Source organism: Panicum virgatum, chromosome 2K, assembly GCF_016808335.1.
Source record: "Panicum virgatum strain AP13 chromosome 2K, P.virgatum_v5, whole genome shotgun sequence".
Lineage (NCBI taxonomy): Eukaryota > Viridiplantae > Streptophyta > Magnoliopsida > Poales > Poaceae > Panicum > Panicum virgatum.
Window position 1 is genome coordinate 13616759 of NC_053137.1, and position 68824 is coordinate 13685582.

The following is a 68824-nucleotide window of genomic DNA, read 5'->3' on the forward strand; positions in this document are numbered from 1 at the left end:
ATGCAGCGTTGCCTGACAGAAAGCAGCATCACCGAAATACTCCTTGATCAGTTGTTTGAGAAGCAATCAGTTGCCAGTCGTCTGCTGCATATGCAGGCAGCGCAATGGTATGAGGATGACAAATCACTTATCTTTCAATGTCAGAAACTAACCAAACGCTTTCAGAGGCGCGGAACAGAGTAACTCGAATCTAGATCACCGTACACGTGCGAATGCACGCCTTCCGGCCGCCGGAAATCCAGGAGCCCGAAGGTGAGGGATGCCGCCGGGAATCCAAGACTAAAATTTTGGTACTAGTTTCTTTTTTTCTAATTTAAAATAGATTTTAGTTTTCCGGATCCCCAAAACTCGTTTGGTTTTTTAAGTAGCTATCGCATCAAATGTTGGAAGAAAAAAAACTAGTATAAAAATTTTTCTATAAATATAACATATTTCTCTATTTGAATATTATTTATTTAACAATAATAGGCATAACTACAAAAAATCAAATACTAGAAATATTATAAATTTGGATCCGAATAACTGACAAATGGATAGGTTATATTTTTAGAAAACTTTTGATACCCATCAATATTTTTAGATTTAAAATTAATTACTTATGAATTTTATAGTTTAAATAAATATTTTAAATTTTCAGAAAAAACCAGCCAAATAGCCAAATGCAGGCGGCGGCTCGTGGAGCGATTTTTTTTAGCACGGCTCTTGGAGCGAGCTGCTCTGTTCGCAGCCCACTAACACGTGCAGGCCGTAGCACGGGTGGCGCAGACGGCCCAGGTGGAGGTCCGAGGCCCTGGTGGAGCTGCACAGTTAGCCCAGCTCACCCAGGTGTGGCAGGCCGGCGTGGCTTACGGGCAGGCGCTTTTTTCATTTTTTATATTTAAAAAAATAAAATTTTTAAAAATATAAGTCGAATAGGGAAATTTTCAAAAATGATATCCGTCGCCTCCTTAATGGGTTCTAATGAGTCAAGTTCCACCATAATTGGCAACAGTGATGCTACAGTAACCATCTCTAATTATTTTCTAATCATCCGGTCAAAGGCCTTATTAGCTACAGCCTACAGCACATGCTACAGTACTATGATTGTGGAGATTGTTTTTGTAATTAAATTTCATTTAATACCTCTAATTAGTGGTAAAAATGGCAAAAAAAAGTTTTCACCCTAACCAAACAAGGCCGGTATTCCCGTCATTCCGACAGGACCGTTACGTGCAGCTCGAGCTTCCGCACTGGACCGCCTCGGGACGCGTGTCCTCGTAGCTGCGGCGGCGGCGACTGCGCCGACAGGGGGCGCGCTTTGACCGAGTACCTGCCCGAGAAAGATCGCCCATGCCGGGAAGCATTTCCCGTGAGACTGCGAGCCCACTCTGAGGCTGGCAGATGGGGGCTGCCAGATACTCCTAACACACAGCCTTACAGTCATGGCTAAGGTCTCCTCCAACGGCCAGCGATATCGTCCGTAAAAATAATATTCAAATCTATGAACAGTGGAAAAATAGCTATTTTTGCACCCAATCATTTACCCCCGCCCTGCACCGGAGCCTAGAGCCGCCGCTGCCCGGGCCCACCCGCAGCGACCCGTCGCGCCCGAATCCGCTCAGATCCTCGATTGGTCGACGCCACCTCCCCCCCTCCCCTTCCCCGCGTTGCTCGCCCCCGACAATTTTCCCCCAAATCCCCGAGCTCCTCCGAATCCGCGAACCCCGCCACCCCGGCCCCCGCCGCCGGTCGCCGCTTGCCGCCGTACGGCCATCCCGGTGCCGAATCGTCGCAGTTGCCGGCTGCCTCGTCCGGCCGCCCCCCCGCGTGGCCCCGCCGGGATTCTAGGGTTTCGGGCGGGCCGACCCCAGGGGTCCTCCAATTCGCGGGCCCGGCTCCACGCCCCTGGGCCCCGGACCGCGCGCGCAGGCTCTGATCGCTGCTGCATGGTTGTCGCGGGCTGCCCCCGCGTGGGCGCCGGCGCTCGCTTGCTGCGCTGATACATGACACCGCTGGTACAGTGCTGTTTCTGCTCAATTGGGAGGCATTCTAGCTCGGATTCAGCGCAAGATAGATCCTTTCTTGCTATTGCGGTGTGTGCTGAAAAAAAGTTTGCTCCTTTGAATCCTTTTGTTTTCACACACTTGCTCATCTGGGTCCGCTGCATCCAGTGGCTCTGCGCAGGATGACCTGAGGCTTTTCCAGCGGCGAAGATGAATGTGGGGCAGGCTGCCCACCTGTCCGGGCAGATGTCTGGGCAGGCAGCTCAGATGAATCAGGTTGCCAACAGCGGTCTTGGTGTTGGCGGTGCCGACGGGCTCCAGCAGCACCAGCCGATGCAGGATATGGCGGCGGACCAGCAGTTTGTGATGCTTCGGACCGCTATGCGCGAAAAGATGTAAGTGTTTATTGCTGTTGACTTGACTGAAGTAGACTATTCTTGTAGCCAGGGTATTGATTGTACTGAGTTAGTGAGTCTCGGCTGGCAGAAGGGCGGCATATCCTGAGTCTTGACACTTAGCAGCAAATCCAGAATGTTAAGATGCTCTGGCAATAAATATTGCCAATTAATCTTTGTACAGCTAATGTTATATCCTTTCAATAATTATGAAGGAGACAATGGATGCATTACTTATGTTATTGGCTTCCCTTTACATTTTGAGATTAGTTGAATCCCTTCCTCAAGCCCCCAAACCTTTTGAACCAGGTATAGCACTGATCTTTTTGACTATTCTTAAATCGGCAGATTCGAGTATATAGGAAGGAAACAATCATCGGCTGAGTGGCGGAAGCGGTTGCCGGAACTTGCAAAGCGGCTTGAGGAGATCTTGTATAGGAAATTCCCAAACAGGGTACTGCTATCGCTTTCCCTTTGCTTTTGCGATGCTCTGGTCTAATAGCAATCACTTACTTTTTGGGGGACAAAAAGTAAATCTTTCTGTTTCATGATTTTGATTTTTTTTAATCCTGGTATTGTTTGAACAGAATGACTACTACAATATGATGAAGGGACCGGTTGAGCCACAATTGCAGTTTGCTATTAAGACCCTGAGTGCTCAGAACCAGCAAAATCAACAAAACCCACAAGTGTCAAGGCAAATAGCATCTTCCTCTGGCTATGGCACGATGATTCCAACACCTGGTATGACGCAAAGCTCCAGTGGAAATTCTAGGATTCCTTATGTCACAGACAACAATACTCTTTCATCATCTGGTTCAAGCATGGTTCCTCAGAATGCCAACATGGGTGCCTCGATGCCAGGTGCATATAATTTTACTTCCAAATTCTTTGGCCTGTGGTTTCCATTACCTGAAGCCCTCCTCTAGCCATGGTCTAGCTCTGCATGCTAAAAAGGGCACACCTCTTTGAGGCTCTCGCTTATATGCCTTATACTAAAAATATATCTGTTGGCTACATCTGTAAACCAGGAGCATGCCTTTTTATTCTGTATTGTCAGGAAGTAGATTTGATCACTTTAGAAAGAAGCCAGGAAGCAGAAGCTTATGCAGTGCCTAACTGGCCCACCATATATTCTTAGTTTTTTTTTTCTGCTAGTCTATTTATATTCCGCTGCTCAATCTTATTCCTCTGTGCAGGTTCGATGTCTAACGGGTACCAGCATTTAAATAACACCATTGCACAAAATTCTACCCCAAATAGCATCCAATCAACAATGGGTTCAGTTGGTGTTCAGCGACAACTACCTCATATGATCCCAACTCCAGGATTCAGCAATCAACAGAATGTACCTGCCAATCCTGACTATTCAAATGGAACTGGATATTTCAATGGTGAGTCAGCTGTGGCATCACATATGCAGCACCAGAAGCAATTTTCTAGCAACCAAAATAGCAATCAAATTCAGCACATTGGGGGCCACAGTAATTCTGGGATACATTCAAGCATGCTGGATAACTCGTCTGCATATGGTCTATCAGATGGGCACATGAATGGTGGAATAGGATTGCACGGGTCAAACATGCAGCTAACAAACAGGACTTCAGCACCAGAAGCATATATGAATATATCAAACCCTTGTGGAAATTCGCCCAAACCTCTGCAGCAACAATTCAATCAGCACCCTCAGCAGAGAATACCGAGTAAGCTTGATGTCTTTTGGCATATGCATCCTCTTTTCGCTGCCATCTTATGGATGATTGTCCTATAGGCCATCTTATGGATGATTGTCCTATAGGCCATAACCTGACATTATGTTTGCAAAGAAGTGAAGAACACCAATTGAAAAGTTGCAATGATTCTAGTCCAAACTTGAACCTGTATAGTATCATCATTTAAATCTATTGTCGGCAGTAGCGCAAACTAAACAATCATGCAGCAGCGATCAGAGCCTACGCGCGCGGTCCGGGGAGATTTTGATTAGAGTTAATTTGCACGCTCCACCCCACCCTCACCTCAACTCGGCAATAAACAATCCCCAAATCCCGAGCGCCCGAGCTCACCGAACGCACGCAAATTAACTCTAATCAAAATCGCCCCGCCGTTACAATAATCCCCCGCGGCGACAGCGACAGCAGAACCAACTCACGTTGCCGCGGCTTCCGCCATCGGTGCGGTGCCCTGTCCTTTTCCCCCCTCCTTGGCTGCCTGCCTGCCTCGCGTAGTTAAGCCCGGCCCCCGCCCCACTGCCGCTACTAGTAGCAGCACGCGCTCTCTTGCAGCGGGTGATGCGGTGCTGATCCGTGCCAGCACCTGCTCGGATCTTGCGCCGGCGCCGGCTCCGGCTGCTGCCCTGGGCCAGGCTCCTCGTCGGTTCTTGGCGAGCCGAGCTCGCGCGCCATGGAGGGCGACACGGAGGCCGTGGTGAGTGGATCGGGGGATCGATCCCGGCTGCATTACGTGCGCCGGCGGGGAGGTGGATCTTGGGAGAGAGACTGAATCTTTTGGTCTGCTGCGTGTTTGCTTGTGCGCAGAAGTCGGGGAGGCGCGGCGGCGGGCAGGTGTGCCAGATCTGCGGCGACGGCGTGGGCACCACCGCGGAGGGGGACGTCTTCGCCGCCTGCGACGTCTGCGGCTTCCCCGTCTGCCGCCCCTGCTACGAGTACGAGCGCAAGGACGGCACCCAGTCGTGCCCGCAGTGCAAGACCAAGTACAAGCGCCACAAGGGTAAATTTTTACAGCCTCTTCTCCACTCCCATTTGTTTCGTCCAGCTTCACCTGATCCCAATTCCGGAGCAACTCAGCTCGGAAAGTTTGGATCTTTGATCAAGAAGAACAAAAATGGGGGTTGTTTTTAGTTCTGGTGGATCTCATCTCGTGGCGCTTTTCGTCAGGGTGGGCATACTGGCTCTGTCGCTATCACTGGATCCTATTTTAGCTTGTAGCAAGGCCCAGTCTTGTCTTTGTGTGAATTCTGTTGGATTGTAGTTAGGGAGGAAAAAAATTGCTACGGGAGTAGCATATGATGTGACATTCCAGATTTTGGGAAAATTGGATGCATACCATCAAAAGATTGCATGTTTGGCAATGTACCATTAAAAGATCGTTTCTTTGCTATATACCATGGAAAGATCACAACATTGAGATTTGTAGCATTTCTGTTAACTTTGCTAACGCCATCCGTTCCACCTGCTCCTCTCCATCCCAACCGCTGCCGCCGGAGATGGGGGGAGGGCACTTCCTCAGCGACAACGACGCCGCCGAGGTCGACGCAGTCTGCGGCGGGGAGGTCGACCGCTGCGACATCGGCAAGATGGAGCACGAGTGAGCCCGCGAGCGCCTTGATTAGCGTCGCCTTCGTCTTCCTCCACTTCCCATTTTCCTTGACTCCGACGGAATCTAATTCGGTCCTCCCGGGGCCGAATTGCTCGGTGTTGTGCGCCCGCTTGAATTTGCTCAGTGGATTGGGTCCTCTGGAGTTTCCCCGATCCGTGGCTGGTTTAGTTTGCTGGGCATATTCTCATGGGGAGGAATTTGTGATGTTTATCCAGGTGCGAGCATTACCGGCGGAGGTGTAAGATCGTGGCACCGTGCTGCAAGCAGGTGTTCCCCTGCCGCCACTGCCACAACGAGGCCCCGGTGAGCGGCTGCCCTGCTGCTGCCTGTGTCGGGCCCGTCCGCTGCCGAATCGAGTCCCGCCACCTCGAGCTCCATCGCGGCCGCATCGGTGTGAGGCGGCTGCTCCTCGCCGCGCTCGTCGACCTTGGCGCCTTCACCAATATGCCGCCATCCGCCGGCATCGACCCGCTCGCGGCTCCCCTGCCCTCCGCCCGCCGCGCTCCTGCCCGCTCGTTGTTCGCTGTGCCCCTGAGCGCTGCGCAACTCGCCGCGGGCTCATCTGTGCCGAGGTCCTTCGCGTCACCGTCAGCGCGAGGCGGCCGCTCCTCTCTGAGCACGCGCCGTACGCGGACAGCTGCCAAGGTCGCCGTCAGCAGGGAGACCGCTGGATCCTTCTCGCCTTGCTCATGTCCTCCCCGAGATGGGCCCCGCTGCCCCGGTGGCCTTCGCCTCCCGGGCAGGCAGCGGCGAGTGCCAGGCATGCTCCTACGCCCCTCCCCATGTACACGTGTATGCCCCAAGTTCGACGCCATCCTTGCTTGCTGCGTGCTCATGTTCTTCGTGCATGGGAGGCTTTGAAGAAGACGACTCAAGAACGGAAATACAACGGGGACGTTAGCGAAGGTAACTGAAGTGCTAGAAACCAATAACGTGTGACCTTTCAGTGCTATATAGCAAAGAAGCAATCTTTTAATGGTATATTGCCAAACATGCAACCTTTTGATGGTATGCATCCAATTTTCCCCCAGATTTTTGGTCAAGAATCGCAAGATTGATAGGCGCATTGTTGTGGGTGTTACGGAGGAAGTAGGAATGGCTGGGAGGTGGACGTGGTTTAGGCGCGCGGCGGGAGCGAGCGCTCGACGCCGTCCTGGCGGCCGGCGGCGAGACTGCTGGAACGTGGTGTGCAGGCGCAAGACGCCAGGGAGAAAGAGATAAACTCTATCTCTGGCTGATCTGCTCATTACTTGGATGATGGTTCTTATACAAAATATCTTAACAAACTTGAGGCATAGCAACTCCTAGAATCTAGGGAACGAGTAACAAACGCGAGCAACAAACGCCCACAACGCAGCGCGCCATGCACGCTGCATCTAGCCACTAGCGACGCGCCTCCTGCGTTCGTAGACTTGACCGACCATAACATCTCTCCCGCCGTCGACAAACAGCTCGTCCTCGAGTTGGAACGTAGGATGCGCTTCACGGAAGGCCGCCAATGGCTCCCACGTAGCCTCAGCCGACGGCAGACTTGTCCACTGAACGAGGATGAACCACACGCCACGGCGAAGCTTGGAGCGCAGCACCTTCTCCGGCGCTTGAAGAGGACGACCATGCTGCAGAGGAGGAAGAGCCGGAGTCGATGTAGGCGGGGTTCCATGGAAGGGCTTCAGAACACCAACATGGAACACGTCGTGTATGCGCGCCCCCTTCGGCAGTCGAAGATGATACGCCACAGCGCCCACACGTTCCAGTACCTGGTACGGACCGGCATAGTGCGGGCTAAGCTTGCTCCGGCGTCCCGGAACGAGTGACTGAGCCGGCCGATGGAGCAGCCGAAGCCACACCCAGTCCCCGATGTCGAAAGTCAGGTCCCGGTGGTTGGCGTCGTAGTGGCGCTTGGCGTACTCCTGTGCTTGCTGTAGGCGTTCCCGGACCTCGGTGATGAAGGCGTCGCGGTCCTGCAGGAGCGTGTCCACCGTCGAATTCTGCGCCGAGTGCGTCGTGTACTGAAGAAGCGCCGGAGGCGGACGGCCGTAGACCACCTGGAACGGAGTCGTACGCAGCGCGGAGTGGTAGGTGGTGTTGTAGCATAACTCCGCCCAAGGTACATGGCGATCGTCTTGTTGACAGCCTCGACTGCCCATCGGTCTGCGGGTGGAAGGCCGTGCTCATCCGCAGCTGGACGCCGGCGCACTTGAACAGATCGCGCCACACATGACCCATGAACACCGGATCACGATCACTGACGATCGAGGAGGGAAACCCATGGAGGCGCACCACCTCGGAGAAGAAAGCCCGTGCCATTGAAGCAGCCGTGTAAGGGTGGCCGAGGGCGATGAAATGGGCATACTTGGACAGGCGATCCACGATGGTGAGGATGACGCTCTTGCCATGTACCTTGGGGAGGCCTTCCACGAAGTCCATGGAGATGTCCGACCACACCAGCGCTGGGACGTCGAGTGGTTGTAGGAGGCCAGCAGGATGTAACGATTCTGTCTTGTTGCGCTGGCAGATAGCGCAGGCCCGGACATAACTCATGGGCCAGCCGGTGGTCGCCGTCGACGACGAAGTCTGCACGGAGTCGGTGCAGCGTCTTCTGAATGCCCTCATGAGCGTTGGTGTGGGCGATTTGGAGCACAGTGGCCAGCGCGGTCGACGTCGCTGGGATGAAGACGCGTCGGCCGCAGAGGATGAGGCCCTCGTCGACTCGCCATGGGGCGCCACGGGTCTCCGTGATGGTGTCGCGGAGGCAGCGCAGGTCGACGTCATTCTGCAGCTCGGCGCGAAGGTCGTTGTAGAAGCTGAACGTCGGACCCGAGAGCGCCGCGAGCTCGGGCTGGCCAACCTCCATCCTGGAAAGGGCGTCGGCGACGGTGTTCATGCGCCCGGGTTGGTACTCGACGGAGAAGTCGAAACCGAAAAGTTTGCTGATCCATTGGTGCTGCGGGACCGTAGATAGGCGTTGATCTAGCATGAACTTGAGGGCGTAGTGATCAGTACAGACGACAAACGGCCTGCCCCACAAGTAGGGCCTCCAATGGCGGACGGCCTGGACCAGGCCGATAAGTTCACGCTCGTAGGCCGCAATCTTGAGGTGGCGCGGTGCGAACGGCTTGCTGTAGAAGGCCAGGGGACCGGCGCCTTGATGTAGTACCGCACCGAACCCCGTGCCCGAAGCATCGCAGTCGACCATGAACGACTGGGCGAAGTCCGGCATGTGCAGAACCAGCGCCGTGGACAGCGCGCGCTTGAGGGCGTCGAATGCGGTCGCGGCTGCGTCGGTCCACAGAAATGCGTCCTTGAGGAGCTGCGTTAGCGGCGCCGCCAGGTTGCCGAAGTCCTTGATGAAGCGCCGGTAGTAGCCGGCCAAGCCCAGGAAGCTGCGCAGGGAGCGGACGGAGCGCGGCTGCGGCCAGGCGGCCACCGCGGCCACCTTGTCGCCATCCATGGCCACACCGTCAGTCGAGATCACGTGGCCGAGATAGGCCACTGACGAAGTTGCGAAGGCGCACTTGGAGCGCTTCACCTTGAGGTGGTGTGACCGCAGCGTGTCGAAAACGGCGCGCAGGTGCTGCAGGTGTTCACTCCAGGAACGGCTATAGATTAGAATGTCGTCAAAAAAGACTAGAACGCACCTCCTGAGGAACGGATGCAGCACGGTGTTCATGAGGCGCTGGAACGTCGCCGGGGCATTGGACAAGCCGAACGGCATGACCAAAAACTCAAAATGGCCTTGGTGTGTTCTGAAGGCCGTCTTCTCGATGTCGGCCGGGTGCACGCGCACTTGATGGTAACCAGCGCGGAGATCCAGCTTCGTGAAGAAGCGAGCGCCATGGAGTTCATCAATGAGTTCTTCCACGACCGGAATGGGAAATTTGTCCTTGACTGTTCGGTCATTGAGCGCGCGATAGTCCACGCAAAAGCGCCACGAGCCGTCCTGCTTCTTGACCAGGAGAACAAGAGCTGAGAATGGAGACACGCTCGGTCGGATGATGCCTTGAGCGAGCATGGCGGCGCATTGCTTCTCCAGTTCATCCTTCTGGAGCTGCGGGTCGCGATATGGCCGAACGGACACCGGAGGAGTACCAGGAACGAGATGTATCTGGTGATCACAGTGTCGCGGCGGCGGTAGACCCGTCGGCTCGGCGAAGAGGTCATTGTAGTCGTCGAGTAGAAGCGCCAGGAGATCCGGCTCGGCAGCGCGAACGCCATGGAGGCGACTGGCGGCCGCTGGGGCCGTCCAGGACGAGTCCAGTCCGTGCCAGAGGACGCGACGGCCGCGGCGCCAGAATGCCAAGCACATGTCGTCAAAGTCCCATAGGATGGGTCCCAGAGTTCGCAGCCAACGAACGCCAAGGACCATGTCGTAGCAATCCAACGGAATGGTGTAGCAGTCGATGGAGAAGTGCTCGTCAATGATCCGGATGTCGACGTCGCGCGCAAGGCCGGCGCACGGCACTCGGTCGCCGTTGGCCACGATCACGGTCATGCCCGCACTGTCGCCAAAGCAGAGACCCGCCCGCACGGCCGCTGCGGGGCTGATGAAGTTGTGGGTCGAGCCGGTGTCCAGGAGTGCCGTCATCACGTAGTTGCCCACCGACACGCACACGCATCGTGTTCGCGGTGTGGATCCCGGCAATGGCGTGCAACGAAATTAGGGGCTCCTCTGGCGCAGTCGGGGTGGCGTCTTGCGGGGGCTCGTCGTCGTCAACGAAGTCCGAGACTTCGAGGTAGAAGAGGCGCTGACACTTGTGGCCGCGCGGGTACTGCTCATCGCAGTTATAGCACAGGCCTTGACGCCGGCGGTCCGCCATCTCCATTGGCGTGAGGCGACGGAACGGCCGGGGTGGGGGCGACGGCACGGGCGCCGGCGCCGCGGTGGCAGCAGAAGGGGGTGCCGGGTTTGCGCCCGCGGCCGGATGGTGAGGGCGGGCCGGAACGCGCGGAGGCCGGGACGCCGGAGCGGTGACCGCGGCCGCGGCACGACGCTCATATGCGCGCGCTAGGCACATGGCGCGCTGGAGGTCCTGTGGCATCTGCAGCTCCACGTCGACCCTGATGTGGTCTGGGAGGCCCCCGGAGAATAGCTGCACTTGTTGTTCCTGGGTGAGGGACCCGGCGTGAGCCAAGCGCTGCTGGAACGCGTCGATGAAGCCGTCGACGGTGCCCGGAAACGGGAGGCGCGCCAGGTCGGAGAGGTGGTTTGTTCCTAGGGCCGGCCCAAAGCGCTGCTGGCATAGAGTGCGAAAGGTCGGCCACGGAATGTTGTGGACACCTCCCGCATCGCGCTCGAGCATGTCGTACCACTGCTGGGCGCCATCCGTCAAATGGAACGAGGCGAGCCAAACCTTAGTGTTCTCACGGGTGTGCTGACTGCGGAAGAATTGCTCGCACTTGTTCAACCACCCCAAGGGGTCGGTCTTGCCGTCGAACGTCGGGAACGTGAGCTTGTGGAAGCGCGGCACCTCCAGATCATCGGCGGTCTCCATGGCTTCAAACGGCGGCGTCGGCGACGGAAGCGTGTGCGGCGGCCCGTTCAAGTTCGGGATCGGCGAGGGCGAGTGTGGAAAGTTTATCTGGTGGATGGGTAGTGGATGGGAGGCAGCGGTGGTATGCACGATGGTCGACGCCGTGGAAGGTACTAGCTGCGGTGGCGTGCCGTATCCCGGCATTCTGAACGGCGAAGGCTGGGGTGCAAACGAAGATCCCGCGGCAGATGGGGACCCGCGACCTTCCATGGACGACAAACGAGTTGCGAAGGATCCCATCTGGCGATGGAGCTCGTAGATGGCCGTCGTCAGGGTGTCGAGGGCGCTCGACTCCGCGGCCGTAGCCGGGGGAGCGGACGCTGTGGAGATGGCGGTGGTCGGCGCGGCGGAAGTGGTTGGTGCGATGGACATGGGCAGGGACGGCGCGGTGGAGACACCAGGAACGATGTCCGACATTCCTGATACCAGAGTGTTGTGGGTGTTATGGAGGAAGTACGAATGGCTGGGAGGTGGACGTGGTTTAGGCGCGCGGCGGGAGCGAGCGCTCGACGCCATCCTGGCGGCCGGCGGCGAGACTGCTGGAACGTGGTGTGCAGGCGCAAGACGCCAGGGAGAAAGAGATAAACTCTATCTCTGGCTGATCTGCTCATTACTTGGATGATGGTTCTTATACAAAATATCTTAACAAACTTGAGGCATAGCAACTCCTAGAATCTAGGGAACGAGTAACAAGCGCGAGCAACAAACGCCCACAACGCAGCGCGCCATGCACGCTGCATCTAGCCACTAGCGACGCGCCTCCTGCGTTCGTAGACTTGACCGACCATAACACGCATTTTGTTAAGTCTGTGCTGAACTTTGAATGAATCCTTCAGGTAGCCCAGCGATCCGTGGGGAGGAAGGCGATGATACCGATGCCGATGACGCAAGTGACTTCAACTACCCTGCATCTGGCAATAATGACCAGAAGCAGAAGATTGCTGACAGAATGCGCAGCTGGCGCATGAATGCTGGGGGCAGCGGGGATGTTGGCCGCCCCAAGTATGACAGTGGCGAGATCGGGCTCTCCAAGTATGACAGTGGTGAGATCCCTCGAGGATACATCCCGTCGGTCACAAACAGCCAGGTTGGTTCCACGATTTTTGACACATTGTGCTCAAAATTGTATATGTGCTAGTCCTTACTTTCTTTATTTTGACTTGCAGATCTCGGGAGAAATTCCTGGAGCTTCCCCTGATCATCATATGATGTCCCCTACTGGGAACATTGGCAAGCGCGCTCCGTTTCCCTATGTGAATCATTCACGTATGTTTATTTCTCACTATGGTCTCTTCAGTCTTATGTTTCAGTTTGTAGCAGATGTCTAATGTCAAGATCTGATGATTGTTTATTGCTCCTTGCCAGCAAATCCGTCACGGGAGTTCTCTGGTAGCATTGGGAATGTTGCCTGGAAAGAGAGAGTTGATGGCTGGAAAATGAAGCAGGATAAAGGAACAATTCCCATGACTAATGGCACCAGCATTGCTCCCTCCGAGGGTCGGGGTGTTGGTGACATTGATGCATCTACTGATTACAACATGGAAGATGCCTTACTGTGAGTCCCAACACTATCCATAGCACATTCATGTTTTACAGGATCATATGTTTGGTACTAAATTGTGTTTCATAATTAGTATGGAGTTACATACAAAAAAGGGGTATATAAAAAAATTGAGTTATTTTCACTCTGTACATTAGTGCAATAATTTGGGGGCTTGCCTTTATGTTCCAAAAAGTATGGACCTGTTTAGAATTTATGGAAGGTCACATAACTTGTTCTTTTCGTCAAGATGGATACACAATCAAACTGAATGGACCTTGGCTCAGAATGGGGAGTACTATATCTCAAAAGTTTGTTAAATCTACATAAATTCAAAAACCTATCATGCTTAAAGCATTGTAATGATGGGTAAATATTGTAATGTGTCGTCTCAGGAAAATGTCTAGAGAACAAATTATCCAACCATTTCTTGCTATGTTTTCTTCGATATATCTTTGAACACTAATTTTGTGCCATCTGAATTGCAGGAACGATGAAACTCGACAGCCTCTATCCAGAAAAGTGCCAATTCCTTCCTCCAGGATCAATCCTTACAGAATGGTCATTGTGCTGCGATTGGTTGTTCTAAGCATCTTCCTGCACTATCGTATCACAAATCCTGTGCGCAATGCATACCCGTTATGGCTTCTATCTGTTATATGTGAGATTTGGTTTGCTCTTTCCTGGATATTAGATCAGTTCCCAAAGTGGTTTCCAATCAACCGTGAGACTTACCTTGATAGATTGGCATTAAGGTGATCTCTTTCACAGTTCTGGTGTATGTCTAAACACAAACTAAATTTGTTCATATCACTAATGTTTGGGCTCCATTTCATCTAACAGGTATGACCGTGAAGGTGAGCCATCTCAGTTGGCTGCTGTTGACATCTTTGTCAGTACAGTCGACCCACTGAAGGAGCCGCCTCTTGTCACTGCCAATACTGTTCTATCAATTCTTGCTGTGGATTACCCTGTCGATAAGGTCTCTTGCTATGTATCTGACGATGGAGCTGCAATGCTGACATTTGATGCACTAGCTGAGACTTCAGAATTTGCTAGAAAATGGGTACCGTTTGTTAAGAAGTACAACATTGAGCCTAGAGCTCCTCAATGGTACTTCAGCCAGAAAATTGATTACTTGAAGGACAAAGTCCACCCTTCATTTGTTAAAGACCGCCGTGCCATGAAGGTTTGTATTCTTTGTGAACACCTAGATATTGATTTCTATGTTGCAATCCAATACTAGCACCTGTTAACCGAAAATTCGTTGCAGAGAGAATATGAAGAATTTAAAGTTAGGATAAATGGCCTTGTTGCTAAGGCACAGAAAGTTCCTGAGGAAGGATGGATCATGCAAGATGGCACACCATGGCCAGGAAACAATACCAGGGACCATCCTGGAATGATTCAGGTTAGCATATTTCTAATACAGAATTAAACATCTGTTACTCAACTGACTGCTGATGTGCCTGATAACATCTGTGTTTTTCCTTTACTTTTCTCTTGAAATGAATTTTCTTTGCTAACTCTTTTTGATCATACTCAGGTTTTCCTTGGTCACAGTGGTGGCCTTGATACTGAGGGCAATGAGCTTCCCCGTTTGGTCTATGTTTCTCGTGAGAAGCGTCCTGGATTCCAACATCACAAGAAAGCTGGTGCCATGAATGCTCTTGTAAGTAGTTATATATTACAAAGTTCAAAATTATCAACTTCAATTCCATATGTTGGTTCTGATGGCAGCTCTCTCTATTCCATAGGTTCGTGTGTCTGCCGTGCTTACCAATGGACAATACATGTTGAATCTTGACTGTGATCACTACATCAACAACAGCAAGGCTCTCAGGGAAGCTATGTGCTTCCTTATGGATCCTAACCTAGGAAGGAGTGTCTGCTATGTTCAGTTTCCACAAAGGTTCGATGGTATTGATAGGAACGATCGATATGCCAACAGGAACACCGTGTTTTTCGATGTAAGCCTCAATAGTGTAGTAGTATTCTCCATCAACATCTAGACTATTGCGTGCACAAGTTTTAAAGTTTCTAACTAAATTTCTTGGTCGTTTTGGTTTCCCACAGATTAACTTGAGGGGTCTTGATGGCATTCAAGGACCAGTTTATGTGGGAACTGGTTGTGTTTTCAACAGAACAGCTCTATATGGTTATGAGCCCCCAATTAAGCAAAAGAAGAAGGGTGGTTTCTTGTCATCACTATGTGGTGGCAGGAAGAAGGCAAGCAAATCCAAGAAGGGCTCAGACAAGAAAAAGTCAAAGAAGCATGTGGACAGTTCCGTGCCAGTATTCAATCTTGAAGATATAGAGGAGGGAGTTGAAGGTACACCTTTATGTTTTCAGATATCGATGGCTAAGACTATTTTTTAATTTCTCAAATGTGCACCTTTTTGTTGCATGCTGTTTTTTCTTGTATATTTTTGGTTTTTTTAAATATGTATGCATGTTGGCATTTATTTGATATTGCAGGTGCTGGATTTGATGATGAGAAATCACTTCTTATGTCTCAAATGAGCTTGGAGAAGAGATTTGGCCAATCTGCAGCTTTTGTTGCCTCCACACTGATGGAATATGGTGGTGTTCCTCAGTCTGCAACTCCAGAATCTCTTCTGAAAGAAGCTATTCATGTCATAAGTTGTGGCTATGAGGATAAGACTGAATGGGGAACTGAGGTAAACTAACAATCCTCACATCAACAGTATTTTCATTTTTCTTATGGAAACATTTGGGAGGTGGGGGGGGGGGGGGATATACAAGTAACAGGCAACTGAAGTAATGTGCAACCCTGAGCACAAGAATGTGAACCCTTAGTTCACAGCACACATTTTCTTCTAATGTCATTGCAATTTGATAAATGATAACCATGTGTAGAAGTTAGCACCTAAGACTATTTTCTTTGTTAACGGTAACAAGTCTGTTTCAAATTGCAGATTGGGTGGATCTATGGTTCTGTGACAGAAGATATTCTTACTGGATTCAGGATGCATGCACGAGGCTGGCGGTCAATTTACTGCATGCCTAAGCGGCCAGCTTTCAAGGGATCTGCTCCCATCAATCTTTCAGACCGTCTGAACCAAGTGTTCCGGTGGGCTCTTGGTTCTGTGGAAATTCTTTTCAGCCGGCATTGCCCCTTATGGTATGGCTATGGAGGACGCCTGAAGTTCTTGGAGAGATTTGCTTACATCAACACCACCATTTACCCACTCACGTCTATCCCACTTCTCATATACTGTGTTCTGCCTGCCATCTGTCTGCTCACTGGGAAGTTCATCATGCCATCCGTAAGCATCGGTTACATAAAAAAATCTTTATTACAAGGAGCATGGAACAAAATGCTGACTGAATCTATTTTGGAATGCAGATTAGCAACATCACTAGTATTTGGTTCATCTCTCTCTTTCTTTCAATTTTTGCCACTGGTATCCTCGAGATGAGGTGGAGTGGTGTTGGCATTGATGAGTGGTGGAGGAATGAACAATTCTGGGTTATTGGAGGTATCTCTGCCCATCTTTTCGCCGTATTCCAGGGTCTTCTCAAGGTGCTTGCTGGTATCGACACCAACTTTACTGTCACATCAAAGGCCTCTGATGAAGATGGTGACTTCGCGGAGCTCTACATGTTCAAGTGGACAACTCTTCTCATCCCACCAACAACCATCTTGATCATCAACCTGGTCGGTGTTGTTGCTGGTACCTCCTACGCTATCAACAGCGGTTACCAATCATGGGGGCCGCTCTTTGGCAAGCTCTTCTTCACCTTCTGGGTGATCGTTCACTTGTACCCATTCCTGAAGGGTCTCATGGGCAGGCAAAACCGCACCCCAACCATTGTGGTCGTCTGGGCGATTCTTCTTGCTTCTATCTTCTCCTTGCTGTGGGTTCGCATCGATCCGTTCACCACCCGTGTAACTGGCCCAGATACTCAAAACATGTGGCATCAACTGCTAGGAACGTGGAAGGTTGTAGAAACAGAGAAATACCACGAGTCGTGTTTTTGAGAATATGACAATGCCACAGCCACCAATTGCCTGTTAAAAATGCCACAGCCACCAATTGTCTGTTAAGTTATAAGGAGGTGGCGCTATTTACGTCTAGTACGGACCAAGGGGATATTGTTTATCAGAAAGTTACTTGTGTTGATATGCATTCTTTTGTTGATAAGCTATAATACTTTGTGGAGAGTGTCTGACAGACGAGTTTTGTAATGTTATGAAGAACAAGAAAATAAGATAGTTTGCATTTTTTTTTAATTTCATCAAGTTTACTCATCTCTTGCCTATGTCAGAGAATTTTAGATTGATTATGGTCCAATTGCATAATTGATCTGGTGCTCAAGATTTAATCTAGTAGATTGATGCAGTAAATATTAATAGGCTGCTGAAACAGCACAAATCACGTATTCACACCTCATATTTGAAACTTGTGTGTAATGAATACAGACATAATATGTCTAAACTTTTGGAAGGAGATGGAGGCTTTTGCCCTAGGAATCAAAATTCTCAACTGTAGTAAGGAATAATGTAAACTAAAAGAGCAATACATAGTTGCAACTTTCATCACTGTATTGTATATAACATACTATTGGGGTACCCAATGGGATAAGTTGGTTTCCCTGGCGATACTTCAAATCCCTGAACGTGTAAACCTGATATGCTTAGCTGGAAGGTGAACTTGGACTTGTGTAGGCTACAAAATTGGATAACGGAAGCCAGCCAACTATTAAAACTAGACAAATTTTACCCTTTGGTGGTTTCAAAGGTACTTTTGTATTTTTTAAATTAGAAAATTCTAATTAGATCTAAATATCAAAACTAATTCATTTTAAATCATAAAAATATGAAATTAGTACCACAACTTTTGTAAAAATGTAACATATCTACATTACTCTAATTGAAGCTTAGTTATTAAAAAATAATAACATAATTACAAGCAATCAAATATTATAAATATAAAAAAATGAATTTGAATAACTGACAAGTATTGTACTAATAGATAGGTTATATTTTTAGAAAATTTTTAAACCCACTTTTTATTTTTTGACTTAAAATGAATTACTTATAAATATTTTAGTTTAAATTTGAATACTTTTTATTCTCACAAATAGAAAAGAACCAGCTAAGGGGCTAAATTTGTCTAGTTTCAATAGATGGATGGACTCCGTTATTCGATTTCGTGGATGAAGGTTAAAAATAGGATTTTTGAGAAGTTTGAAAGTATAAACCAAACTTTTCCATTTTCCTTTTGAAAGTTCGTTAAATCGAGTTACCATTGCGCTCCCACCGCATCGCTCTCTGCCGGCGTTGCGTTTGTGTACCGCAGGCTCCTCCTCCCCCTGCGCCGGCGCCGCCGCCCCGGTTTCGTCGCCCTAAACGCCGTCGCCTTCCCCTTCCAGGCGCGTTCACAATTTCCACTACGGACTCCCTCACTTCCTCTCCTGGGCGGAGTGGCGAGAGGTCAATTTCTCGCTTCGTTCTAATTTCCAGCCCCGTTTCGATACGGGCATCCGGCAGTAGCTTGTGGTCCATGTCGGGGCCATCAGATCGGCGACCTCCGTCGCCTCTTCACTCTCGGCGGGTGCGGGCCGGGGCTGAGGGCCCCGGGAGCTGCCAGCCTGCCATGGATGCCACGCGTTATCTGATTTCTGAGGTAACGCGACATGTTTATTGCCGAATTACCAAATGTCTCTTCTGTTTGCTTCATTATTAATTAATTGGTACCTGGAGCTCGACCATAATATTGCAGTGATAACCCAGATTCGACCTTGAGACTCATTAAAGATCGGATGATATGTGAACAAACGCCAAGCACACACACATGAGCGGTACTCCTGAAATGTATGGTTCTTTGCTTTGCCATTAAAGGGTAAATTCATAATCACCTTGACATTGTTGCGCTGCCTGCATATGCAGCTGGAGCTGACAGGTGATGTGATAATTACTGACATGATGCCTGATGGTGCAATCAAGGGGTATATTCGTGATGCTGCTTTGATGGATGGAAGGGATACAACAAGAAAGCATGTGACATGCTAGCATGATTTGTGTATGTGACACAACTTTAGGTCATGTTTGATCTGAAGGAGCAGAAGAAGCTAATATCACACGTTGCTGGAAAGATTTGGTAAGTGGTGGAACAAGAAACTAATTATGTTGCTCAAACAAATTTGTTCCAGCATGTATCTTCTGTGTTCTGTCTATAATAGCTGGGAACCAACTTTTGCTGGTTTCACTTACTAAGAGGACATCTATTTGCTGAATTAGGATCACATGCTGAATAAGAGTGGATCGCTAATGCATAGGAATGAAATGCTCTGAACCTAGGATAGATGGAATTCATGAATTTTAAACTATACTCTGGGGACACTGAGATTTGTCTGTCACAGTTATATGTTGTGCTTTACTCAAGGACATGATCAAGGAAAGAAACTGATAAAAAAAACTAGACCGACCTAGGGGGAACTAGGTGGCTTACTCAAATTCGTCTAAACGAGGACTTGAACTTGGGTGGTCGGGGCGTACATCCGCATCCTCAACTAACTGAGCTAGACTTAAGACAATCAACATATGTTACTGTTGTAATATATAACCTTAGGAACAGCAAGATTTCTATCACGAATATTGAGAATAAAGTCTACAACACACTCTCAAATAAAAGAAACAAAATATGTCTACTCTAAGAATAAATTTAGAGCAATATTATAGTAGGTATAAGCAAATGGTTGTTAATATGAACCAAAATCACTTCACGGTCAAGCAGTGATGTATGAATCTCTGATAGCATGCATCTCTGCAGCAGCATCGCTTATTGACAGCCTCTCTGTGGGCAATTGCCTTGAGCATAGGACACCGAGATGGATGACTGAATACAAACATTCTTCAATTGTTTTCATATGCCTTTTATCATTTTTGGTGTTTACCCCATCATGCAGCCATATATTGGAATCTGCTATCTCCATAACCTTGTCAGGAAGAGATGCCTTAGCAAAATAATGCAGGCTCATCCCATCTCTGAACATATCATCTGTCGGGCTCCTTCCTATAAACATCTCAATCAAAATAACACCAAAACTGTACACATCACCATAAGTTGATACTGCAAGCCCTTCTCCATATTCTGTAATAGAATGAAACAATATGGAGCATATAAGGTATGTACAAAACTAAAAAGATGCTTCATGCTCATAGATCTGATTACATGCTACTTTTGAAACACATGGGAGCATACCTGGAGCAATGTATCCGATGGTGCCTCTTATTCCTATGGAGCTATTGTAAATCATTTGAGTTTTGCTTGTTGATTCATCTAGAACTCTAGCAATGCCGAAATCCCCAACATGAGCTCTCATGTCCTGATTGAGAAGAATGTTACTCGGCTTGAGATCGCAATGTACGACTGGTGGCTGGCAACTGTTGTGAAGATAGTCCAAAGCATCCACAATGTCTACTGCAATATCTAACCTCTGTGGCAAGCTCAGTGCTCCATAATTTGAATGAATCCATCTATCTAAGCTGCCATTAGCCATGAACTCGAAGACTAATGCTCTGAAGTCTTGACCCTGGTGATTGTTGCTAGAACAACATGTAATGATCTTTACAAGGCATCGGTGCTTCACTCTTCTTAGTGCCTCACATTCAGCCTGGAAGCTTTTGTAGGACCCTGATTGGTGGACGTTAAACACCTTAACAGCGACGACAGTGGCTTGCTTATCTAGAGTTAGAGTGCCCCTGTATACTGTACCATATCGCCCCTTTCCAAGCAAATTTGCTTCTGAAAATCCATCTGTTCCTTTCACTATATCATTGTATGGAACTATTGGAAGCTCTATCTTTGCGAATTGAGGTGATATTTCTTTCTTCAGTGGCGTCTTGAACTTTCGGTAAAGAAATCTAGCCCAAACAAGCCCTGAAAGTGTAAGCAGGAGCAATGTTATACAGTCGTCTAGTCGAACCTAGTCGCCATGGCACCGATAAGGCGACTAGTCGCGACTAGTCGGCGATCAGGTCGATTAGTCGACCCTAGTCGGTCCTAGTCGTCGCTATAGTCGTCCTATATATCCCATGACATATATGTACATGTATATGTACTTATATACTACTCCCTCTGTTCCGTTTTATAAGTCGTCCTGGCAACCGTGACTTTTGCCGATTTATAAGTCGTCCTGGCGGAGCCAATTCATTTGGCTTTCATATTTTCCTAAAATACCCTCCCGGCAGTCTCCACTCTCATATCGCCGCCGCCGCCGCGTAGCGCTCTCTTCCTCCTCTCGATCTGTTCTTGGCAAGGCGGGCGGCGGAGGCCGTGGACGCGGGCACGGTGAAGAGGAGGACGGCGCGGCGGAAGAAAGCGAGGTCCTCGGTCTCGTCGGCGTCTGTGATGGCCGGGAGCGTCCGCGGCGGGATGAGGCGTGGCGGGAGGAGGAAGACCGCCGGGATGGAGAGTAGCAGCAGCGACAACACATACGGCGAGGCGATCTACGACGGCGGCATCCCTGAGCTCTACAAGGTGCTCCATCGCATCTCGATTTGTTCGTGGCAAGAAAAGAACTTATCTTTCTTTCTATAGATCCAGATCCCGATCCCGATCCCGCTCCCCTGCATCGGGGAGGCCGCGGCCCGCGTCTCACCGAGCTCCTCCCCGGCCCGCTCCGAGGCCTCGCGATGCGCACCCTGCTACGCCGCCGATGCGGAGCCGGACCCGGTGCCCCAGGTCGAGGCCTCCGTGGGGCGGAACACGCAGCTGCTGCTCGCGATGGACGCCATGGGCGGGCGCAGCGGGTACTACGGCCGCCGCCCGGCCTCGTCCTATGGCAGCTGCGCCGCCGGGCCAATCTGCAGCCCCGTGAGCAGCCGCGGCGGCGGCGGGACGACCGCGAGCCCCGCGCCGCAGACGACGACGCCTCGTTCGTCACGCCACAGATGGTCAGTTTTTTTTCTTTCTGTTCTTTGCCTTCCTGGTGTCCCTTTCCACTGTCCCGGATAGTTCTTGCTCGAGACGGAGGTGGCGCCACGGTTCTTGGTTCTTGATTTAGCCTGCCGCCTGCATTCGATCTTGATTGCTTACTTGGATGATGTTGTTCGCGGTTCTTGAATGATGTTGGAACATGCCGATAAATCGATGTTGGTTTTCTTTTCTGCTGTAGGTTGTTTCTTCTTTCTTGGATGGAGTACCATTCTCTCGTTTTTTTCCAAACAATAATCGGGTTATTTAGTGTCTGATTACATCCAATTGTTACATGCACAAATTAATAATCCAAATATACTACTCTTTGCAAAATAAGCTGTAGTCTTTACAAAGAACTACTCCGTGATGGTGGACTTCTCCGTGCTGGTCACGGGGGCGCCGGCTACTCCGTTTGGAGGATGTCAGGCATTCACTTCCCCTGACAGCTGCTGATGCAGTTGCAACCAACGGTGTGAACCCTTGGAATTGGAGAGACACCTCAACTAATGGTACTATTCTGCACACTTGCAAGTTAAATTGAATACCGTTGAATGACTGGCCTGTAACTTCTCACTGCTGAGAAATTTGCATAATTTGTAATTTTTTCTTACTTTTGGTGTGCAAGTTGAACCTGATTTAACTTCCTATTGTTCTAAGAAACCTTATGGAAGTAGAAGTTTTTAAAAATCCTGAACTTGATCGAATCTTAGTTCTTCAAATCGTAGTTTTGGCTACAATCTAGAGGGTGCCACAATGTGATAAAATGGTGAGTTTTAGCACTAAATGCATGAGCTATAAACATTGTAGACAGAGTAGTAACAAAGGACAGCTTTTATTGGCCACCATCTTGCTGCTGTTTGAGCTATAAACATTGGCCTTGCCTAGTTCTTGGCAGGTCTGGTGGTGGGAACTTCAACCTTTCTATTCACTAACTGCTATTCTACAGTTTGTTACATCGGGTAAAATAAATCAACCACCTGGAGAGATAAACATCTTTCTAATTTGTATGTTAAGATTCTCTAGCCTTCAGGTTGCTTAAAATTTGCTAGGTGTTACTTAAATTCTAATAAAACTGAATTCCAGCAACAATTTGCTGATTTTTTTGGAATTCTGCATATACCCATACAGGTGGAGATAATCAGGGCACTTTTGGTGGGAGAGTCATTTTAGTCAAGTGGGTGATTACACTAAAAGAATAGGAATTGATGGTACTTCTGAAGCAATTAAGGAAGCCATCAAATCAGCATTTGGACTAAGAACAAGACGAGCTTTCTGGCTTGAAGATGATGGTAACTGTAAATTCTGTTCTCAGCTATAGAATAAGATTCATTACTTTCTCAATGACATGCTAGATCAATATATCGGTGTAGTGATGTTCTTATGCCTTGTCAAGGGAAATGTGGCAAATTTGATTTGAACCATGAGTCAAGGTTCAAATAGCTATCACTACATAATACATATAGTACTCCCTTGTCTGACTTATATAACATATCCAGATTCATATGACGCTTACAATGCAAACTTTGGGCATCCCACTATCCAGGATAATCTTTCGAGAGGAAATATTGGCAACTCCCTTGTCTGACTTGTATAACATAACTTGTTTACAATACCAAACTTAACCATATTGGGCTAGATAGGCTAGTGCGCTATTGTAGATATCTCTATCACATGACAGCCGATGAGGTAGTCTCCCTTGTCTTTCTAGCCTACTCTTATTCATGTGTGGGTTTCTATACCTATTTCCTCCTCCTATTTTCATTACTTCTCTCATACACATTTGGAGACTCAAGAATACTCTATTCAGTTTTTCCTCGTCATATGCTTCAAACTCCTCCTCCACATCATGTATTAACTCTTCAATAGTTGTAGGGCTTCTGCAATCAGTTAAGGACTGGATGGATCTAAAAAACCCAAGGTCTAGAACATTCATGTCTGGGGAGTTAGGCGGCTGTTGCATCAGCCCGATGTCTAGCCCTGTAGCCGCCACAGCTTGAAGAAAGGCTGGGTCATTTGGACTAACATGAGTTCTAGCATTGTCTTGTTGGATGAAAATGGTCTCAAGAGCAGCATCTTGCGGCCACTTAGACTTGATAGCGGGAATGACCTTTTCAATCAGAAATTGCCTCATCACTTCCCTGTTGACTATGACAGATTTTGTTTCTAGGGTCCCTCTTTCTCTCTTCTTGCTCCTTCTGGCTGCAGGCACCTCTTTTACAAATGCCCACACACCAATCTTACCAGAAAACATCACAATCCCTTGCGCATTACGTCTAGGCCTCCCAACAACTGTTAGAAGCATTACTTTGCCGATGTTGTTCTTGTTCTGAATAGTCCGTTCAGGGTCATCTTCTTCTGGTAGCAAGTAGTACTTCCTTGCCTTTTTTGTCATGTAATACCATTTCTCATCCATGTGAAGTATATTTTGCATGTCAATGAATCTAGGTTCCGCATCCCCAAGACTTGTCTGATCTAACATTGAAATGCAAAATTGGAGCCTTTCTCTCTTGTTGCTCTCTTTCAAATGTGGCTTCAATGTATTGGAGTGGCGCCTTAACAAACCTAACTTGAATTTTCTGTGCAATGTCGAAATACCGACATCTAGTGACTTTGCCAGTGACCTTAAGGTGGATCTTCTATTTAGTGGAATTGCGGTAATCCGGGAGACATCAATTTCGGCTGGCTTGCGACCACATCGGCCAGTTTTCTTGTTGGACACATCAACTTCTAGCCCAAGTGCAATCTGCTCTCTTGCAGTCTTCCAAATCTTTTGAATAACTCGAATGTGTGTATGAAAGAATGCGGCGACTTCCTTAGTTGCAGTCTTTGGTAATTTCCCCTTTGTACTCTTTGCATGCAATGATGTGTAAGCAGCATATCTCTGGGCATCTGTTAGCCAGTTCCTTAACCTTAGTGGCTGTTCTACACCTGAAAGGAAAACAATGATGAGTAATACAATTATAAACCAGCAAGTTTCTGTATGCACATCAAGTTAAAAATATAACAAATGTATATGTTGCATTTATGAGTAACAATAAGGTAATTCAAAAATCTCATGAATCTTATAAGTTCATGTTGTACCTGCAGCCTCAGTGTGGCCATTGGCTTCTTCATCCTGAGCCATAGCATCGATTTCTCCAGCCTCGCTTCCTCCAGTTATGATTTCATCAACTAATTCTTCTAGAGGAGTACAATTGATGTCTAGGAAAAAAGGTGTTGCCAGATGAACAGCTACAAGAACAATAATGAGACAAGACAATTAGATTCAATCAAATATATCAGTGTCTGCTCTAGTCATTTCAACATGGTTAAATCTGTATGAATCATTAGTGGCATTCTGTTGTCAGCTATAAGTATGCATAAAGGGAATCATCACATTTTTTTTAGCAAGGTAACCAATCCTTTTGCATGTCAATTTTTCAATACGTATGTTGTACCTGCAGCTTCAATGGGAGCATTGTCTTCTTCATCTTGAGCAGGGACAATGTCTTCTTCATCCTGAGCCATAGCATCAATTTCCTCGTTGCCTACAGCCTCATCTCTAGGTACGATTTCATCAACTAATTCTGGAGTAGAGTTGATGTCTAGGAAAAAACGTGTTGCTAGAGGAACACCTACAAAAACAGAGACAAGACAATTATTTGATTCAATCAAATCAACATGAACAGATATATCAACATGGTTAAAATCTTCATTAATTTAGTATGTTTCTGTGTTAGCTTCACTTTTAAGTACTCTAAATCTCTAATCAGTTCTGTTGCTGCTCCAAATAGAGTATGAAGCATGTACCTGCAGCTTGAATGAGAGCATCGCCTTCCTTGCCAGCTGTGTTCTCACCTTCAGCAGGTACTAATTCACCATCCAATTGTTCTGGAGGGGCAGAGTTGAGGTCCAGAACGCTTGTTGCCATGTATGCCTATGTAATTGAACAACTTATTGCTGCAGATATGTTGAAGACGAGGGCAGAGTAGCTGGCCACGAGGTCTGCTTGGTGAGATGCAGAGGATCTGCTTACTTGCTTGTCGGAGATGGCGGAGAGCTCCTTGCTTGTGGGAGGGCCAGCCGGCTGGCTGCAGCAGCGAGGGCTGGCCGTAGCGATCGGCGGGAGGGCCCGCCGGCTGGCCGCAGCGATCGGCGGGAGGGCCCGCCGGCTGGCCGCAGCAGCGATCTGCGGGAGAATCACAGCGTGCTTGCGTGCGTGGATCACAGAGGGTGGCCGACGGGTTCAAATTTTAAATTGTTCGCTTTCATGCGTGTGGATCATGGGTGGGAGGGCTGGGTGGCACATGCGCGTGTACAACTGGATGGTTTTTTATTTTGAAAATGAGGGGTATAATGGACTTTTTGTTGGTTTTCTTAATCTCTCCGAAACTGGTCGGAACGACTTATAAAACGGAACAGAGGGAGTATATAGCAAGCAGGAACACCACAATGATAGTCAGTTTGGTGACACTTACTTGTGAGATTTGATGTTTGAACTATCCAGAACTCCATATTCTTGTCCCACACAGTTTGATGTTTGAACTATCCAGAACTCCATATTCTTGTCCCACACAGTACAGGCTAATGGCTAATGGTGCAAGTTATATAGTTAACCTAACCCTAATGGCCAATGGCTAATGGCTAATGGCTAATGGTGCAAGTTATATAGTTAACCTAATCCTAATGGCTAATGGGCCTAATTGAACCCAGTACAGGCGGCGGGCTGGAGTGCTGGTCTGCTGGACATCTTTTGGTTTTGGCCTGATCGTCCAAGTAGCTAGTCGGACGACTAATCGCGATTAGGCGACGATTAGTCGGACGATCAGACATCTGATCGACAAAAGCTAGTCGTTTCACTTATCGAAGCCAGCGGAGCGATAAGGTCGACTAATCGCAATTAGTCGGACGACTGTATAACATGGAGCAGGAGAGCTCCTGCTGTTGAGATTGCTATTATAAGAGACTTCATCGTGCCTTTCTTATTCTTTCTTGGGCATTTTTGCAGATGGAGTTGTGGTATTCCACCGCATAATGCATCGTTCCCAATAATTGATATTCTAGTTATATTTTTGAAAGCCCCTTCTTTTGGTACTTCACCTTGCAAATTGTTGAAGGATAGATCAAGGCGGAGCAGCGACGTTGAATTACCTAATAATTCTGGGATTGATCCTGACAAATTATTGTGGGCAAGGTACAACTCCGGCAAGTTGGTAATGCTGGCTAGGTTGCCAGGGATGCTGCCATTCAGTTTGTTGTCCGTCAAATTCAGTATAGTCAGGTATGCTTCCCTTGAATGAATTTTCATCCATTAACAGTATTTCCATGACTCTACAGTTGCCAATAGTATTAGGCATTTCACCCAACAATTTGTTTCCTGAAATGGATAGTTGTCTGAGATTTACCAAATTACCAACTTCTAAAGGAAGTGGTCCGTCCAGTAAGTTGTAAGATAGACCAAGCAGTATTGTGAGTGATGATCCATAATTTCGTTTGGTATTGTTACTTGATAGATCTAAGGCTGAAAGTTTGCTCAAATTTCCAATGCTTGGTGGAATTGATCCCTCCAGTCTGTTGCCATGTGCGTCAAGTTCAGATAGACCAGTGAGGTTCCCGATGGAGGATGGTATATGTCCTAAGAAGTTGTTCGAATACAGATATAGCTGGGTCAATTGTGTAGCCTCCCCTATGCCTTCAGGAATTGTCCCAGTGAGTATGTTTTCACTAAAATCAAGGTTGATAAGATTTGCCAGATTTCCAATCTCAGATGGGATAACACCAGATATGTAATTGCTGGGTGTCCGTAGCCACTGAAGGTTGGTGGTTAGATTAGCCAACGAACTTGGTAGTTTCCCTGCAAACCTATTCCCTCCAATGCTCAGCATCTGTAATCTGCTACAATTCGTCAAAGAAGCAATAAATTCCCACTCTTCCTTTTTGTTTGCCTGGAACATGTTGTAATCAAGAACAAACACTTCAAGATTTTGCAATCTGCCCAATCCGGAAGGAACAATTCCAGTAAAACTATTGAATCCGGCATAAAGCCTCTGGAGCCTGGAGAAATTGGTTATTGTCTGCAAGGTTCGAAAAAGCGCGATTAAGCGCGCGATTAAGCACGGTTAAACGCTGAGCGGAGGGTCAGCGCGTCGCTTAGCAGCTAAGAGCTCAATTAAGCGTGGCGCCTCCCTGATCTGCTCTGCTGCCCGCCCCGCCCCTCCCCCGCCGCTGCCAGGCCGCCTGCTCTGCTCTGCAGCCCGCCTCGGCCCTCCCCCGCCGCCGCCCGGCCGCCTGCTCTGCTCTCCTCTCCTGCTGCCTGCCCCACCCCTCCCCCGCCGCCGCCTGCTCTGCTCTGCCCGCCCCGCCAGGCCGCCTGCTCTGCTTTCCTGATCTGCTGCCCGCCCCGCCAACCCCCGCCTGCAGGGGAGCAGCACAGCAGGGGAGGGGAGCACACGAAGGGGAGCAGCATAGCACAGCAGCACAGCAGGGCAGCAGGGGAGCAGCACTTCAGGGGAGCACAGCACAGCAGCACTTAAGAAACTAATTATTTTGTTGCACTTTGTGTAGGTACACCTGCTCTCAAGAAAAGAAGAGGACAAGAGACAAGAAATTACTGCTGTAAGACACCTGTCCCCCTTTTTAAGCTATATAATTAGATTTTTAACAATATTAGCAAAAACGCTTAATCGCGTGTAATAACGCTTAAGCACGCTTAAGCTTTTTCACGGCTCGAGCGCGCGCTCAGCGCGTAGCGCTTTTTTGAACCTTGATTGTCTATGGAAGAGCTCCTGTAAATCGGTTCTGTCCAATCCCAATCCGTTGGATGCTCGGAAAGCTTTTCCCCAGGTCAGATGGTAGACGTCCATGAAGCTTGTTGCCAGCCACATAAAAGTAGTAAACAGATGATAGGTTGTACATGGAAGGAGGAAGCAAACCTGAGAGATTATTAATGGAGAGCTGAAGGAAACTGAGATATGGATTGTTCCCAATGACTGTAGGGATTGATCCCTCAAGATAGTTGTATGACAAGGACAACATAGTCAACCCAGAAAGGTTCCCCAGAGACGACGGGATGGTTCCGGTGATGCTGTTGATGTACAGCACTAGTTTAGCTAGCGATGGCATATTGCCGACCTCAGTTGGGATGCTTCCCTGCACCCCTTATTGCTACCAATGGCCATCACTTGGAGGCTGATATAGCGGCTAATGTTGCTTGGAATGACACCGGTGAGCATGTTTTCACTCAGGTCGATACGCCGGAGGCGCATTAGGGAGCCGATGCTGGGAGGGATCACACCTTGAAGGGTGTTGCTGCTCAGATTGAGTGAGCGCAGGAAGGTGAGGTTGCCGATGGCTGGGGAGATGGTGCCGGTGAGTCCCTGGGAATTGAGGTTCAGAGCTACCACCCTCCACCGGTGCCTCGTGCCACAGGTGACTCCCTCCCAGCTGCAGTAGCTGGTGCTCTGGTTCCAGGAGTCCAGCACGCCAGAGTGGTGGGAGATCTTTTCCTTGAACGAGAGAAGAGCTCCCACATCGCTGCCATGACCAGTGGAAGATGAGGAAGCAGCTGCACAGTTGGTGGTTGCTGCGGTGGTGAGCAATAGCAGGAGGAGCAGCAGCATGGTTGCTGATGGCTTTGAGTCAGCACAGAGACCGGTTTCCTTGCCTGATACATATAGAATATGCATCCATGTACTTGGAGTTTTATTCATACATTAAGGGTGCAATCAGTCAAAAGGTGAATCAGTGGAAAGGGATTGATTGACTTAAGACCTAAGAGCAGATAAAATAGGACATGTCAGGTTGACGACACAACAAGACATGTCAGGTTTTTCAATGTTTATGCTTGACAATAAGCCAAGCTTATTGGACTTATTCTTAGTGCCATTGCATTACCGATCGGTGCAGGCTAATTTTCCAGTCAAAAGAAGGGTTAATAGTGCAAATCTTGTCCATTGTTCACACTTATCCTGAATAATGACTATTAGGCCTTCTTAGGGTTTTTTAGAGGATTTTAATGCTTAAATTTTACTGGTTCAAAAAGTGTCTTCCCAATTCTCCCATTCTGGCCGGACCATTTCCTGCTCCACTTCCTTCTTCCAACGCGCTCCTGTCGCCCCATCGCACCCTTGCGGTCTTGTCATTGAAGGTCTCTCTCTCTTTTTTTTAGTTTGGTGTACGGATATGAAAAATCCAATTTTGTTTCTTCTTACAAACTACTTAATCCATTGGAAGTGCATATTTCTGAAAAAAAAAGGAAAAGCACGAGACAACTAACCAGCCTAAATTTGTGATGGAACAAAAATGTTGTCTTGACTCAAACCCAGGGATCGACACATCCTAGCTCGATGTTCCATCATGGGACCTTGACTCGACGGTCGATGCAGCCAATGAGGAACATATAAAATCGAACTCGATCGAACTCCTCACTACCCAAATCGAGATCCTACATAATGAATCAGGGTTATGACCACCAGAATCGAAATCTTGCAACAGAAATTGAGGTTCTGGCCACCCAAATCAAAATCCACTGGAATTGAAATTCCAGCCATAAAATCCAGCTACCGCCACCGAGATTTACCTTGCTGCTACCCAAATCAATCTTATTGTTGCCGAGTGTGAAGTTCCGCAGAGGTTAAGCTACCCACAGCTAAATTGAGCTCTTTGATTTGTGAAAAAAGTCTGTATCACCTCCCCATGTGGGGGTGGACTACATAACCCCCAATCTATAAAACGCTCTATATCACCCCATGAAATTTTTAAAACCGGTCAAATTATCTCTTAAAGCAGTTTTGAAAAATCATTGTACATTACAAAAAAATTATTAAATGGAAAATCCAATTGTGTTAGACTCCAAATGAGTAGATCTACACAGTGAACATATAATATAGTATGATTTAGTATGTTTTTTTGCTGTAGCTTTAGATCCATACTTTTCTTCATAGCTGTAAAAAAATGTATTAAAATATACCATATTATATATTCACTGTGTAGATCTACTTATATGGAGTCCAACCAAATTGAATTTTTTATTTTATGATTTTTTGTGATTTACTATGATTTTTTAAAACTGATTTAGGGTGTAATTTGACCGGTTTTGAAAAATTTAGGGGTGATATAGACCGTTTCATAAGTTGAGTTGCTTGATTTGTGTGGCACTGAGCTGACGAGCGTTTTTTTTACGAGCATTTAGCAGGAAGAGAAAATGATAGAATCAAGCAACGGACGGACTGACGGCTCCGTTTTCCCAGTGCCCTGAGATATAGATAGAAAATTAGTGGACCCAGCTTTGTGGAGGGGAGATGAACGGATGGCCTCCTCGACTGTAGTCTGCAGTCCATCATCGGGTCCGTTCGTTTTAGATCAACCGTGAGCCTCTGAAAGCAATGAACTTGACCAATTTAACAGGCCTGCAGGCCGGCCCATCTTAGCCCAGCCACTCGACTCCCCGTTTCCCTGCGTCAGTCGCTTCCCTGATTCCCCAGCGAGTCGCGCCGCCGTCGCTCGTCCGCAGGACTCCGCCGCCGTCACTCCTGCGCAGCCGTTGAGACTGCCATCCTCGCCAGTCCTTCACCGATTTCTCCTCTCGCAGGCACTCCCTCCACTCCTGCTACTCCGCCTAGACCGAGAGCTTCATCTACATGCGCTGCAGCGGCGTCAGTGGCGCCGGCACCACCACCACCACACAGGTAGGGTGGTAATGGGTCATGGTCCTATTGGTCTCTTCACAGTCCAATACGTCTTTTCAAATTTTTAATTCAAAATTGTATAAGATTAGAGCCCGACTCTTTGATTTTCTAGTTCAAAATATTAGACCCTTTACCACCCCTACCTGCAGGTTCACGCTGGCGCAGCTGTCCACGGCTATGGGCGGGTTCCGTGAGTCCAATCTGGTGGGCAAGGAAAGGTTCGGCAGGGTGTACAGGGGCCGGCTGGAAGCTATTGATGGCCATGTATGGGTCCGACACCCCTTCCTTGGGCAAAGAAGAGCTAGGGGAAATATTTGGTGCTACTACTACACCATCATGGAATGCAACTTGTATATTTTTTGTTCCATAGATGAAATAGAATCAAATAATCAAATAAAATTGAACTTTTTTTTGGAGTGAACCAAATATGTCTTTCGTTGTTACCTACCTTGGAAACCTTTTTCTTTTTCTTGCCTCCTTCTTTATCAAAGTTTCTTGTTCCTTGAGAGAAAAGAAAATCAAATAGAATTGAACTTTTTTTACACCAAATACAATCAAAGAATTAAATATATTTTTCGTTGTTACATACCTTTGAATCTTTTTTCCTTTCTCTTACTTCCCTTCTTTACTTTGCGTTTCTTGTCAAGCCAGGTTCTCTTGCGTTTGGAGGTTTTTGTTTCCACCTCTTTTTCCTTCAGTTTTGCTGTACTCACCACATCAGTGTGAGGAGTAACATTTGTGGGAATACTAATAGGAACTTCAGAACTAGTAAAACCATTGAGATATTCTTCGACTTGCTTGCTAAGCTTGTCAAGTGTGTTGTTTACTAACAAGGTGCATCCAGAATGGCTGGCAGCTCGATGTGCCAAATTGATGAATTTGCGAGTCATATCTTTGTAGCAAAGCATGCTATCTAGTCTTGGATTCTCTATTATATTTCTGCATTGGTTGTCCTGTATAGTTTACATGCTTCTCATGTCCATCGCTTCAATACATATTGTGTTGATAGTATTTTGATATTCATCAGGTCACAGACCATGCCATGCTTCTGAAAAGACTTCCTTAACAGGTTTTTCCATTGCATAATCTTGATCAGTATAGATTGTTTTAGGTTGCTTGCCATTATGTGCTCTCAGGAAGGTATCAAATACCCACTTGAAGGACTCAAATGTCTCATCATACATGAGAATAGCACAAAAAACTACAATTTCCCTGAAATGATTGAACCCAACAAACACGCCAAAAGGCTTACTCTCCTTATTTGTACCAAAATAAAGTAGTATCGAAACTGATAACAGCGCCAAAATATGCATAGTCAGTGAGCATTTTAGCATCTACTCAGAATATGTTTGCAATTTGTTCACTCGGTCCATTTGCAATGCATACTAGAATGATGGGTTCTCAGCTATTTTTTCTTGAAAATACATAAGCATGCTTTCTGCTTGGCCATATGCCATCTCTCGCTGCCGTTTGCCTCGTAAATAATTCTTGTGGTCTTGAAGAGTGTAATTGAGATTAACTGAGCCACCAACTTGGATGCAAGCCAACTCATGTGCAGCTTTGGGCCCAATTCGATCCTGCATCGTCAGCCATCTCAATTTCTAAACTTTGCAACTCTGAAATTTTGCTTTGAGACACCATCAGGTGTCTTTCTCTTGTCCTTATCCATTACAAGTCCCATGCTGTACAGTTGGTTCTAGTTTCAGCTCTTGGATACTTTGTTAGATGATCCATTTTATCTGTGTAACACCCTAATTTTAAATTCCAGCATTTACTAATAAACTTAATTGGCTTTATTTAAATTTCTAAGATTTAATGTGTTTAGCCTTGCATTTAATTTATTTTTGTTTCACAAAGTAATTAAAATTTGACTAAGTTTAAAATTTTGTGTTGCATTCATGCTGGTGCATACTTTTATTTGAGTGTGGTTTGAATTCAAATTCATATTTGAATTCAAACATTGTTTGAATTAGATTTAGAAAGGAGAAGAATAGGAAATAGAAAGAGAAAAGAAATAGAAAGGAACCCGGCCCAAGAACCCAACAACCCAAGCCCACTCCTCTCTCTTCCCTTTCCCTTTTTCCCGAGCCCAGCCCAAGGCGGCCCAGTCACCCAGCGCGGCCCGCTTCGCCCCCGCTCCCCCTCATCGCGCGCCACCGGCCCAGCTCCGCGCCAGCGCCCTCCCCGCACAGCCGTGTCGCCCCGCGCCGCGCGCATTCCGGTCACTGACCCGCCGGCCCACACGTCAGCGGCTCCCCTCCCTTTCCTTTCTCCCTGCAGCGCAACGCCGCGGCCGAGATCACCGGCGAGTTCGCCGGGATCATTATCCCTGCTACGCCCCGCCGAGATCTCCGGCCATCCCCCTTTAAACCACCCGCGGACCCCCAGCTTCCCATCCCACGCGCTAGCGCCGCCTCCAACCCTAGCCGCCACCCCCCCACGCCGCTCTGCTCCGCCGCGCCCTGCTCCGCCGCGGACCGGCCACGCCACGGCACCCCAGGCCCTGCCGATCGCCGCATACGCTCCGCCTCGGCCCTGGGAGACTTTCTAAGCCGGCCACGCCCCATCTCCTGGACTGCATCGCTGGAATCGCGTCGAGCTCCCCAACCCCGGTAAACTCCGATCTCTGGTCAATTGCTCATCCCCGGCGATCCCCGGACCTCCCTGACCCTTTGTACACTGCCGCAGCACCACTCCGAGTCAATTCGCGGGATCCAGACGCCGGAGCTCCACTGCAGCAGCCCTCCCTCAAGCGCTGCCACGACCCGCGGATCGACCTCGCCGCCGACGTCCCGCTGCGCTGCGACCCCGACCATCCCGCACCCTCGGTGAGCACCCCCGAGACACCGCCGCACTTTTTCGCTAGCTGCCTTAGATTATAGCATGCCCCAGCAGCCGCGCGAGCTCACGCCGGCGGTGCTTCGCCGCGCACACCCGCCTGCACCCTCGCGCACGCCGCCCGAACCCCTGTCGAGCCCCGCTCTGAGCCCCAGTGGACTACGCGTGCCACGGGCATGCTCCAGCGCCAAACCGCGGCCTGAATCGGCCATGGGAATGTCGGGATTGCTTCCTCCGGTGAAGCTCCGCCGCGTAGCTCTGCTCCGGCGAGCAGCGCCGCCGCCCGCGCGCCCAAATGCCCTGAACCGCCCGATCCGAAACCGACGCGTGAGATTAGATCCAGATCGGGATAGGTCCGGATCGTTGGATCAAGATCCGATGGCCCATACGCGTAGATACCGGTTCGGCCTTGACTTTTTGCTAAAGAGCCCTCAGTCTTCTGCTGAATTAACCCGCAGTCCACCTCCGTTGAAAACTAATTGCAGTTTGGCCCTGTTTTATTCACGGACCCCCCCTGAGTTTCTTTAAAATCTAACCCGCCGTCCAGCCCTAGTCTTTTTGCGTGTCAGACCCTGGATCTATAGTATAATTACGTTTCAGCCCTCGGTTTTTGCAGAAAACCCCGTGGAACCCTGTTTTTATTTCAAATAAGCCCCTAGAACTTGTTTTTAGCCTAGAAAATGCGTCTTAGCTCCGTTTTTAGCGTTCTTTATGTCCACGCGATCGTTGTAACGCGTAGAATAGTTTTAGCTTAGTTTTTCTTGCTGTTTTTATGTATTGATGTACTGTTCTTTAGCTTTTTGTTAGAGTTTGCTTGTATGCTTATTGTTGTGCATTGTTTTGGCCATGTGTTCGTGAGTAGACGCTGATCCAGTTGAGGAGCCCCAGTACCAGTACCCGGAGCACCCGTCTTCTGACCACTTTGAGCAGCAGCAGGAGCAGTACGAGGAAGGCAAGTATAACATGAACAACCTATCACTTTTAAATACATTTTCATACTGCATTTTAATACTGTATGCCTATAAGGATTTCCTAGCCACTTTATATCCTTTATATATACCCTTGGGTTGCATTTTGGTTAGTTGTGCTAGGTTGCTGCGCTATAACACACTCTGGTCCTTTTTAATTAATTTGATTAATGGTTTACTTGAACTTAATTCTGAGAGTGGCCCTCTGTGTGGATGAGTGGCTCACGTCTCGTTAAAAGATGTTTTTTGTAGAAACATGGTTTAGGGGGCCAGCACGGTGCTTAGTGCTTGGTTGGCCACTCTCCATAAGGACCGGTTCATAGAGCGACAACCTGGGACAACAGCGCTACCACAAGGCTAGAATGGGATAGACTTGGCTTACTAATTAGGTCGTTTTGGTTTGGAGTAACTTACCTGCGGGGCAAGAGTAGTAAGCTTCAATGATCCCTGCTCCTCCGGCTTGGTCTGTGCTTGGATTGCGCTCCTGTGCTTGTACCCCCGGAGGTGGGCCACATCATCGCTTACCTATCTCTCGCGGTTACGCCTTACCAACGAGATTCTTTGTAACGGCCTCGTAGTGAGTCGCTAGTCATCTCACCTAAGGAAGTGTGATGAACCCCTGGCGTAGCTCACGACTTGTGGGTAAAGATGTGCAACCTCTGCAGAGTGTAAAACTGGTATACTAGCCGTGCTCACGGTTATGAGCGGCCCAGATCCTCCTTTTGATTAGTGGAGTTATCTCCTTCCGACGAGGGAGGTGCTTCTCGGGGTTACCTTGGTTTGGTTTGGTTTGGTTCTCAGTAGTATCATGATTAAATTTGACTAATTACTATGTAACCGGGTTAATGGTAATTCATCAACTTGTAGTAAATAGTTTTAATAAAAATTTTGCCAAGATTAAAAGCTAATGCAGTTGAGTCAGCCAACCTTAGAGCCTCATAGTTTGTGTTATACTTGTTGAGTACAAGTTGTGTACTCACTCTTGCCTCTTCTCTACTTTTTCCTCTTGGCTACGCTACTGCTGCTCAGTTCCTGCCGACACGAGGGAGTTCGTCCAGCGCTACCAGGACTACGAGGACTTCTAGGTGTTCGTCTCCCAGTCGACGTCCCTGTGGCGCCCTGCTTCAGCTTCGGAGAGCTTTTTCGTATTTTGTACTTCGCTTCCGCTGTATCAGACATTTATGTCATTATTGTAATAAATAACATTCGTATTTCGATTTATTATGTCTTATTCGTGATATGTGCTGTGATATACTGTTCATTCTGTTGTATATACGTGTGACTTGATCCTGGCACGTATATGATTGCTCGGTTTATGTTCTTTTATAAACCGGGTGTTACAATCTGGCAACCTGTGATCCTCATTTGCACAAACATATCTGCAGGAACTAATCTTTCCATCTGACTTTCTTTTGTTTGTGTACCTTTTTCTCACCTCAAAGCCTTTTTATCCCCTATAAGTAATCCAAAACATCCAAGCCTCATCTGCAGTACCAAATTCCGTACCAACTTGAGGTAATACACTAGGAAGCAAACCCTCCCTACAATAAACAAATAATGATGTCCATGATGTTATTTATGCTGTTCAAATACATATTTGATTTGGTGGTGAAGGTGAACTGAACATCTATTCGGATGGAAAAAATGTATATTTTGTTTTGATGCAAGCGTTGGTATTTCCTTCAAGCTCTCATATTGAACATGTTGATTCTGTTTTGATGCAGAATGTATCTAATCCATCTTTCAGCACAATCAAATTAGACCTAGCAGCACCAAAATACGAAAGAGAGAATGTAAGAACTGAGATTTTTGGAACCTGGATGAGACTGATCAGCACCAGGAGATGTCGATCACCATCGCATGGGCTTCTACTCTGCACTTAGACCGAGCGGCTGCAGGATCCGTCGATCGCTGTCGCGTGACTGCGCTCGTGCTTGCGTCAAAAAGAGAAGCGGCGCCAAAACAGCAACAAATCGCGCCAAAAAGAAAGTCCGCAACGGCGGCGGAGAAGCGACTAACGCAGGGAAACGGGGAGTCGAGTGGCTGGGCTAAGATGGGCCGGCCTACAGGCCTGTTAAATTGGTCAAGTTCATTGCTTTCAGAGGCTCACGGTTGATCTAAAACGAACGGATACGAGCATATGTGGTAGGAACTTATTGGTCTGTGCAAGATTTTATTTCCAAATTTTGAACTTATATCTCTCTCTCTAATGGCTCATTCATTTTCAATTCTGATTCAACCATCGTCTTTCTTGGAATTTTTCTCACAAATTGAGATCCTACATGATTATTACTTTTTAATTTTATTTTTTAGTTTTAACTAGATATGCTATTTCAACACTACGAAATAAAATGCTGAATCAGCTTCTTTGAAATATTGAACTAGATTTAAAGTAATGTTGAATAGAGTATTTTGAATTGTTGAAATAATACATACTATAGGTCAACATTTACTCATATTTTCTATTGGTTTGTACTGTGTTTCTAAAAAAAGAAAAAATGGAGATCACCAGCTTTAAGTATGACCGGAGCAACAAAAGAAACAGAGAAAAAAGATACTACAGTACCCACAACAGACTGCACTCGGCAGGCAGCCTGCTGTCCTGTACTGGCTCACACCAGACGCAAACCCAGCGGCAGATGAAAAAAAAAGAAGTACGGAGACGCTGTCTATTGTTTATGGGCCGTTCCGTGCCTGCTAGTGTATACGCTGGGCTGCTGCTGGATCAAAGGTATACAGTCTAACAATCTTCCACGAGGTATATAGGAGCCTCCAAGAGGCAACAGGCAAGGACTGTCGTCCCAGGCTGTAGTGTTGATGCTCACGTTGAGTGAGCGCAGGAAGGTGAGGTTGCCGATGGCAGGGAAGATGGTGCCGGTGAGACTTTGGGAACTTAGGTTTAGAGTGACCACCCTCCGCCAGTGCCTCTTGCCGCAGGTGGTGACTCCCGCCCAGCTGCAGTAGCTGATGCTCTGGTTCCTGGAGGCCAGCACACCGGAGTGGTTGAAGATCTCTTTGAAAGCAAAAGGACTCTGGTCGCCCCCGTGGGCTCTCGAAGACGTTTCTGCGGTTGCATGTGGTTACCGTGGCGAAGATCGAGCAGCAGCACCAGCTGGAGGATGAGGCATCTCGCTCTGCCGGGTGGAGATCTACGACTGATGGACTTGTGGTCTCAAGCTGCATATATAGACACACTCTCTCTAAAAAAAAAGCATATATGGACTAATGAAGTGATCAGCATGCATGGCACCATTTGTATGACCAAAACGATCAGAGGTCTCTTTGATTCTCAAGAATACTAGCAAGGTGGCCCGCGCTAATAGCACGGACAACTAATTTTTTATTTATATTTTTAGATTTTTTTTATCTTAATAGAATAGCGTATTTGGTATTTTATTTAGCCTACCTCTCGTTGAATATATACTACTTGCAACTTCCTATGAGTTCGTATTAAATCATCGATTTTTAAATTGTCTTTATTATACATCACATTTTCATATTTTTAATATTTTAACTTGAAGAATCTAAATATGTTGATTCAATTTAATATTGGGCCACCTTGAATATGGACCCATATTGTAGCACATAATATTTAAGTTTGATGATTAATCGTAAGATGGGATCGACTTGAATACATGTTTATCTATTTACAAAGTTTTTATATGTAGGTATTAAATATGTATATATGTATGTGTTAGTGATGTGCCAACAACTTGTAACTTAGATGTTGGACTTTGATTTGTGCAATATTTTGAATAATATTTAGCAAAAGAAAGTCTATCCTAGTTGTTAGAGCACTTGAGTAACATCCAGCCGATCTCAATCTAATTCATTGTGGGGGCGAATTAAAAATGTTATGGATTAATTAAAAGTTATGTTTAGAAATAGTTTAGGGCCTCCCTGCTGACTCCGATCAAAATATATATGTATATGTTTTGATGTTATTTCGCTAAACCTATAGGTTTTTCCCCACTTTCGTTACTATATATTTTTTAATTGTTTTTAGCCCACCGGACTGCATAAATTGACCCACTTCAGTGTTTTGTCATCTTGGCAATGGATAGTTCCAGACATGTCTTTTATGCTATTTTTAACTTTTTTCTTAAACTTCCATTTTCTTGAGCTATTTCTATCCATTTCTTCCTCTTCCATTATCTTGCTCCACGCATTTGAAATCGATTAGTATATTTCATATCTAAGGCACCTAATGGAGAAGTTCGCTATTTAGTTCACTTAGTTGCTCAGTTTAGATTGTGCTTCACAGCTTGCTTTTTTTTCTGAGCGAAGAGGGGCAACGGCTGTTGGAGTTATTTGTTGTGTATCTTAGGCTATCGACATAGGGAGTTCTAACTGTGGCTTAAATGGCTCCGACTATGGCTCCTATGATGAAGCGGCTTCTCTGATGGAGCTGGAACCATTTTTTTAAAAAAAAATATTTGGTAGAACGGCTTCCCTAATTGGGCTGGAACCTTTTTTTTCACAAATACATAGAAGATGTCAAATATCCAATGTGCCTCTAGCTATATGACTCATTGTACAGATTTTGTATGAAATTACATAGTAATGAATGTACTTATGGACTAATCAATAATTTTTGTCTTCTCCTTTTTCTTTTTTCTCCTTATTTTTCTCATTTTTTTACCTTCCGTATCGGTTCAACCTCCTTCTTTATCCTTTCCCCACACACCATTTGCTTTGCTTTGCCCATCCCCAGTAGCTGTTGCGCTACCTCCACCGCTGTCGATCGTCTGCTCGTAGCCTCGTACGCTATTGCTGTTTCGCTATTGCCCCTTCCCTCCCCCACCCCAGCTGCACCAAGATCTGGTGATCTTAGGCGAGGTGCTTCTGTTACTCTCCCGCTGCTGCTACCCCTAGATTGTGCCCAAATCGGGCCATGCCGCCATGCTGGCGCCATCATGAGATTGGCACCGACGCACGGTGCTGCTACCTTTTTTTGGCACCTTTCAGAAAGGCTAATTTTATTTGTAAAATATTGTAGTGGGAAGCAGCATATTGATTCTGATTGTAGGCAAGGTATCTATTGGTTGCCGTAGAGTTTTTTCCCTTAATGATTGCTTAACGTGAGCCATATGTTTCAAGTTTCCATTGATGTATTTAATGTACTACTCTGTTAAATCTGATTCGTAAAGCTTTAACTTTTGCATAGCATGTATCCACTATTTTGATACTTGCTGATATTTTTTGCATAGCATGAATCCATTAAACGCATCACTCCCACAACAAGAGTTGGTGTGCCTCCATAAGGGTGATCATCTTGTCTAACCACCTGGCATAGCAAATGGTGCACCGAATGTCGCAGTAGCTACTAGAACCAAGCCGACTACTGGAGTCTGGGTCGATTCTTTCAATACTTTTGCTTGTTTGGCTTCACGATCTGCTTTTACTCCATGGATGTTTTCACACTTGTCTTTGAAATGGTCCCGGCGAGAAACACCACTCATGGCGCGCCGATAGTTTTGAGCAGGAGCAGGTAGTGAATGTCTTTTACCCTGTCCTGCAAAAGCAAAACGAAGAGGGTAAATTAAAAGAACCCAACGGAACTTGTCCAGCGATTTTCTGCACCTCAGACCTAGATGCTTGTGGAACTCCATGGAGCCCCCCTACAAATTTGAGGAGGAAGAAGGAGGGAGCGGGGAGGAGGAGGAAGAAGAATAGGAGAGCCCCTTGTGACTCAATCCTGCGTCTGCCACTGGCCCGGGGGCTCAATGTTGCGTCCGCCACTAGATGGAACGGAATTAATATATTAACCAAACCACAATGGGCCCGGGGGAATCATATAATGAGGGACCGAAACCGGCGACCAGAGGGGGGGTGAATGGAAGCCGATCAAAATTTCTTTCGAAATCGATCCGTCGGCATATATCCCAAAAATCACCACAACCCCTCGAACCTAAGAAAAGAGAGAATAGCTATGGACTAGCTATCTCTGAGCAACAACGCCCTAGGGAACTACGCGGAAGCAAGCCGAATCAAAACGCAGGACTGGACTGCAGAGACCGGTCAGACCGGTAGCATAGACCGGTCAGACCGGTCGGGCTGGGAATTCAAATTCCAGACCGGTCAGACCGGTTACTCAGACCGGTCAGACCGGTCGCTCCCAGACAGCCCGCCAACAAGGCTCCAAATGTTAAATCTCGAGCAAACGAAGTCCAAATTCGATGAAACTTGGAGGGTAGCTTCGCATCTACCCCATGAACATATCCCCAAGAGATCTTTCCCAAAAGATTAACAGATCATGAGAAATCGAGGGAAGATCAAAGAGGATTGGGGTTTTCTCAAGAACTCAAAATTACCAATTCGTGGGAACTCGCGATTCTAGGGGTTTTAGCACTAGGCTAGATAGATCAGAATCGTCACAACGAGTTCGGCAAAACATGAATCCACGGGCTTGATTCCTCTAAACATGAAATATTCCAAAAGAGGAGAAATCAAGTCCATAATGCAAAAGAGAAGGGAGAGGACGAGAACTCAGCACACAAAGGTGAATCTCAACAAGATTTCATTCATAAAATTCAGAGGAATTCACCTATACAAAGCTAGAGTCATCCGTCCATCATCCACCCTCTAGAATTGAGAGATTAGCTATATCTAACCCTCTTTTGCGTTGGAGTTCTTGGCCCTAATCTAGAGCAGGGGCAGGGAAAAGGAAGAACGAAGATAATACAAAAAGAGACAAGAGACTCAACCAGCCACGGGCTGGTGGGGGTATTTATACCTAGCTGTTGCGGCCAGACCGGTCAGACCGGTCGGGTCTGCAGCAGCCCGCTGTACAGTCTCGATCGACGGCGGAATTTCTTTCTTCGACTCGAAGTCTTTGCTGTGATGCCGCCACGTCGACGAAGTTCCGGTCCGCGGTTTTGGAGGGTACGCGAAACCCGGGTATGTGGTCGGTTTTGAGAAAACAGCAAAAACTCCTCGCGCGGGAAGATTACCGCCTCCAAGCCGTGGCCCTAGACGCCGTTCCCGCCTCGGCCTTCTGACGGCCCTAGACGCCGCCCGACGCCCGTCACCTCCTCGCCCGCAGCGAGGCCCTAGACGTCGTCGACGCCCGTCGCCTCCGCCAGTCCCGAGACCGACGCCCGTGCCTCCACGACTTAGCGTCTTCAACCGCCATCCGCCTCCTTGGTTTTGTGGCGCAAACCAAGAAACCCGCCTTCGGTCGCCGCTTGCGCCCTCGATCCAGGAGTGGACGCCACAGCTGCCGCCCGGCCCGAGCTCCTCCACGGCAACTCTCCGTCGACACTCGACGCCCGTGTACCTACAATCTAAAGACCAAGCGCACGATCACACCGCACGGTTGACAATTCACTCATCACAGGCAGGATAGAGTACTCTCGTTCCTCATATAATCTATTGTATCCAGAGGAGTCTCTCCTTTCGCGTTTGTCAAATTCAAATTCACTTCCTGTCTCCCAACCAGTTTACCATTCACTGAGGCTAATGACAAATGGACTTATATCTGAGAGACTGATTATTTCTCCTACACCGAAGCATATAAACTCAAGCACAAAATCTTCTTCTGGCTTTTACTACAGGACAAGCTCAGTACACGGGAGGTTCTGAGAAGGAGAAATATGGCTCTAGAAGACTACAATTGTGTTGGTTATACAACAGGCAAGGAAGAAATAGTGCAACATCTTTTCTTGCAATGCTCTTTTGCAGCTCAGTGCACCTGATATAGATCTCTTCCAGACTCTTGAATCGTTCAGAGCAAGTCTTTAAGTACCCTTCTTCATGGAGATCATCATCTTAATGTGTTGGAGTATTTGAAAGAGTGAAGATTAGTTTCAAAACCCATTTCTCCATGGTAGTTCATAGAGCAAAAGCAAAACATGTAGATGCCATGAAAGCATGGCTGGAGACATTTTAATAGTAGCATTAATTTAATATGTAGGCAAATACAGTGATGATTACAATATCGAAGAAGGTAACAATGATAATACTAGAGTAGTAATAATAAGGGAAATTAAGAAAAACAGTGTACAGAAAGAAACTTAATAATGCATGCTGGTGATAGTAAATGCCTAGAGGGCGTAGAGGGCAACAAGACGCCATCGCCGCACCTTCACCGCCAGTTTCATTCCCGTAGCGCTGCAGCTTAATTATTCTGGCCGGCGATTCCGACTTTGAACCGGGGGGTCTTCAGTTTTATTTTCTACTAGGAGTATTCAGTAAATGTCCTTCCCAAAGATATAGAGAGGGAATAAATCCCATGAACACTAAAACCAGAAGTATCCATACGGGCCTCCATAATGCCCAAATGCTCCCTTTTCTAATCCAGATTGGTTTTGCCATTAGTTTCCATTTCTCGAGATAGTGTCTACAGTGTGTGAACGCCAAATAATAGCCAACCATGGTGAGGATGTTACCGACAATGCCTGGAGAAACCGGACCTAGCACCGCCTCCATTCCGAGCGAAAAGGCCACCCCCATGATTACGACGGAAGCGTGCAAGAAAAATGTGGAAGCGGAGAAGTATGCTTCGCGTTGCAGCAGGTCACCCTTGGAATTGCCAGAGTACATGAAACCAGCTGTAGCGACCGAGGAGAACATGAAAGCTGTTGCATTGGCCGTCACGAATCCAGCAAACGAATCGCTCGATGCAAGAGTTGGTGTGCCTCCATTGGAGTGATCATCTTGCCTGTAACCTCCTGGCATGGCAAATGCTGCGCCGAATGTCGCAGTTGCTACTAGAACCGAGCCGACTACTAGAGACTGGCTCGACTCTTTCAATACTTTTGCTTGTTTGGATTCGCGGTCTGCTTTTGCTCCATGGATGTTTTCACACTTCTCCTTGAAATGGTCCCGGCGAGAAGCACCACTCGTGGCGCCGGTGATTTTGAGCAGGTAGTGAATGTTCCTTGCCCTGTCCTGCACAAGCAAAACGATGATTGTTCAGTGATTTTATTTCGGCACCTCAGACGACCTACTCCCTCCGTCCTGAAATATAAGTCATTTTAGAGTTTTTAGAACAGATTATGGTTGTATAGAAAAGACTCTCCTACCCCTGGAATGCAAAAAGGTTCAACAGCATATATCGCGTAGTATATACGTACCTTGCAACCAAACCACACCAAGGGAATCATATACTCTGCTGTATCCAGAGGAGTCTCTCCTTCCGCGTTTGTCAAATTCAGGTTCACTTCCCGTGTCCCAACCAGTCCACACACCATTCCAAAATGCATAGCCTTGACAGCCAGGTGCAGGGCGGTGTTCCCATCATTGTCCTGCATGTTCAGAATCAATGCTAGCGATGCCTTTAGGCCGCAAGCATAAGAGACTACTGAACATCTTTCTTTCTCAACAGCAACATGAAGGAATGTCCTCCCCTTGGCGTCGCGCAGACGGGAGCTACCGTGACACCTTTTAACAAACATGGCGACGATTTCTGCTGCCCCTTCAGAGGCAGCAACGTGTATGGGGCATAATCCTTGGCGGTCCCGTTGGTACAATGCGGCTGTATTAGCTTCTAGTACCAACCGAGAGCACTTTCTTCTTCCTGCGGCGAAGTGAAGAGGCGTGCTGCCATTTTCATCCGCTTTTGTTGCGAGGTCCTCTTCCCACTCCAGCAGCCTTCTTGTAAGCACTGAAGATTATATTAATGGGTTCTTCATGTTAACTGCGAGCGCAACTAAATAGTGAGGTGATGGCATATGAATAGGCACTCTACTGTTTAAGATCATAATGAGATGATGCTCCATATTAAATGGTTAAGAGAGATATATGGATCAAATGGTAGTAGTACCATATGGGCATGATTACATTAAGTGGTTACTATAAGGAGTGCCATAACAATATCAGGAGATTCTACACCCAGCGGTCAAATTACTAACCGAACTGACCAGAAATTACTAAACCGGGTTACTGAATTACTGAATCACGTTCTGTAAAATAATGTTCAGTAATCGCACGCATCAATTATTACTGAAAATTTGTTCAGTAATTAGTTAGATGTAAGTGCACCTAGGGTGTATAATAGCACATGGATATATGCGCGCGTGGTGGGGTGGGGGGAACATAATCAATAGTTATGGTAGTAAACATGGTCAAACAATTATATGTATGTCACGATAAAGTTGAGTCACGGGGAAGCTAGGAAAACAAGTACAAGTTTGTAGTAATATATTAGGAAATAAATATTAAAGTTGAGTCATAGATTATTCACACTAATTCGGATGTACTTCTTAGTTGACAACAGGGGTGAATAAGGTAGGTACAAAACAGGGATTAGATCCACGAAATTTTGCACCTACGAAATTTTGCAAAAATAGTGATTGGATCCAATTTTCACACCCACAAGGCTAGTACGCCCTTCAATTTGCTCTAGCTTCGCCACTGGTTGACAACGTACGTTTTCATCTGATTTCATTTAATTGTACAAATAATTATTAAAGTTTACAATGATCAAAATAAGAATAGTATATTGCGGTCAGCAATCATCACTGTGGTGTAGAATGGTATGGTAGTTCTCATGTAATGTGGCAGTCATGTAAACTTGTTTCCTACCCATCTGAGCGCATAATATTAAAGTTTTCTTAACTTGTCTATGATGAGTTGTTGAATAGAATGAATGACTGCGTTAAGTACCTGGTCCACGAAGAACAGCGGCGTGCAATGCATTTTGTCCATTTGGTCCAAGATACGAAACAACTTTATCTCTGCTCTCTTCATGTAACATCTTTGCAATGTTGTCCTCTCCCAATGATATGGCTAGGTACAGCGCTGAGGTGCCGTCCATGGGAAAACAAGCCAGTTCTGGATCAGCCGTCAACAAACTCTTGACGATTTGATCATCGCCAATGCGGACAGCCTCATGCAAGACGGTCTCCTTACTGCAGTTCTCCTTTCTTACGAGGTCTTCCAACATACCGTCACTTCTTGCAAGATCAGCAAGATGAGAGAGCATCTGGGAATTTCCAGCCCTGACAGCACAATGCAAGGGCGTGTCACCCTTGGTATTCTGCTTAGACAGGAATGTTCTGTCCTTCCCGTGAATGAGGTCAGCACAATTCATGAAGACCTCGCTGTCCCCATTGGCGGCCACCACATGTAATGCGGTGTCCCCCTCCATGGTGACGCCCTGCAGAAGCGACGCTGGAGAAGGTGCTTCAACAGTAGTGCCTTGTTCAAGATCAGTGGCAGCAGGTCGTTGCAAACCCAGGCTGCTGCCGTTGGGGCAGCAACCAGAGGTGTATGCTGCTAGCAGCTCAAGGAAATCTTGGGAAGGTGCTGGCTGCTCCCTATCGAGAAGATAACTTAACTCTATCATGTCGCCTTTGCACGCCGCCGCGAACAGCAGGGGATGCATGCTCGCCGGGGAGGAGGGGTTCATCCCCGAAGCCAGCTGGTTGCTCGAAGTCGAAGCCGCATTGCTGATAGCGTCGTCCTCTGCTACCAGTGCAGCCACTCCTTGAGCACTAGCCATTGTTGGCATAGGATGCTCCTCTCCACTGGTCGACGCCATCACACCACAACCTCACCGCAACTTGTAAACCTTTACCTCTAGCTGGAAGAAGTTTTGTGTTTGGAAGCTAAACGTATCGGGGGGGGGTTGATTTGTGTGTCCAGCTTCGACCTGATGGTGTTATTTATGTACTACTTCAAGCTTGTATGGCACACGCTGTGAAAGTTCCAAGTAGTTTCTTGGCGGTTGTCCCTTTGATAGCACAAACTGTAGTCATGGATTTAGCAGGCTTGCAGTTTAATAGGGACAACCACCATTTTTTTTAAAAAAAAAAGAAGGGACAACCACCATTTTTTTAGAAGAGGGACAACCACCATTGTTGACAATGGCAGTAAGTACAACGCGGTGTCCCATTGGTATACCGCGCAACCTTGGTAGAAGTGCCATCTTGTACTTAGCGGACTGTATTATTCGGGTATAAGAACGTTTTGAACTATGTGCCATCTTATACTCAGCGACTGTACTCCCTCCATATTATGTAAAGAAAATCATTTCGGACGTTGACATGGTCTTTAAAAATAATTTTAACCACAATGATTTTACTATAAAATATTTATAAAATATAGTTAATATATATTTTTACGAAACTACATTTTAAGATGAATCTACTGACATTGTTTTTCTATTTGCAAACTCAACCTAAAAAAATTATTTATAGTCAAAGTGTAAAATGTTTGACTTAAGACACAAAACGACTTCCTTTACAATACAGAGGAAGTATTGTTTAGGTACGAGAATTTTTTTAACTGTATATGTACTGGACGATAGTAGATAACAGTTTTGATCACGATATAAAGGCACCTTTTTTATACCTCAATTCGAGGTAAATTAGCTTCGAGCCATGCGTAAAGCTGTCTTCATGTACCAGCGCATACAAATTTTTAACTTGGCGACCGTGGCATGCGCACTACCTCCTGTGACTCTCAATTTCAAAATTTGAAAGTTATCCGTTACACATTGCCAGTTTTTACTCTTAGACTCTGTTTAGTTTCCAAAAAAATTCTTACAGGGCCCATCACATTAAATCTTTGGACACATGCATATAGCATTAAATGCAGTTAAAAAAATAACTAATTACATAGTCTAACTGATTACCACGAGATGAATCTTTTAAGCATAATTAGTTCATGATTAAATATTATTTGTCGAGTAACAACGAAATGTGCTACAATACCAAAATCTAAACTTTTCACCAACTAAACACACCCTTAGCTGCTTATTCTAATTTTTAATCTATGTTTATAATGTTAGAATGATCCTGCATTAAGACAATTAGGTAGCACATCTGTTTCAATACACATAGTGGAGCCGCACATTTACCTATTAATTCTTCACATTTATAAATTAAATTAAATAAAAATTTCATTCAACATACATTGCAGTACTGTATATGATGTACCATGAATCCATCACTAACATAAACTAAATTTCACCAGTAATATATATCTAGTTCGGCACATGATTTACCTATGGACATGCCAAGGTACCACATAACCACAACCCTTTTATGTATGCACATGGAAAAATAAGTTTAATTTGTACATGACACAGGAATTTGAAAGGAAAAAAACTCGTAGAGAATTTTAGAGTGATTTACAAAAGAACGTGGAAAAAAGGAATCAATGTCTAAGTTCAAAGGGAAGTACTAATTAAACGTACGAAAGCAATCATCACGAACCACAGTTTTCTAACCCCAAGGTGAAACATGGTAGCTTTGTGGCTAGAGATTGTTTCTACCACCTACACACTCCACACACAAAAGTCACGACGTAAGAGCATCTGAAGAGGTTTTTTAATCTACTCTCTAAATCATCATTTAGAGAGTTATTTGAGTAAAAATTATTTTCTATATTATCTTCATGCTTTCCTATAGCTTTCTATATTTTGTGCGTAGTCTAGATAGTCATTCTCGCTCTCCATCTTTAGCTAGTAAGAAATCTGGAATAGAGTATATCTATATTTACATATCTAATTGAAGAGGTTGTTGGAGGGTATTTTCTCACTAAAATATGTATTCCTGTAAATTAGGAAAGATAGAAGAGAAAATTAGTTGTGTAGCATCGAAATAAGATGACTTCCCTTAATCTACCACCAGAATTGTTTGTCCTTGTAAAATACCATTAGATTTGTTTGTCTCCGTAAAATACCACTGAAATCTACAAATGTTACCGAAAGTCGCATTCCGTAGCGTCTTCCGCTACTTGTCCATCACGAGGGTCTTCTTCCTCCCTTTCCCTTCCGCTCCCATCTTCTTCCTCCCTTTCCCTTCCGCTCCCATCGCCATGGCCTGGTGCATTGGTGCACCGGTGAAACCTGTGCGTGGAGGAACGACTGGGTGGCGACGGATGGCACCCGTGCTATGGCGGGACGGATGCACCGCGCGGGCCTCCTGGCCGGCCGCACCCGCCTCCTGTTCGGTTGTGGGTGGGCAGCGGGGTGCGAGGGCCGCTCACACCACGCCGGCACACCCGATGCATCCGGCCTGGGTCGTCGTATCGGCGTCGCGATGAAGGGGCTTGGCACCCCGGACGATTAAGACTGCCGTTCATTTAACTGACAAAACTGAAGATGCAGCGTTGCCTGACAGAAAGCAGCATCACTGAAATACTCCTTGATCAGTTGTTTGAGAAGCAATCAGTTGCCAGTCGTCTGCTGCATATGCAGGCAGCGCAATGGTATGAGGATGACAAATCACTTATCTTTCAATGTCAGAAACTAACCAAACGCTTTCAGAGGCGCGGAACAGAGTAACTCGAATCTAGCTCACCGTACACGTGCGAAGGCACGCCTTCCGGCCGCCGGAAATCCAGGAGCCCGAAGGTGAGGGATGCCGCCGGGAATCCAAGACTAAAATTTTGGTACAGTTTCTTTTTTTTTCTAATTTAAAATAGATTTTAGTTTTCCAGATCCCCAAAACTCGTTTGGTTTTTTAAGTAGCTATCACATCAAATGTTGGAAGAAAAAAAACTAGTACAAAAATTTTTCTATAAATATAACATATCTATTATTTCTCTATTTGAATATTATTTATTTAACAATAATAGGCATAACTACAAAAAAATCAAATACTAGAAATATTAAAAATTTGGATCCGAATAACTGACAAATGGATAGGTTATATTTTTAGAAAACTTTTGATACCCATACATATTTTTAGATTTAAAATTAATTACTTATGAATTTTATAGTTTAAATAAATATTTTAAATTTTCAGAAAAAAACCAGCCAAATAGCCAAATGCAGGCGGCGGCTCTTGGAGCGATTTTTTTTTTTTTTTGAGCACGGCTCTTGGAGCGAGCTGCTCTGTTCGCAGCCCACTAACACGTGCACGGGTGGCGCAGACGGCCCAGGTGGAGGTCCGAGGCCCTGGTGGAGCTGCACAGTTAGCCCAGCTCACCCAGGTGTGGCAGGCCGGCGTGGCTTACGGGCAGGCTCCAGGCCACGCGCCCAAGCGCTGGACGCTGGAGGTGGCCCAGGTAAGTGCTGATCCTTTGTTCTTTTTCTCATTTGTTTATTTCCTTGTTTGTTTTCTTCACATATTTTTGCTATTAAATTTCTTGCTTAGACTAGTTAATTAGGTTATTTGTTTCACTGACTTTGAATACTTTGCATGCTTAGTTAGTTTTAAATCTTGCTAATATTCGCTAACCCTTGCTTGCCTAATCAAAAGGGATTTAGTTAGAGTTTACACTTTTTTTTTTTTGCAGAGTTTGGATTTTCTTCGGCTTCTGCTTTGAGTCAAAGATTTCTAATCGTTTCTAGGATGAGCATGTCACTAGTTGACTAGTGTCATCTTGGAGATTAGAAGAAAGAGTTTAGAGGCAATAAATTGGAGTCAGTTTTTCACAGAATTTTTAAAAGCTCTCATTCACCCACTCTCAGGCATCATCGATGTAGTGAACCTGTTACCTTTCCTCCTTATCAAGTAGAGATCTCGTACTAGCACCGTAACATGGAGAGAGAGAGAGCAGTGTGGCTGGTGCTTAGGTTGGGTCCGGACTGCAGCAGGAGATTTGGAGTTGCGTGCTTTCGCATCAATGGGAGCATTGTGGAGATTGGATCAAGGAGCTAGTGGATATCGTGCTTCCTGTTGCTGCTGCTAGCTTGCTTGTTAGCCATGAGGACCGGAGACAGGCGGTACCGCGGCAGGCACAAGGGCGGGCCCAAGATTTGGGAGGTTGGTATTTGAAATGTCAAGTAGTGTAAAAAAAATTTGACAGCTCAAAGTATATATTAATAGCGCATAATTGAGTGTCGATGGCACAAATTATTTATAATTTTATACTGTTCATCATATAGATAATAGATAAAATTTTCAAAATGAGCTGTGGTAGTGGGCTGTTTTGAGGAAGGTTTTGCCCATTTCGAGAAAGAATGTGGCCTGGATGATATTTTTCTAATTTTTTTCAGTACATATACATGTATATGATTATATATATTTAATTTTTTTAAGTTAATTGGTATTCAATGAATAGTTGAATACCCTTAATACCAGGTGAGCCCGGCTCTGGTAGGCAGCAGGAGGTGGCGACGTGAGTTGCTGCTTGTGTGGTTGCTAGTTTGCTTGTTTTTCAATGCTTATTTTTTTAGCACTTCGTATTTTCGGCACAGCTTTTAAGTTCGAACTGATTTTCAGCTCATGCCTCAATCTTTTAAACAATTCGCATTTTCTGCCGATGCCACAGACCTCCGTTCAGACTCAACACTTTAGCAGGGATTACACTTGTAGTGTTGTACAAAGCAAAATCATTGAACATTAAGATATTTTTTAGCTTTTTCTTAAAGTAATTTACGATACTATTTTTATTTTTAATGGCAGATGAGCAGCATAGCGAGATGCTTGTGATGACTTTGTTAATTCAAAAAAATATTTCACCTTAGTCTCTTAGAAGTGCTCTGATATAGGGTGTGTATGTGTGTATTGATTGGGGTAACTATCCGCGCATGTACATAAATATCTGTATCTATATTGTATTCCAACAAAAAGTTTAATAGTAGCATTAAATATGTAGGCAAATACAGTGATGATTACTATATTGAAGAAGGTAACAAGGATAATATAGAGTAATCATGGAAATTCAGAAAAAAACAGTAAATGTTTTATTTTGTGAAGGAATTCTTCAGTAAATGTCGTCCAAATTGGCTAGTATGATTGCTAAAATGGGAAAACATCTAGCTAACATTAAAATCAGAAGTATCCATGCGGGCATCAGCATCATCAAAATGATCGCTTTTCTGAACCAGAGTTGTTTTGAGAGTATTATAACTCCCTATTTCTCGAGATAGTGTGTCTCCATAAGGGTGATCATCTTGTCTGTAACCACCTGTTACAGCAAATGCTGCACCGAATATCGTAGTTGCTACTAAAACTGAGCCAACTAATAGATACTGGGTCGATTCTTTCAATACTCTTGCTTGTTGGGGGATCCTGGGGAATGGTTTGAGTTATGCTCAGAGGGAGCATTGTCCATGGGTTGTCCGTGCAGGCGATTCGTGGGTTATACTCGGTTGCCCATGGGTTGGTAAATCCGGAGTGTTCCTGCTCGTCGAGTCTTCCTGAGTTGAGTGTATCCTCAGCTAGTTTAATGCAGCAAGCAATTTTGTCATCAATGCGATCAAGACCGGAGAAGATGTCGGCCGTACGATCCAATTGGGGACTATTTTTCTCATGTTTGATGCTTGATTTCCTCTTACAGAGGGATGTTTATGCAAGGTTAATGCAGTCTGAGAGGCTGTTGGAAACACGGTCGATGCCGTCGAGTAGTTCAGAATTGTCTACTCGTGGCTGTGGGATTGCCATTAGATCTTTCAAGTAATTCTCGATCGTAATGGGTGATGCCATATTGTCTACGAGCTCCGTGTGGGTCTGGATGGAATCTTGGGGAGATCCAGATATGGGAGCCTCTCGGTTAACAATGGCTTTCTGTCTGGAAATTTCCAAAAGGTTGTCCAGGTCCTCTTCCAACTCGAAAAGAATTTTAGGGTTAGTTATATCAAAATCGGGTTGATCTCGAATTTCCTTGATGTGAACCGAGAGTTTGATCTCGTCGAGTTGATCGACGAAGTTGTCGATTTGTCAGTGACATGCGGGTTTTGAGGTTTCCGGCGTGTTGGGGTCGGTCAAGTGGCTGTCAAAGCCTCCTGAGCCATCAGCAACGAAAACCCAAGAACTGATGTAGAAGGTGATGCCTTTGGCAGGCACCGCGTTGCTGTCAAGAGGTGCCATCGAATTCTTCCTATGATCGTTGGCGAAGCCCCTACCTGGCGCGCCAGCTGTCGGTGTTTAACCGCCAAGTTCTCCGAGGTATACCCCGAGGAGATTGATTATAGGCAGGGACTCACCAAGATCAGAATGCATTGGTGCAAGGACCACAAAGATTTAGACAGATTCAGGCCGCCAGAGCGTAATACCCTACGTCCTGTGTGGTTGTTTATATTGACTTAGGTGTTATTCAATGTTTCGGAGGGGTCCCTGCACGCCCTTATATAATCTGGGGGACAGGGTTACATGGAAAGTCCTTGCCGGGTACTACGAGAATCCTAATCCAACGTAGACGGGTAGTTTTCTTGTACATCTAGTTTTACTGCTATCCGAGTAGTTACATGAGAGGTAAGGTACAACCATGTGCTATCTCTTACTCTAGAATATTTCAAGCCTGTGAATAGTCCCGCTGCCCTGGGTGACATAGAGCCTGGCCGGCGTCGTCCGAATAGAATTTTTTATATATAGTAGACTCTATATAATTTTTTACAAATTTTAATAATACTTTTAATAGTTTAAATGAATTGCTATATGGAACAAGTAGATATTCATCATCATCATCCAGGCCGTCGCGCCGGAGTGGAGCAGCGGCGGCGGCGGGCCGCACTGGAGGGGAGGAGCCGCAGAGGGGAGGCCGCACCGGAGGGGAGGAGCCTCGGCGGCGGCGCCAGTGACGCAGAATGCAGCGGCGGCTCCTGTGATGCGGGAGGCCGAGGACTTTTGCGACGTGCGACACGGGATGTGCCTTTTGGATCCAGTATTTGGCGTGTACTATTATGCAACAAAAAAGGCACAAAAACAAAATGTCCTCAATGTAGTCACAAACAAGCAAGCGGCGTGGTGGTGAGCGCTTTCATTTACTCAGCGCAAGTGGCCTGGCCTTTCTGCGCAAGTGGCCCCACTCGGCAGACCACATGGTGCGCTGACCGGGCTGGTGACCTGGCCTTTACTCGCCACGTAAGCATAGAGATTCAAAAGCCCGAATAAAAATGATGAATGCCAAAACATATAGTTAAATAACTATGACGATTTTCATGACATTGATACAGAAATGTCATTTGTTTTGTAGGCTCAATTATGACTAATTCAATAAAACATCACTAAGTTTTGGGCCTAGGGCCCATACCTTTAAATCCATGATGAAAATTTAAAAATTGCCATGAATTGTGTGCAATTGTGATGTTTTTTTAAAAATATCATAAATTTTTTATCATAGATCACCACATTTCTTGTAGTGCCATGATGAATCGGCGTCAAGTCTTTTGTTTTCCCAACATCACCGTGTCGTCCATCGCACCCAAGCTGGAGCTCGCTCTTACTTCACCAGTGGCGTCGGCCATCACATCGCATCCTACACCTGCACATCAAAAGTTAAAAGATAAACAAAATCCATTTAACGTTGTCAATTACTCATTATCTAAAAATTTAAGGATGACCACAACTGATCCTCGATGAGGCAGCGTTAGCGGATGTTAGCTCTGAACCTCAGTTCAAGAGGCAACAGCGCACCGAGACCATCGCCCTTGCAACCGGCAACCTCACTTGCCTGAATTGAATGTCTACGAAGGCCATGTTTGTTCACCGGTGCAAAGAAGGATTGAATTTGGTTTGCATTGTAGTGAGATATTGAAAAATTCATAAACAATTCTTATGGAATTGAATCCATGTGAAATCATACACTACTAGAAAACAGGCCTTGGGCACCGGCTGAGAAAGGCCAAAGGCACCGGTTTCCCAACCGGTGCCCCGCAACTGCGACCATTGGCCTCTACTTAAGACACCGGGTTTTTCAACCGGTGCCTTAGGCCTCCATTGGTACCGGTTGGAAATACCAGCCGGTACCAAAGAGGCTGCTTCGCTGACGTAAGGTGGCAGCCCCTTTGGTACCGGTTGGTATTTCCAACCGGTACCAATGACATTTTTCCTTTTTTTTCCCAAATCCAGTTTTATTTGTTCTATTTATTACTGTTTATTCTTTTATAATTGCTAAACGCACTCAAGCTCTACAGTACTCTACGTTCATTGGTTGTTCGTGTTCGTTTTCAGAGAATATTTGAAACTAACTAAAAGTGAAATGCGAGCATATAATTAAGCTAATTACATGAACTAATATATTTACAAATTTACAAACATCAAGGCATAATGTTTAAAAATATTTACAAATGTACAAGTCATGTTAGCCGTTCAACTACTAGTCCCCTCAGGATATCGATGAAAGTCCTCTATCGATGTGACCGTCGTGGTAGAACTCGCCTCTAGGATCCAAGATCTCGTTCAAAATGAATCCGGCGAGCTGCTCGCACACGGCGTTGATCCGATCAGTAGAGTAACATTCATCCCCCATTTGAGACATCTATCATTTAGGAAAAAAGCATTAACATTCTGTGCGTTAGTACAATTATGAAAATATACTAGTGAACGGTTTGGACGTACTCTCGTTTCTTCATTAGTAGCCTTCCCGCATGGAGTCATGATGTGCAAGTAGTCGCATACGTAGTACCCGCACCAATCAGTTCCTTGTTGTTGTCTCGCACACTTAAGGAGAAACAAATAAATTACTCAATTTAGAACAATTTGGGATTATATACTTAACTAGACAAATCTTTATGAATGATCATACCGGATAATCCATGTTAACGTTCAGTTTGGGCCTCCATTGACCACGTCCTTTGTTATTTTTCACAATTTTTTTCCAAACCCTACGCTCAAAGTTAAGTTTGATATTCAGGAATTGTTATTAATAGAAAAAAGATTTGATTGTGCAAACTGAACTTATCTGTTCAAGGGGTCTATGATATGTTGGATTGCGGAATATGGATTTCTCATTGAGTCAAAGACTATAAGATTGCCGGTCTCTACGGAAAGTATGAGTAAAATCCAATGATAACTGCAGATATAGATAGGATATATACATAAATGTATTAGACAACTTAGTATTTATTTAGTAATATAACAGAGGTTTGAGTCGATCAAGGCTTACCCAAAGTTGTATGGTATGAATATATAGGATTTGTAACTTTGCCTAGTCAACGAATCGTACATGTTTTCGCACGTTTCCTTGTAACTTTCGTTGATCAATTTCTGGTTGACTAGCAAAGGAGATATGAAGCTGATCTGATGGTGCCGTCCATGTTTTCGGCTTCTTTGGATCTCCTGTCTAAACGATGCAATACAAAATTTATAATGCACACATATAATTATGTTCTTGTTAACAAAAAGTATTAATGTAGAGGTAAGTGATACTTACAAAACCCAAATGGTGATGATAGAGGCGTCGAGGGCTTGTCGATGGTAAATGTGATATAAATTTTGGAAGTACACCCAGAAGTGAGTGTGTGTGTGTGTGTCTATGTGTGTTAGTGTGAGTGTGTGTGTGTGTTAGAGTGTATTAGACAGTGTGTGTGTCGTGGAACGGGGTCGAGGAACCGGGTCGAGGAACGGGGTTGCGAGTTAGAGAGCGAATACGAAATTACTCGTTGTCGTTACTCGTCGTTACTCGTCGTCGTTACTCGTCGTCGTTACACGTACGAGTTACATGAAAACAGCAACCAAAACTATGCTAGAACTATTCTACGTGTTACAACGATCGCGTGGACATAAAGAACGCCTAAAACGGAGCTATAACGCGAAAACTAGGCTTAAAACAAGATCTAGGGGCTTAACTGTAAGAAAAACAGAGTTTCTGGGGGTTTTCTGCTAAAACCGAGGACCTAAACGTAAATAACGCATAGATCTAGGGTCTAACTTGCAAAACTACAAGGGCTGGACGGCGGGTTCTATTACTGGAAAGTTCAGGGGGATCCGTGCAAGATTTTGGGCTGAACTGCAAATACTTTTGAATAGGACAGGAGCGCGTGTTGATACTCAGAAAGTGCAGGGGCTCTTTAGCAAAATGTCCAGGCCGAAGGGGTACGCGCGGATCTGATCCATTGGATCACGATCCCGCGGCTCAGATTAGATCCGGATGTGATCTAATCTCGTCCGTGGGCGGAGGATCAGGCCGCTGGGATCGACTGGGCGCGCGGGGCGGCGGCGGGGCTCGCCGGCGGCCTTCAATCGCGGTGGAGCGCGGCCGGAGTTGTTCGAACTCGGCATTTTCGGGGTGAATCGAGCTGGGGTTTGGGTCAGGAAGGGACTACGCGACATGCGTAGTCCACTTGAGGCCTTTGCGGGCCTCGGGGAGGTCCGTGGCGGCGTGTGCTACGACGGCGACGACCCTGCGCTGCGGGGTTCGCCGGCGCGGGGCGTGCAGGCTGCTGGGGTGCGCTACAGGCTAAAGCAATCTAGCGTAAAAGCATGGCGGGGACTAGAGGGTGCTCACCGAGGCTTGAAACGGTCGGGGGCGTGACGCAGCAGGGTTGGCGGCGAGCTCCGGCGGTGAGGATGGTGCGGAGCTCGGGGAAGGGGCGCTGCAGGGCTTGCTCCGGGCCTCCGGTCTCCTCGAATCGATGCGGTGTGTTGCTGCGGATGTGTACAAGGGGTCAGCGTGGCCGGGGATCACCAGCGGCGAGTAATCGCGGTGGCGCATAGAACTCACCGGCGCGGAGTTCCGGGGAAAATCCCGTGCGCGGTGCTCGTGGACGGGTCGATGCAGGGGTCCTCCGGGCCTCTGGACTCCACGGGGAACTTCGGGATCGAGCTGCGAAGCCGGTGGAGGGGTCAGGGAGGTCGGCGGTGCGCGCGCGGAGATGGAGGGCGGCGGCGGTCGACCGGAGGAATGGAGGAGCAGTGGAGAATTGGGAGGAAGAAGGCAACGGGTTTATACCCCTGGCCAAAGGTACCGGGTCAAAAATTCAGCCGGTACCTATGTAGGCCTTAGGTACCGGTTCTCCGCACACCCGGTGCCTTAGGGCCCAACGGGCAGGAAATGAAAAGCCGCTATGGTACCGGGTGGATTAACAAAACCGGTACCTTAGGCCTTTTGAAGTTCACTTTTCAATCTTCTTTGACCCCCTTTGAACGGAATTCGTCAGTATCTCAATGGTAACTCGCGGAAATTTGGGATTCGCGGCCACGGTTCGACTCCCGCGCGACGCCCCATTTTTTTTTACCCAAATAGGACCCTAAGGTACCGGTTGGATTTTCCAACCGGTACCAAAGGTTATCTTTTCTTTTTCCCTTTCTTTTTCTCTTGTAAATCTATTAATTGTCTCATAATTCGTAATAAATCTGATATTTGTATAATAAATCTGATAATTTCCTAGAAAATCAGATAATTATCTAATAATTTAAATAATTGTCTAATAATTAAAATAATTATCTAATAAATTTGTTATTTGCTCAATAAATTTATTAACTGCCTAGTAAATCATTCAACTAAGAAAATATTAACTATGGTTCTAGGTGCACAATAATAAATCATTTAAATGTACAATAATTTTAATTACTACATAATAAATCATTTAGGTGCATAACTAATTATTTTAATTGCATAATAAATCAAATAATTGCATAAGAAATCTAATAATGTTCACAGAAAATATTACTGGACATAATCATTCAACTAAGGGAATATTAACGATGGTTCGCTTTACAATCGTCCCTTCATTATGATCATGACGTGCGTACGGAGCCTCCTCTTCGGCTAAAAGAATACTTGTGTCAACCTCCACTGCGAACGGAGTCATATCTTCAACCTTATTGTATTCTTCTTCATCTGTGACATCGTCGACTCCCACAATTTTTCTTTTTCCTGCCAGAACAATATGGCGCTTTGCCTCATCTCTGGCACCTACAAAACTTGATTTATTCCTAGACTTGTTCTTTCTCGTTTTGCTAGACATGTCCTGCACATAGAAAACTTGAGTGATATCTTTAGTTAGGACGAATGGTTCGTCTCGATAGCCAAGCTCTTTGAGGTCTACCGTTGTCATTCCGTACTCGTCGATATCGACACCTTTTCCTGTGAGTTTAACTCATTGACAACGAAATAGAGGTATCTTCAACGGCCCATAGTCGAGTTCCCAGATCTCTTCAATGTAATCAAAATATGAGTTCGTTTGGCCACTAGAGTCGGTGGCATCTATACGGACGCCACTATTTTGATTGGTGCTCTTGTTATCTTGGGCTCTTGTATAAAATGTGTAACCATTAATTTCATATCCTTGGTACATCAGGATTGAATTTGCCGGACCCCTGGCCAGCCAAGCCAGCTGCTCATGAATTTGATCGTTGGCCATGACTTTCTTCTGCAACCAAGTGGCGAATGTATCGTTATGATGTTTTGTAATCCATGTCTCAGACTTCAAAGGGTATATACTTCGCACAATTTGCATGTGCTCCTCCATGTATGGAGCCACCAAGGCTGATTGTTGCAGAACTGTGAGATGTGCTTTGCTCAACGTGGCATGATCTGTGGCATTTACTAATTTTCTTCCAAGTGTGCCCTTTCCAATCAGCCGCCCCTCATGACGTGATACTGGAATCCCAATTGGGCAGAGTTCTTCCACATAGTCAACACAAAATTCAATGACCTCCTCTGTGACGTAACCCTTCGCAATGCTTCCTTCTGGACGAGCCCGATTACGAACGTATTTCTTTAGTACTGCAAAGTATCGTTCAAAAGGGAACATATTATGAAAGAAAACAGGACCGAGAATACCAATCTCTTTGACCAGGTGAACTAGAAGATGCGTCATAATATTGAAGAATGATGGAGGAAATATCATTTCAAGACTGACTAAACTTTGGACAACATCCTCTTGTAGCCTGCTTAAACTCGATGGATCGATTGCCTTCTGAGAAATTGTGTTGAGAAATGTGCATAACTTTATGATTGTTGCTCGAACATTAGATGGTAGAATACCTCTAAGTGCAATTGGAATCAATTGCGTCATCAACATGTGACAGTCATGGGACTTTACGTGTGCGAATTTCTTCTCTTTCAAGTTCAGTAGCCTCTTTATATTCGAAGAGTAGCCTGATGGGACCTTGATACTATTCAAACAGTCGAACATACTTTGCTTCTCTTCCTTACTAAGAGTGTAGCACGCAGGACCTAGATAATGACCTCCTTTATCCCTTTTTTCTGGATGTAGGGCGGCCCGTTGTTTCATACGTTGAAGATCTTGCCGCGCTTCCAATGTATCCTTTGCCTTACCGTAGACACCAAGGAAACCTAAAAGGTTCACACAAAGATTTTTTGTTAGGTGCATCACATCAATTGCGTGGCAGACGTCTAAGACTTCCCAATAAGGTAACTCCCAAAAAATACTCTTCTTCTTCCACATAGGTGCACGTCCGTCATCACTCTGCACTGATTTGCTGTTGGGTCCTTTTCCGAATACTACTTTTATATCTTTGATAATTTCAAACACCATTTTCCCACAACGGTGCCTAGGCTTGGTACGATGATCTGCCTTTCCATCGTAGTGAGCATGCCTCCTCCTTATGGGTGCTTGATCGGAAGAAATCGACGATGACCCATATACACAATCTTCCTCAGTGCTTGAGGTACATCCTGTCGGTTTCTTCTAAACAATGGGTGCATGCCCTATAACCCTTATTGGATTGTCCGGAGAGGTTACTTAGTGCTGGCCAATCGTTGGTGGTTACGAAAAGCAATGCACGCAGGTTAAAATGATCCTCTGCGTGCGCATCCCACATACGAACACCCTCATCTTTCCACAACAATAGAAGATCATCAATCAATGGTTTCAGATACACATCTATATCGTTACCGGGTTGCTTCGGGCCGGGGATAAGCACCGGCATCATAATGAATTTCCGCTTCATACACAACCAGGGAGGAAGGTTGTATATACAGAGTGTTACAGGCCAGATACTATGACCACTGCTCTGCTCACCGAAAGGATTCATGCCATCCGTACTTAATCCGAACCTTATATTCCTCGCTTCATTTGCAAATGTTGGGAATGTTCTGTCCACTTTTCTCCACTGCGACCCATCAGCGGGGTGTCTCAACATATTGTCTTGCTTACATTCTTCTTTGTGCCATCGCATCAATTTAGCATTCGTTTTGTTCATGAACAAACGTTTTAGTCGTGATATTAGAGGAAAATACCACATCACCTTGGCAGGCACCCTCTTCTTGACACGCATCCCCTCAACGTCGCCTGGATCATCTCGAGGGATCTTATACCGGCATGCGTTGCATACAGGGCATGAATCCAAATTTTCATACTCACCTCGATATAGGATGCAGTCATTAGGACAAGCATGTATCTTCTGTGCCTCTAATCCTAAAGGACAAACAACTTTTTTTGCCTCGTATGTTGTCTCTGGCAAGGTGTTACCCTCAGGGAGTAAGTTTTTAATAAGTTTTAGCAACTCCTCGAATCCCTTGTCAGACAAATTATTTGATGCCTTCCATTGCAATAATTCCAATGTGGTACCCAACTTCTTTTGGTCTTGTTTGCAATCAGGGTACAACAATGTTCTGTAGTCCTCCAACATACGCTTCAGATCTCTCGATTCCTTTTCTGTTTCGCAACCTTCCTCAGCTTCGCGCAGCATCTGACCAAGATCATCTTCTACAACGTATCCTTCAGTATCTTCTTCAGGCTCACCCATTGCAGTGTCGTTGAAAAAGGAATTATAATTGGCTGCAAAGTCAGGAATCCTGTCCTCTTCTTCTACATTATTATCCAGCTCAATTCCTCTTTCGCCATGCTTGGTCCAAACATAGTAGTTCGGCATGAAACCACTATTGAACAAGTGACTATGGATGGTTCTTGATGATGAGTAATCCTTCTCATTCTTACAGAATTTGCATGGACAACGAACGAAACCGTCATACTTGTGTTTTTCGGCCGCTTCTATGAATTCATGCACGCCATCAATGAACTCCTTTGAACGCCGATCGGCCATGTACATCCATTGCCGACTCATCTAGGTCTACAATACATTTATATACATCATTGTAGTGTACAAATAATACATTCATACTATAATAAATTTGAATTCAAATATATAATTGATAATGCTTATAACTATAATAAATAGATACTATTCACTTATCAAATAAATTAAATGATAACTGGTTCTAAAAACCAATTGCTAAGTTATGGAGAAAAATAACTAACCTTTTTTGAAAAAAAAAATCGCCTCCCCTCCCCTCACTCAGCTGCCATGAACAGTGAGTTCACGGCAGCTTGGAGAGGGGAGGGGTTGGGGTATTTATAGGCATGGCTCAAATGCACCGGTTGGTGCTCAACAAACGGTGCCAAACAAAAGGCATAGGCACCGGTTGATGTTACTAACCGGTGCCTTTGTTGTGGGCACGTGGCGGCACCGGACCATGGCAAAATCCGGTGCCATTGTCCACCCTTTAGGCACCGGTTGGTTCCACCAACCGGTACCTATTCCTCCTTGTGCTTTTGGTACCGGTTGGTGGCACTAACCGGTTCCTATATTGAAGTTTTGGTACCGGGTGATGCTTTAACCCGGTACCAAACACCTTACCTTTGATCGCCGCTGGCCAAAGGTTCCAGCTGCTTTTGCAGCCGGTACTGATGCGTGGCATTAGTACCGGTTGCAACAACAGCTGGTACATTTGGTCAAAATCTTTGGCCTGTTTTCTAGTAGTGATAGCTGCCTGATGACTAAACTTTCTAGCTGACATTGAAGTCATTTAAATGCTAGCTCAAATAATTATTAAAGATTCAAACTAAAGGTTCCCATAAAAAAAATCCATTGCTAGCAGCCAGAAGTGATAAACGTATAGTAAGAATTCTCCACGAGAAGAAAAACAAAGCGCACTACACGAAGAATCGTGTGACCCGCAATGATGTGACAGGTTGATACAAAACCCGGATCTTGTTTGGTTTAGTATCGGTAGGCCTTGGCTATATAGTAAATTTTGACCATCAATTAGGAATATTAAACAAAGTCAGTTTGCAAAACTAACTCCCCAACTCATGCGCTACTTTACGTGACAAATCTAATGAGGTCTTTTGACTGTATAATTAGAAGATGGTTATTGTAATATTGATGTAGCAAATTATGAATTAATTAGACTCATTAGATTCGTCGCGCAACGTTGCATCCATATGTGAAAAGATTTTGCAAATAAATTTCGTATAATACATCATGCATGCAAGATTCCCTTCTAGCGCTATGTGTGCTGGGATGAAAAAACAAGGGTGTCCCGACACTACAGCCAGGCAATCACTCTCAGATGAAAAAACTGGCAGGCATGCTAGATATGAACTGACAGTGACAGACTTATTAGCGGCACAGTTAAACAAACCCTCAGGACCTAAAACTTCCACCGATCCATAATCCGTTAATTAAAGTTCCTATAAAGACAGAATATTGTAGCCACCCAAGCATGTTGCTTGATCGACAACAAGAACCGATCTATATATGAACGCATAAATGCTATATCAGTCAGAGTTAGATGCCATCTCCTTCCTCTAGCTGCTGCTGTTCTCCGCCACGGCAACCACCAGTGCAAAACCATGAAACCTCTTGGACAGGCCATGACGGTGACTAGAGAGCTCTTGTGGCTTTCAAGGGAGACCTTGAGGTCACCGTTCAATGGTCATCGGCCGCCTTGCTAGACCAGTTGTCAGTTGTCAGTGCTTTCACTTCGGATTCTGATGGCAACCATGATCAATCTGAAGAGGTAGCGATTGAGATGCGTGGTGAGAAGACTTCCACCACCGGAGACTTGCACCAATACATAAGGTGAATGGCGCAGGGAAAAAATGACTAAAAGAAATCGCCAGCCATGCTACTCCACAGAATCAAATGTCTCCTCCTGCTGCTCCTCCTGCTGTTCTCTACCGCGGCAACCAACCGCGCAGGTGCAACCTTGCCTTTGTTAGGCAACGGAGGTGGCAATGAAGGAGCTCTTCTCGCTTTCAAGGCCGAGATCTCCGGTCACTCCGGCGTGCTGGCCTCCTGGAACCAGAGCACCAGCCACTGCAGCTGGGAGGGCGTCATGTGCAGCCGGAGACACCGGTGGCGGGTGGTCGCCCTGGACCTCAGCGCAGGGGGCCTGGCCGGCACCATCTCCCCGGCCATCGGCAACCTCACCTTCCTACGCTTACTCAACCTGAGCATCAACACCCTTCAAGGCGAGATCCCTCCCAGCATCGGCTCCCTCAGGCGCCTCCGGCGCATTGATCTCACCACAAACATGCTCACCGGTGTCATCCCAAGCAACATTAGCCGCTGCACCAGCCTCCGTTTGATGCGCATTGGCAGCAACAAGCGGTTGCAGGGAAGCATACCAGATGAGCCAAAGGGCCTCTAGCCTAGTGGTTAGAGGAACCTGGCGGCACCCCTCAGGTCCTGGGTTCGACTCTCCGTGGGAACGAATTTCAGGCTGAGGGTAAAAAAATCCCCTCGCTGGCCCCGGTGCCAAAGCACTGTGTGTGGACGGCCCAGGTTCCCATGGGTAACGGCCCCGGTGTCAGGGCAGGGCCAGGGTTCGGGAATTTTCTCGGTCGGCGAAGCCGAGCCTTCTTCTGAAAGTCAATACCGGTGGGGCGGTCTTTCCCCACCCGGCCGAGTTTTTTTAAACATACCAGATGAGATTGGCAACATGCCGTCACTGGTTGCACTAGGACTGTACGACAACAGCATCACAGGAACCATCCCACGGTCGTTTGGGAACCTCTCCCAGTCGATCATATTGTCCCTGTCCAATAACCATCTCGAGGGATCGATCCCAGCACGAATAGGGAACAATCCACATCTCAGGTTCCTTCAGCTTTCGAGTAACAACCTCTCAGGTTTGCTTGCTCCTTCGCTGTACAACCTATCATCTCTGAATACGCTCTCCGTGGCAGACAACAGGCTGCATGGCCGTCTGCCACCTGATCTGCGGAAAAGCCTTCCAAGCATCCAACAGTTCCTGATTGCACGGAACCTATTTTCTGGACCTTTTCCGCTGTCGCTGACTAATCTCTCCAGCCTCCAGCTTCTTGGCGTCAGACTTAACAGTTTACCGGAGTTGTTCCTTCCCAAATAGGCAGCTTGCGAAATCTTAATATGCTTTTGCTAGGTGTCAACATGTTCGAGGCAAACAATAAAGAAGAATGGGAATTTGTTTCTTCTTTGACAAATTGTAGCAGATTGCAGATGCTAGACATTCAATACAATAGGTTCGCAGGGGAACTGCCAAGTTCGGTGGCTAATTTGACCACCAATCTTCAGGTGCTACGTAGCGACACCAACTACATATCTGGTTTTATCTCGTCAGAGATTGGAAATTTGGCAAGTCTTGAGGAGATTGACTTTACCAGCAACCTGCTCACCGGGGTCATTCCTGAAAGCATAGGGAAGCTTACACAATTGACTCGGGTATTTCTTGATTCAAACAACTTGCAGGAATTATACCATTCTCCATCGGAAACCTCACAGGTTTATCTGTACTCGATGCAAGTGACAACAACTTGGAGGGGCCAATTCCACCAAGCATTGGAAATTTGACAAAAATTTCATTCCTGGCTCTATCACGCAACAACTTTACTGGCTTGATTCCAAATGAAATTATGGAGCTCTCGTCAGTCTCAATAATTCTTGATTTGTCTCACAACTTCCTGGAGGGACCAGTACCATTAGGAGTTGGTAATTTAGTAAATCTCGAACTGCTCATGCTGTCAGGAAACAAATTCTCAGGCAAGCTACCTTATACCTTAGGAAACTGCAGAGTCATGGAAATTCTCTTAATGGATGATAATTCATTGCAAGGAAGCATACCCGCCACTTCGAAGGATATAAAGGGTCTCACTCAACTGAATTTGTCAGCCAACAATCTGAATGGAAGCATCCCTGGTAGCCTAGCCAGCCTTACCAACTTGGGAGAGTTGTATCTTGCCAATAATAATTTGTCTGGAACAATCCCAGAACTGTTAGGTAATTCAGCATCACTATTCCGCCTTGATCTATTCTTCAACAATTTGCAAGGTGAAGTACCAAAAGAAGGGGTTTTCACAAATTTAACAGGATTAACAGTTGTTGGAAACAATGCATTATGTGGTGGAATACCAGAGTTGCATCTGCCAAAGTGCCCAAGCTCTAGTGCAAGAAAAAGTAAAAAAGGCATGTTGAGGTCTATTAGAAGAGTTACGCTCCGGTAGTCTCTTCCATGAAGTTTGCACGAATCTTAAAGCACCTGACATTTAATTTTATTTTTTCTCACTGGGTTTTGTTTGGGCCCAGCCCTACCCGTGCTCAATTGAGGTCCGGTCCAAGTCCAATGGCTTGTACCCAGGTTAGATTCAGCAATCGATTTATCGAGTCCGTTCTTTTTCTCGTGTCCGGCACCGGCGGCGTCGGCGGCTCCCTCTCTCAAGATCAAGGGCTGCTACTCAGGTAGTAGTCGCTGCCTGCAACGGAGGAGTCAGGTTCCGTTCTCGCGACGGCCTCGCCATTCTTCTCACCGGCGGACTGCAGCGGCGGCGGTGGCGGCTCTCCTCGATCCGGTTTCTTCGGGAGCTGTGGCGGCGGCCTCTCTGTTTCATGCATGCTCGTTTCCCTCTCCATCTCCCCCTCACAGTTGGACCCTTCGCCATTTTCCGCAGATATCCGAGTCAAGGCAGACGGAGCGGCGGCGGCTCCCTCTCCACATCGGGATTTCAAGTCCATGCTGATCCGTCCTCCACTCGTGCTCTGGTGATAGAGGCCTACACTGCGGCACCCCCAAATCATTGGCATTGGCAGCGGCTTATGAATGTTTTTGGGTTTTTCTGGACTTGTGCCATTACAATTTTCCAATTTTTAAAATATACCATTACAATTCACCTATTCTGAAATTTGCCATTACAATTCTTTAATTCTTTGAACTATGCAATTTTATACGTCTTTGATGTCTATGGACCCACTCGCAGACCTGCGTATTTTCGTATGGCCCAAAATGTCCCTGCTGCTTCTCTCCCTTCAACTCACTGATGTGTGGGGCCCACACGTCAGCTTCTTCTTCAACCTCCATTCTCCTCTTCAGTCTTCACCAGGAAGGCGAGATCCTGTTCGCCGATGGCGACGGAACCGAGGCGGAGCTCCTGGACGCGGGGAACACAGCGGCGGGCGGGAGGGTGCACGGGAAGGTCCAAAAGCCGATGTAGAGGCGCATGAGGGAGGCCGTGCACGCGAGAAGGGTGGTGTGCGGCGTGGGCGGCGAGCAGGTGGGCATCGACGAGGACGAGCGGCGCCGAGCACCAGATGCCGGCCCAGCACTCGGAGAGCACGGTGGTGTGCGCGGCGTCCCTGGCGGGGAGGCGGCCCGTCCATGGTGGGATGCGGCCACGGCGGCGGCATCTCAGAAGTATGCGGCCTTGGCGGCGGGCCCATGCGAGGGTGCTGCGGGGGAGGGGCTCTCCCGACGGGGAGCAAGCCGGCGGCGGTAGGGGGGCGGAGGTGTGGTGGAGAAGAGGAAGAAGGTTGAAGGAGAAGTTGACGTGTGGGCCCCACATATGAGTGAGTTGAAGGGAGAGAAGCAGCAGGGGCATTTTGGGCCATATGAAAATACGTAGGTCTGCCAGTGGGTCCAAAGGCATCAAAGACGTATAAAATGGCACGGTTCAAAGAATTGAAGAATTGTAATGGCAAGTTTCAAAATAGGTGAATTGTAATGGCATATTTCAAAAATTGAAAAATTATAATGGCACAAATCCAAAAAAACCCAATGTTTTTAACGTTGATGATTCTGTTATCAGGCCAAATATGCGTTCGAGTCCTATAACATCAGTTTGTATTTGTGCTCTCTGGTTCTACAACAATTATTGGTTGCTACTCATGCCATTCTGTTCAGAGATTTTAACATTGCGTTCGGCAGGCTGGAGCTGGAGCTGGAGGCTGGAGTTGGAGTGGTGTGAGAGAAAAACACTATTAAGCGATGTGAGAGAGAAATACTGTAGGGCTGGAGACTGGTGCACCAGCCGAACACAGTGTTTAAAACAGGTTGTGCTGAATTGTATAGAACTTCCATTAACAAAAATAAAATGATACATTTCGTTTGCAATGTTAATTTGCTACCTTGCAGTTTGCAGCTTCATTTATATGTACTCTTACCAGAACCAAAACATGAAAGAATGGTTGCAAAAAAAAAAAGCAAAACAAGATGCGTGTTATTACAGTGGTTAGTTTTGAGCATCAGAAAACTGTACAATCTCTGGATGAATGAACACCGGGCAAGCAAGGAAAACTTGACGTGCAGCGAGATCCTCCTGTTTTCGATATCAAGCCTTGCGCCATGGTCACCTGGGAGGTGTCCACGAGCCTTAGCATCCTCTGGGCGGCAAAGCATATGCATTTGTACAAAAGACCACGTCGACATAATCCGAACCTTCTTCCTTGATTTACCACAAAAAAAAACTTCTTCCTTGATGCGCCAAGCAGTTTGCCCGTTTCTAAAAATAGAAGAATTAAGTATCAAAGTCGCTCAATATGCTTTCTGACCCATTAAATATTTACCCAACCAGCCAACCGTACATTGACATTGAGAAAACAGGATGAGGGATCATGACAGGGATACGAACCCGGATTGCGCTGCTTCCAATTCCTTGGAACGCCGTCGTCCGGAACCGGAAGTGGCGATCACCGTGTTGAAGCCGTCCTCCACGCCTTCGAGGCCGCGATGGATCCCGGCCGTTGCAACTGCCGACGAAAGCGGACGACACGCGAGCCGCGCCGGCGCCGGCGCCGCTCCCGTAGAAAACGGATAGGAGCAGCAAGCAAGGGACGCGCGAGCGACGTACCTAGGTCCTGGACTTGGACCGGGCCTCAATTGGGTACGGGTAGGGCTGGGCCCAAACAGTACCCAGGTGGGAAAAATTAAAATTAATTGTTTTGCTGCTTTAAGATTCGTGCAAACTTCGTGGAAGGGACCATCCCAACAGCAGGAGCTCTCCTGCTCTCACTTTTTGTTGTTTGGGCTGCTGGATTTCTTTACAGAAAGTTCAAG

At 46.5% G+C, this 68824-nt stretch overlaps 7 protein-coding genes and 1 long non-coding RNA gene across 10 annotated transcripts; 4 read left to right on the forward strand and 4 right to left on the reverse strand.

Moving 5' to 3' along the window:
* The first annotated feature begins 1570 nt into the window (after positions 1–1570).
* On the forward strand, positions 1571–17060 carry LOC120667751 (probable cellulose synthase A catalytic subunit 8 [UDP-forming]). Of its 3 annotated transcripts, XM_039947766.1 has the most exons (18): positions 1578–2072; positions 2151–2377; positions 2726–2831; positions 2965–3241; positions 3577–3771; positions 3919–4080; positions 12081–12331; positions 12411–12510; positions 12610–12799; positions 13273–13539; positions 13628–13973; positions 14058–14195; positions 14331–14456; positions 14542–14754; positions 14861–15116; positions 15263–15465; positions 15724–16074; positions 16155–17060. In XM_039947766.1, exons 2-18 carry the CDS (start codon positions 2193–2195, stop codon positions 16788–16790), a joined length of 4002 nt encoding a protein of 1333 aa, XP_039803700.1. In that variant the 5' UTR covers positions 1578–2072; positions 2151–2192; the 3' UTR covers positions 16791–17060. The 3 variants fall into 3 exon arrangements, with proteins under 3 accessions (XP_039803696.1, XP_039803700.1, XP_039803706.1); XM_039947762.1 differs by having other exon boundaries at positions 1571–1994; positions 3577–4080; XM_039947772.1 differs by lacking the exons at positions 1578–2072; positions 2151–2377; positions 2726–2831; ... (1 more) ...; positions 3577–3771; positions 3919–4080 and adding exons at positions 4385–4801; positions 4912–5104.
* A 771-nt stretch (positions 17061–17831) lies between these two features.
* Positions 17832–19098, forward strand: LOC120667793. The gene is made up of 3 exons (XR_005672213.1): positions 17832–18438; positions 18535–18626; positions 18702–19098. It is a non-coding gene; the product is annotated as an uncharacterized LOC120667793 (long non-coding RNA).
* Positions 19099–19354: 256 nt separating this feature from the next.
* LOC120695123 (probable LRR receptor-like serine/threonine-protein kinase At3g47570) lies at positions 19355–21018 on the reverse strand. The gene is made up of 3 exons (XM_039978433.1): positions 20995–21018; positions 20017–20740; positions 19355–19905 (listed from the first exon to the last, which is right to left on the reverse strand). Exons 1-3 carry the CDS (start codon positions 21016–21018, stop codon positions 19541–19543), a joined length of 1113 nt encoding a protein of 370 aa, XP_039834367.1. The 3' UTR covers positions 19355–19540.
* LOC120667783 lies at positions 20708–22241 on the forward strand. Its single transcript, XM_039947787.1, has 2 exons — positions 20708–21294; positions 21361–22241. The coding sequence occupies exons 1-2, from the start codon at positions 21166–21168 to the stop codon at positions 21769–21771; spliced, it is 540 nt and encodes a 179-aa protein (XP_039803721.1). The 5' UTR covers positions 20708–21165; the 3' UTR covers positions 21772–22241.
* Positions 22242–22908: 667 nt separating this feature from the next.
* Positions 22909–25353, reverse strand: LOC120667773. The gene is made up of 3 exons (XM_039947779.1): positions 25170–25353; positions 24814–24963; positions 22909–24660 (listed from the first exon to the last, which is right to left on the reverse strand). The coding sequence occupies exons 1-3, from the start codon at positions 25237–25239 to the stop codon at positions 23351–23353; spliced, it is 1530 nt and encodes a 509-aa protein (XP_039803713.1). The 5' UTR covers positions 25240–25353; the 3' UTR covers positions 22909–23350.
* A 127-nt stretch (positions 25354–25480) lies between these two features.
* Positions 25481–29330, reverse strand: LOC120695124 (receptor kinase-like protein Xa21). Its single transcript, XM_039978434.1, has 4 exons — positions 28843–29330; positions 27117–27702; positions 25748–25900; positions 25481–25648 (listed from the first exon to the last, which is right to left on the reverse strand). Exons 1-4 carry the CDS (start codon positions 29328–29330, stop codon positions 25481–25483), a joined length of 1395 nt encoding a protein of 464 aa, XP_039834368.1.
* Positions 29331–40482: 11152 nt separating this feature from the next.
* LOC120695125 (ankyrin repeat-containing protein At5g02620-like) lies at positions 40483–46688 on the reverse strand. Its single transcript, XM_039978435.1, has 4 exons — positions 45812–46688; positions 44281–44810; positions 43726–44095; positions 40483–40718 (listed from the first exon to the last, which is right to left on the reverse strand). Exons 1-4 carry the CDS (start codon positions 46686–46688, stop codon positions 40483–40485), a joined length of 2013 nt encoding a protein of 670 aa, XP_039834369.1.
* Positions 46689–63596: 16908 nt separating this feature from the next.
* LOC120667799 (probable LRR receptor-like serine/threonine-protein kinase At3g47570) lies at positions 63597–65262 on the forward strand. Its single transcript, XM_039947797.1, has 2 exons — positions 63597–64144; positions 64442–65262. Exons 1-2 carry the CDS (start codon positions 63644–63646, stop codon positions 64889–64891), a joined length of 951 nt encoding a protein of 316 aa, XP_039803731.1. The 5' UTR covers positions 63597–63643; the 3' UTR covers positions 64892–65262.
* Positions 65263–68824: the final 3562 nt, after the last annotated feature.

Coding starts and splice junctions, on each gene's coding strand:
- LOC120695123 (XM_039978433.1), bottom strand. CDS start 21,018: ATGAGAGTGGAGACTGCCGGGAGG. Junction 20,741..20,994: donor GAGTGGAGACTGCCGGGAGG/GTATTTTAGGAA, acceptor CATGGCGACTAG/GTTCGACTAGACGACTGTAT. Junction 19,906..20,016: donor CATCGGATACATTGCTCCAG/GTATGCTCCCAT, acceptor ATTCTATTACAG/AATATGGAGAAGGGCTTGCA.
- LOC120667783 (XM_039947787.1), top strand. CDS start 21,166: ATGGCCGGGAGCGTCCGCGGCGGGATGAGGCGTGGCGGGAGGAGGAAG. Junction 21,295..21,360: donor GCATCCCTGAGCTCTACAAG/GTGCTCCATCGC, acceptor CTATAGATCCAG/ATCCCGATCCCGATCCCGCT.
- LOC120695124 (XM_039978434.1), bottom strand. CDS start 29,330: ATGCTGCTGCTCCTCCTGCTATTGCTCACCACCGCAGCAACCACCAAC. Junction 25,901..27,116: donor CTTTAGAAGTTGGTAATTTG/GTAAATCTCAGA, acceptor ATTCTCCCGCAG/ATCGCTGCTGCGGCCAGCCG. Junction 25,649..25,747: donor CCGCCATCTCCGACAAGCAA/GTAAGCAGATCC, acceptor TCAATTACATAG/GCATACATGGCAACAAGCGT.
- LOC120667751 (XM_039947762.1), top strand. CDS start 2,193: ATGAATGTGGGGCAGGCTGCCCACCTGTCCGGGCAGATGTCTGGGCAG. Junction 12,511..12,609: donor TCCCTATGTGAATCATTCAC/GTATGTTTATTT, acceptor GCTCCTTGCCAG/CAAATCCGTCACGGGAGTTC. Junction 13,974..14,057: donor AAGACCGCCGTGCCATGAAG/GTTTGTATTCTT, acceptor AATTCGTTGCAG/AGAGAATATGAAGAATTTAA.
- LOC120667799 (XM_039947797.1), top strand. CDS start 63,644: ATGCTACTCCACAGAATCAAATGTCTCCTCCTGCTGCTCCTCCTGCTG. Junction 64,145..64,441: donor ACAAGCGGTTGCAGGGAAGC/ATACCAGATGAG, acceptor GTTTTTTTAAAC/ATACCAGATGAGATTGGCAA.
- LOC120695125 (XM_039978435.1), bottom strand. CDS start 46,688: ATGGCGTCGACCAGTGGAGAGGAGCATCCTATGCCAACAATGGCTAGT. Junction 44,811..45,811: donor CGCTGTTCTTCGTGGACCAG/GTACTTAACGCA, acceptor TATAATCTTCAG/TGCTTACAAGAAGGCTGCTG. Junction 40,719..43,725: donor GTACTCTGGCAATTCCAAGG/GTGACCTGCTGC, acceptor TTGCTTTTGCAG/GACAGGGTAAAAGACATTCA.
- LOC120667773 (XM_039947779.1), bottom strand. CDS start 25,239: ATGGCTCAGGATGAAGAAGACATTGTCCCTGCTCAAGATGAAGAAGAC. Junction 24,964..25,169: donor TGCTCCCATTGAAGCTGCAG/GTACAACATACG, acceptor TTGTTCTTGTAG/CTGTTCATCTGGCAACACCT. Junction 24,661..24,813: donor TGGCCACACTGAGGCTGCAG/GTACAACATGAA, acceptor TTTTCCTTTCAG/GTGTAGAACAGCCACTAAGG.